The 72089-nt window shown below is 43.5% G+C and overlaps 1 long non-coding RNA gene across 4 annotated transcripts; it reads left to right on the plus strand.

Annotated features, from left to right (window-relative positions):
• Nucleotides 1-11439: 11439 nt before the first annotated feature.
• Nucleotides 11440-18806, plus strand: LOC119695638. Of its 4 annotated transcripts, none has more exons than XR_005255309.1 (5): nucleotides 11440-11581; nucleotides 14229-14349; nucleotides 15378-16014; nucleotides 16941-17058; nucleotides 17417-18806. It is a non-coding gene; the product is annotated as an uncharacterized LOC119695638 (long non-coding RNA). The 4 variants fall into 4 exon arrangements; XR_005255310.1 differs by lacking the exon at nucleotides 11440-11581 and adding an exon at nucleotides 13593-13691; XR_005255311.1 differs by lacking the exon at nucleotides 11440-11581 and adding an exon at nucleotides 14140-14185 and having other exon boundaries at nucleotides 14260-14349.
• The last annotated feature ends 53283 nt before the right edge of the window (nucleotides 18807-72089 follow it).

A 72089-nucleotide genomic window follows, 5' to 3' on the forward strand; every position in this document is an offset into this window, starting at 1 on the left:
TACACACCTCTTCTTTACTCTGACTAAGTTTGCTTCTTTACTCTGGTCTTCCTCCTCCACTTGGGTACACACATTCCTTTAACTCACCACAGCTTTCCCTCCCACAGCTGTCTCCCTTTTCCCACTCCAGTAGCAACTTCTCCCTTTCTTTGCTGAATTGACCTTGATGTAAGTTATGTGTTTGTTCAATTCTTACTGTCTAAAGGAAACATTCTGGTTGCTAAGCAATGGTTTTCTCTTTATTAAAATCTGAAAACAATTCAGATTTCAAATTTAGTCAGGGATCATTTGTGAGCAAGACAAAAGAAGGTGCTTTTCCTTATGCTAACAAACAGCAACAGGATGTCCAACTTTACTGATGTTTTGTTCCTTACAAAATAGAATTTATTGCAGGTGCTGTCTGTTTTAGCACCACTGTAACGCTACAAACAAGAGCAAGTTTATCTGACAGAGGAATTGGGATGTCACCTGGTCTTGGGCTCTCCGGATGTTCTCCCTGGAGTTGTTCTTTCTGTAGTATCTGTAGATGTGTAAATGCAATGTCAAGCTCTGCTGGAACTGAGCCTTAAACTTACTTTGGTCTAAAAAAGCAGTGATTACATAATTTGGCCTTCCTAGCTGGAAATCAGGACCAAGCAGTGTAGGTTTCTCTTCTGAGATGAGATTCTCTTTATGACAGACCCATGCAAATTCCAGACTAACTGGGCCTCACCATTACAACGAAATGAGGTTAGGAAAAGTGATCATGATGGGATCTCCGTATAAATACCTCTAAACCTTCCCTTCGCTCAGAAATAAACAAGTCCTACCTTCCCCTTCCCCTGTGCTCATTTCTATAACTGTTCCTGACACACTGCTCAAGGGTTTGAAGAAATCTTGTCATGTACTGACTCTTGTCACATGCCAAGGAATCTGGATCAGAGAATGCAAAGGGAACAGAAATTTGTCTCTCCAGGCAGAAAATGTCCCACAGGTAGAGAAGAGGAAAACCCTGAAGGGAGAATGCCCAAGGGTCAGAATTCAGGCTCTGGAGTTGTAGCTGAAGACCCTAAGGCTGCAGTAATTTGCTCATCCTGGAAGTTACACAGTGGCTGACTCCAGCAGAAACCAGATGTCACTTTATTCTATCCTCTCAGGGCTAAATTCAACAGGGATGCAGAACAGCTGAGAAAAGTGTCAGCAGATTCCATTGTCTGTGAGGAATCCCTCTTAAAGGGCCTTTGATGTGAGCACTTTTTGTGCTTTGAGGTGTCTCTGTGTTTCTCTTCCACCACTCAGGAATGCTGAGCTTTTTGTCTCATAGCACTGCCCAAGGGTTTTATTTCCCTTGTTTTAATTTTAATGCAGATCACTGTTTCTCATAAGGGCAGTGAACTTGAGCAAATACTTTCTTATTCATGAGAGAGTCCTTTGTGTCCTTTTGCAGCTCCTTCCTATGTCACTTGGCATCATATGCATAAACCACCTTTGCCTCTCACATCTCTGCTCTATAAAATATCTTCAGACGCAGCAGGAACTATAACCAGAAGAAAGCATTTCTATGGAAAGCATGTTGCAATTTCCTGCACTGGACAAACAGGGGCTGCAGGTGGATGTCAGCTCCATCATGGATCTCCCAGACAGCTGCCTGCCTCCTCATGCTTTTCCTCACAGGTGCTGTTCCTCACAAGGGAAACAGCTCGGGCCCCTGGAACAGAGATTCAGCTCTTCTTTTACTTTGGTGTTTGCTCCCCTCACATGTTCTCTATACCAGTTGCGGCTCAGTGATTTTTGTCCTTCCTAAACCCATGATCCACCCTAAAAAAAAACTTGCTATGGACACCAAATTCATTATGTTAATATAAATATTTTGAAAACAAGCTCAGAATGAAACTCTAATTTGGCTACAGTATGACTTCAGATGCCCTATTTTCATAATCCTCTTACTTGGTGTATTTATGGACTATAAAAGAAAAGGTAATCTCCAAGACCCAATGTTTTTTCTGGACTTTTATAACCCTGGGGGACATTGAAGACACTTGTAGCTTCAGAGACTTGTCTATGAGGTTTCAGACTCTGCAATACAGTCAGTAAGAGAACACTAATGAACCATTTCTTCTGAAACTCAGCTCTTCTAAAATCATATCCATAGAAGTATCTTGTTCACTTTCATTTCCGGTGTCCCTCTTTCTCTTCCCAGCCTTTGTCACCTGTCAGTAAAAATAAGAACAACTGTGCAATGTGAATAGCTTAAAAACTCTCAGGGAGAGCTGTGAGTTTCAGTCACTCTGCCAATGCATAGATACACCCATCATCTCTTAGGGAGCAGCAGAATGAAGGTTAATTAGCTGCACACTGGCACAATTAGCATGTAATATTGGATTTTTAGCACAAAGAAAGTAATTTACTTTTAAGTGCATAACAGTGCTCATTTATGAACAACTCAATTTAGAATGCAAGCTATCTGGCATGTAAGAGAAATATGAGTTAGAATACCAATTCCAGGTAACTCATCCTGAGAGCAAGAGATTCAGCAGGATGGCATCTGATCCATCAAGAAAAGACATTCAGACTGGCAAATACAAATCACTGGGTTTTGGCCAGTGTATTGCATTCCAAAGAAAGCAGAGCCACAACAAACACTTTTAATTATCCCTTTATGACAATTTTATTGATATTCTTCATCAGAGTACAACTTTCCAGATACACTGCCTGCTTAGCAACACAGAATCACAAAATGGTTTAGGTTGGAAAGGATCTCAGAGACCAGTCCCAACCCCTGCTGCGGGCAGGGATACATCCCACAATCCTAGGGTGCTCCAAGCCAAATCCAACCTGGCCTTGGACACTTCCAGGGATCCAGGGACAGCCACAGCTTCTCTGGAGAACCTGTGCCAGGGCCTCCCTACTCTCATCATAAAAATTTTCTTCCCTAGGTCCAATGTAGATCTACCTGCTCTTGGTTTAGAACTTTTGGCCCTTGTCTTATCATTAGTGACCCCAGTAAAAGGAGTAGTAACCTCAGTCTATTGGGTTGGAGTTTTTTTCTTCCTTTGCTGTTTTATTGCCTTTACTTGAAAGACTTTCCAGATGAGTTTTCACACAGTGTTTCTAGTGGAATCTCATTGCAGCTCTACTCTCACCATTTCAGAGGGGTCAGCAGCACTGTGTCATAGCTTTTCTAGTCCATGAACTTCATTGATAGTGACTACTCTCATTACTTCTCACACATTTTTATTTTGGTCCATAAAGACTGTCTTTCCTGTCATATTATTTTGCTCCCCTAACCCAAATCAATTAACATAAAATTCACTTTGTAAAGTGATCACACATTTGAAATTTGTGTTCACATTCACTACACTGAAGGTCCACCATTCTTCCTGCTTTCCCTTGAATTGTTGTGATGTTGATTTCAGAGACAAAAAAAGATTGCATGCAAATTAAAAAGAAAAAAAAAGGCAAAACCTCTTCATAGCTAAAGAATGTTGTAGTAATTATTAAAGATACTCTGAAGCTGAGAGCAAGAACCCAAATTTGATTCTCAGTGCAGTATCTGTCACCAACTAGTAACTACAACCCCCAAGATTCACTGGAGTGAGTAAATGTGAGCTAAATATTGATGGACCAGAAGATAATTCTGTTACTGCAAATTGCTAAAAAGCTGCTGTTGCTTCATTAAAAGAAAAAAAAAGAAAAAACAACCCAAACAAAAAACCCAAAACCCACATAGTTTTAAGAAAAATCTTGCTTATTCTGAAGCATTTTAATTTTTTCTCAGTGCCTTCTACCCAGCCAGTGTCCACCACATCCCCATCATGCAATATCTAATTAACTGCAGCAATCAAAGATAAAAGGGGACAAGTTTGTCATAAAACTCAGCCTTCTGAAAGAATGATTTCTGTTAAAGATTCCAGTAGCTCTTTCTGATTAAACCTCTCCCCTACATTAATTCCCAGTTCTCATAAATACTACACAAATTCATCCTTAATGCAGGGCCTTGTGCTGACTCTCAGTTCTTGTCATGGTGAATGTGTTTCTTTATCTTGTACTTGATTAAGTCGATTCTGAATTCTGCCTATTCATTTGTTCTAATTTTTCTCCATTTTCAGATTTCTTAGTCATAACTACAGTGTCACAACACAATGCTCCTGACAACTGACTCCTTTTTGCCAAATTTCAAGTGTTTTCAAAGATCAGTTGTGCAACTTTCACGCCACCTTTCACTTCACTGCCTCACATTCAAATGACAGATGAACTTTTATCAGCCTTGCAAAATGTAAATTCAGCTCTTCAAGAAACAATCAATTACAAAGCAATCTGTATTTCCAACCTTCTTTTTGTAGCCTCTCCATCACATATTCACATTTCAGATTTGAAGAACAGGAAAGGTATTTTGAGAGTACAGCTTCAGAGCTGGTCTTCTCCCTGTTTTAATGTAAAATAAGTACAGATAATAAATATAGCAAACACTTGAAGAGGTTTTCTACAGTGATCTGCAAAGAGACAAATGGCAATGGTATTTGAAATTTCTTCCGATTACCTCTCTGCTGCTGTAGTTTCAGCTCAGGCACATCTGGTGCTGTTTAGCCTGTTCAGGACATTAGTACTTTTGTATCTTACCTTTCTACCATCTAACCCAGCTGCCTTTTTCCAGCTCTGTCTTGTTCCTTCTTTACTTCCTGAGAGACTCCTAAATAAAATCCTCAACAAAGTGATTACAGCCCTTTGTTCAATCAAAAGCTTAGCAGGCCTTGAGGGCTGAGGGCCCGGCCTGGAGAGTCATGAGCCATCATAAACTGAAATGAGGAGTCAACAGCATCTCAGCAGAAAATGCTTTCAGTATCCAAAGCAGCTGCCAAAGGGCTGAGCTTTCACTGAGCTCCTTAGGATCCATTGTGGAAACAGCCTGAAAGATTGTTGAGCACATTCAGGATTCCTAGAAAAAACAGTTAAAAGCTGTACAGACTGGGAGCAATGGAGTCCTTTTGAGAGGGGACACCAGGTCAAACACTGGGAAATAATGACCATGAGGAAAAGATGTGCAGCTGGAGATCAGGGGAGGCAGTGCCACAGCCTGTCTCCATTCACAGGGGCCTCTGACAAACCCTTCTACACTCATTTCCACATCTTATGAATGGGGTTTTAGATGTATTTCTTCCACTTCCTTTTCTCCTATTTTCTTTTTGGAGAATTAGAAAAAACAGTAACAAGTATAAAACTTATCTTTCCTGATAAACCAAACACCACAACAAAGTGAGTCTCTTGCTCTGCTTCAATCTTCTCCCTTTTTTAGCCTGCAGGAATTGTTGGCAGGAAAATCAGTGCTAGACACCTATTTTTAAGCAAATGCCTGCTTGGCTTTACAGCTGAAAAACTGTATAAAAGGGAAAGATTAGTACAAAATGTGTTCTCAAAAGCATGGATAATTGTGTCGATAAGTAAATACAGAAATACACACAAAAGCTGTTGTTCCCTCCCTATGTTTCAAAAATGCTACATGCAAATTTAATACAATTCTATATTAGCCCCTGTCCAGTAGAAAATTAAATAGAAGAAATACTCATATTAGCTGCATATATAATGAAGACAGAGATCCACTGTCTAGTTCTAAAAAGATTAAGTATGAAAATCATACAATGTAACATCTCAGTTACACATTATCCTGAAGCAAAAGAAGTATTTGGGGCAATGAGCAGCACTTCAGGAAAAAGGCAGTATTTCAGGAAAGCAGTAAAGCAGTTATTAGACTCGGGGACACAAATATTTGCAGCTAATATGCAGAGGCACTACAGGAAAATTTTACAGATGGCAGAGGTCTGCATTATTGAAATACTTAAATCTACTTGGTTTTCCCAACTCCTAGGTGTTTGTCTATATCCTCCCCAAAATCTGCCAAAATAAAAGCAACCAGAATTCAACTATACTCTGTGGGAAGAACCTGTCACTAAGGCCCAACCCAACATACAACTCAAAATAATTTCTGACTTAATTTTGTTTATACAGTCAGCTACTTGTCTAACAGGTTTTCTTTAACTGATCTAAGATTCCATTTCCAAATTATTTTTGTGCTCCTCAGACTGTATTGCTTGGTCAGTAGTATTTTTGTTCTACTAGGAAAGGTATACAAAAGGAAAATACTTACACTTCTTTACCATTTAAATTAAAAAGTGACATTTTGTGTACAAGTCTCAAATGAGACAGGACCAAATGAGCAGGTACTTGATAGTCCAGTGAAGGACCAGAACGTCCACAAGAAAGCTAATTCCCAGAGTTCTTCTGCCACCATTGCCCGTGCACACCAACGAACATAAACATGGAAAGACACAGGCACAGCACATCACAAAAGGAATATTCCTCACCACTTCACCTCTGCCCTTCATGGGAACATTCTGAGGCACCACAGACTCAATATGGTGAAGAGAGCTAATGCCACAGGCAGCTTAGAGGGCTTAATGAAGTCATGGCAAATGAATTCCCTGTTCGGGGCTCTAGAATTGATTCCGATTTCCTGGACAGCAGAGAAAGATTTATCACAGAGCATCACTGGTAGCAGTAAAGCAAATAGGATGTGACAGGGAAGGTGTATTGAGGAAATGAATTAGCAATTTCAGAATATAAAATGGATTGTTGGAATCAAAAAGGGCTCAGATGCATTCTGGATTTCATGGCTCTGTAGGAATGTGCAAGGAATGGAAACAAATTCCTTGCTCAAAGTGAGTGAGAGGAATGTTTTCTTTTTATGCACACACCCCACAGGGATATTGTCTAAGCTGAAAATAACTGCAAATGATTCTGTGTTGATAGTCCAGAGACAGGGAAACCTTTTTCTGGAATCAGAGAATTGGAAAACCAGAGAATCCTTAAGTCTGGAAAAGACCTCCAAGATCACTGAGTGCAACCTTTGACTGATCTCCACCTTGTTAACTAAACTACAGCATTAATTGCCACATCCTGCTGTTTCTTGAACACCTCCAGGGATGGTGGCTCCACTACTGCCCTGGCAAGCTCATTCCAATGCTTGGCAACCCTTTCAAGGAAGAAATTCTTTCTGACATCCAACCTGAACCTCTGCAGGCACAACTTGAGGCTGTGTGCTCTTGCCCTGTCACTGCCTGGGAGAAGAGGCTGAGCCCCACCTGGCTACAACTGCATTTCAGACCTGGTTTTGCCACTGTCATGGTCAGTGGCATTGCAATAACCACAACAGAAGGAGAAAAATTTTCATCTGCCCTTTGAAGACTATAAAGGATGGCAAAATCTCTGGTCATGCTGACAAAATATTGGCAGTTCCCCTTCAAGCCTTTTCATATCTGTTCCTTAACACAAATGGGCTTGCCTGCTGTTGGCAGTCAGCATGCTGGAAGAGGTTAGCACAAACAGATTAAGACACCAGAAGGCTTTTGCCCCACCAGACCAGCAGGAAATATGTCATCTGTCCTCTGGGCTGTCATATACTCAGTGAATATTATTTTGTCAGAAGTTGCTAGAAGACCTAATTTAAACCACCACTTAGGTTTTTTTTAGCAACATAAGGAAGGGACAGCAAATCAAAAATGCTGGGGAGGACATGTCTGTAAGTCCCACCAAACAAAAAGGTTTGACCCTGCTCTGTCAAGGATTGCCATAGCAGTTTTCATTATTCCCTGGAAGAAGACTGTAGCCCAGCATCATGCACTGCAGAAAGTCTGTAGGATGCTCCCTGGGAAATCTGCTGACAACCAGTTCATCTGAAATAAAAAGTTAAAAGGGACATTTTTCTCTAGGACCAGTTTTACTGGCCTGTACTGTTCTTCTGTCTTGTAAGTGATACAGACTATTACAGAATAAAAATTCAGATACACAAAAGTGCTTCAGTTCCCTTCTCTGTGGCTGTCCTAGTTGTGCTCAGTGAAATGTTACTTTACTCTGCTAATTAGTGAATGGTTCCTAATTTTCTTCATCACACACAATTTCACACCTCACACAGGCTCTCCTGGCGTGCCCTTTCTCTTACATGAATGGCCAAGCAGCAGATACTGGTCCAGGGCTTCCAGCTGTGGGTGGTGCAAACACAAGGAAGCAACTTTAATCAAATGCCCATCTGCCAACACATTCAGTAGTGAGAGAGCTGCAGAAGCAGTTCCCCACAGGGGAAAAAAATCAATGGAGTGTGCATTCAAAGCATGGAATCACAGAACATTTGCACAGAACATTCTGTTTTCAAACAGAAATGTATTCTGTCACACAGAAATGTTTGCTATCAAACAGGTGCTAAAATAATGTACAGAATTGTGGCTGTTTTCACAAACAAACTGGACTTGTGCATGCAGGCTTTGAACAATCCCACTGAACTGGAAGTTCTTGAGGCGCTTGATATTTCTCATCGCAGGATATGATAATACAGAATAATAGAATCATTTACATTGAAAAAGACCCTTAAAGCCAAGGCTCACCAGCAGCCCTTGGCATTGCAGGACTTCTGTGAAGCATACCCTCCGAGCTCCTCGTTACCGACCTCTGTGAGGACTGGATGGCTGTGATGCAGATGGCCACTAGGGAGGACAAGATCTGTCAGTGGAAAGGGGTAGCATGGGCAGCAGCTTCCAGCTCTGCAGCAGGCACTGTAGTTATGGTATTTTATGAAAATCCTTTTGATAGGATTTTCTTCTCCTGAGAAGCTGAAGGGCCTCAGCTTCAAGTGTAAACAAACTGTTATCTGCTAGTGTGGAATGCAGAAAGTGCTTTCTTGATTGGTCAATGTGAGATGTTTCTACTTCCTGACCAATGAAGAGGGCAGCAGCTCTCGGACTCTCTGGAAGTCAAAGAACTTTATTATTCATTCCTTTCTATTCCTATCTCACCTTCTGATGAATCTTTCTCTCTGTTCTTTGTAGTATAGTATTAGTGCGGTCCTTTTTATATAATATATATCATAATATAATAAACCAGCCTTCTGAAACATGGAGTCAAAATTTCTCTTTCCCTTCACCAAGTCCTAGCTGCCCAGAAGACCACATCAGGCACTGCTGGAGGCCTGACACTCACCTGGAAAAGGATACTCTCCTGAAGACGCTGTGTTTTTACACAGCTCACTCTTGCTGGCTGGCAGTGCGATTCTGGGGCAATGCACAGGAAGCCTTCCCTTGCGTGGGCATGGGGAAAATTGGGAGCTGGGAAGCAATATCCTGTATTCTTCCCGCAGGACTGCAGGAGCCCTGACCGCTGGCTGAGAGCACCTACAAAGCTGCGCAACAACCGCTGAGTGCCCCCTGCCTGGGTCCAGCTCTGGGGTGGCTGTGGGCAACATGGGCCTGCTGATGGACACTGTCTTCCTGTTCCCTCAGGGTGGCCAAGAAGCTGCCAGCAGTGAACCTGCTCCTCCTCAGGCAGCTGCTCTCACTGCTGAGACACATCGGCCAGCACGTGGCCTGCAGCAGAATGACCTGCAGCAACCTGGCCATCTGCCTGGGGCCAAACCTGCTGAGCCCACCCCAAGAGGAGTAGCTGGAGCTCCAGGCCATGCTGGCCGAGAACAAGAAGGTAACACTGACTTCAGCAGCTGGCTGCAGCCTCCCCGGCCCCAGCGAGCTTGGCTGCCCAGAGGTGCCTGTGCCTGGCTATCCCCTCTCTCCAGCCAAGGCCATGCTGGAGCTGCCCCAAGGAGCCACCGCCCCACAGCCACCTCCTTCTGTGCAGAGGAAAAGGCTCAGCAGGGATGGCTAGGGCTGCTTGGCACACTGTCAGCACCTGGGCTGAGACCAAGGCTTTTCTGCGTGCAAGTGAAGCTGCTGGTTGCCTTTTTGATTGAGAACATGGACAACATCTTTGCCAAGGAGGTGGCTGACCTGGAGGAGACCCCACCGCCCACAGACACATCCACAGGTATGATCAGGTACAGAGGCTTGTCCCAGCCTGGGACTCAGGGTCCCAGAAATCTCAGCATCAAGAAGACAAGCAGTGTAGGGCTCCCCTCTGAGTTTTCTTTCAGTGTCCTTGTCTTCCAAGAGGTTGCTTTGCCACAAAAGCTTCTGCTTTCTAGAGCTGGGAGAGGAAGAGTAACGTGGCCCTGCAGAAAGAGCAGAGGAGGACCCCAGGCAAGAAATGATCCTGCTGCATCCTCCTCTCTGCCAGATGTCCAGCAAGAAGATGGCAGAGAGGCCACGGTGCTGGAGGCCCAAAAAGCAGAGGTATGGCAGCTGCACAAAGCCTGGCACAATGCAGGCCAGAGAGGTGGGCAGTTTTACATGAGGCCAAGGAACTGCTGTGCCTCCTCCTGACAGCGCAGCTCTGCAGCCTTCCTGCCTGCCTGCCTTTTCTCTCTCTCTCCTTCTCTCTCTCTCCCTGCCTTTCTCCCCCAACACTGACACATGCTAGTGAAAACTCCAGGTTGCTTGCCCAATGCCTTAGGCATGTGTTTCATGAATTTACAAAATACTTGCAAATTAAAGCAGCAGTGGGGGAGGTGTCACCTTGAGAGGCCTTCTTCTCAAGACCCCAGCTCATGCCAGCTCCCTCCAGTCCCTTTGGGGGCAACTGTACTGGGCGAGAGGGGCTGATGAAAAGCAGCATCTTCTCTGCAGAGCTCAGGGGGCAATTTGGCAATCGCTCTCTTCTTCCTCCAGGCTGTCTCTTGCCACCTCTCACCTCCAGAATTTCTGCTTTAGGCACCTCCAGTTTTGCCTCTAAACACCCACCAGAGCTCCACAGAGTCACTGCAAAGGCCGAAGCCCTGACGAGCCTTTCTGCTTCAACAAGATAAAAGGTACTCACATTAGTTCCAACAAGAAGGGATGTAGCTCATGGCTCCTGGCTTTGCCTCTCTTACCCAACTTTGTGGCAAAAGGCTTGAAGGCTGCTACCCCTAGGAAGAGAAAAAGAGAAGGAAAAGACAATGGGAAGAGGCCTGGCCAGAAGACAGAGAATGTCAGCCAGAAAGGAAGCAGAAGAGGACACACCAAAGAAGACTGGAGGAATGCAGGCGGCTCTGGCAGGCCAAGAAGCCAAGGTAGGGATGCCCCAGGCTCTGCTGCTCGCCTTTCTCTCCACACTGCCCTCAGTCAGCCCGAGGCGCTGGCAAGGGCCGGCAATGGCTGCTGCTGGGCAGGGCTTGGCAAGAGCTCCATGGCAGCTCTGCAGGGGCTCTGCAGCCCTTGGCTTCCTCCATGCCCACGTGCTGAACCTCGGCAGGAGGACAGCTCTGCGTGGGACAAAGTGGCTGAGGGAGAGGCTGTGAAGATGGGGAGCAGAAACCCCTCTCCCTCTTGTTTGGTTTCTAGATGTTTATAGTGACATGTATCAGGCTAAGGTTTTCATTCTAGAGGCCGCTCTTTCACATAATCTATGTGAATAATTAAATACTTGCGGAGGTGTATGCTATTTTGTCACCTCTTTCCCCACATTGTGGAGCCTAGCCAATGAGTCTGGATTCCTGCAGCCACCCCAGGCACTTCAGTCCCCCAACGCTCCACCTGGCAGTGCAGGTTGTGCAGTATCATAGGCCTCCAAATCAGCACGGAATGCACCTGAGGAAGAGGAATCACTACCAGCAGATCTGGGCCTTGAAGTTGAGAAAATTATTTGGGAGATCAGGAGGTGCCTGTCTGAAAGATCTCCCTCTGCTCAGGTAAGCCCATTGGATGGGAACCAAAGGGTCTGGACTGAGAGCACTGGAACATTGTTGCATGGCTGAGAAGCAAAGGCTTCTTTAATTGAATTTAATTTTTGTTTGTTTCATTATTATTTTGTTATGTAATTATTCTTGTTAAAGTAAGATCTCTAAAAAAAGAGGAAATTAAAAAGTCCCCCCCCCCCAATCAGTGGGGATGACAGGTGCAAGCCTGTGTTGGCCAGGTTTGGGTACTCATTTTCCTGGGAAGAATCCTTCTTGCCCAGGCATTTGTGGTGAGGAAGTGGAAGTTTTGTAGGTTCTAGAAGGCTTTGTTTGATGGGAAAGGGGAGAAGAGTGTTTGGAGAATTGCCACTGAAGGCCAAGTGTCCTGTGCAGGGAGGGGCATGCGAGAGGTGCCTCTGTTCCAGCAGCAGATGTGGGCTCTGCCTCTTTTGGGTGGGAAGGCCAAGGCAAAGCAAGGGCAGGGCCGCAGCTGCTGCTGCTGTGGGAGCCCTGCTGTGCGTGCAGGCGCTCCCAGAGCTCTGTGTGGGGCTGGGCTGGAGCTGCAGCTCTCTGTCCTTTTGCAGATTATTATACGTGTTGGCCAAAGAATGTCTCTCTTTGTACTCATGTGCTGACCCATTGCCTGCAGTACATTTATGATTATGAGGCAGGGCAGACTCAAGGGGTTAGTAGGATTTTTTGGATTTACCAATACCTTATTCTCAAGGGGCATGACTTTTGTCTTCTGTAAACTCACACATAGCTGTTTTCAGAAGCATTTTATTCCCTAATAAAAGGAAACCTTGCAGGCTCAGAACCATCATTAGAATCTTTAGGATTCTGATAGACGGGCTATCACAGAAGAGATGAGAATTCTGGAACCAGTCATAGTGAGAATATCTTTCTGTCCAAAGAATATTTGCAGGTGCTTCACTGTGGACATTTACTTTCTCAGTGGATTAGAAACACTGCTTGGTTGTCTGGCTTTTCCTGTCTTTTGGGTTGGTGAGGCCGCGTGTGTCCAGTTGTCCTTTTCAGGACTGCCCCAACCAGCTCTGGCAGGCGAGCTTCAGCAGGGGGGGCACCCTCTCTGCTTTGCACGTTGCAGAGAGAGTGCCTAAGGCACAGAGCCTTACAAGGACTTTGGGCCACTGAGGCAGAAGTAAGAAAGCGGACTCTGACCGTGGTTATAACTGGGCTTATTGCAGAGCAATGACCCCAGAGACACGCAATAGTCAGAAGACCCCGGAGAAGGGTTGACAACAACTTATAAAGGAAGGTGGGAACAGGGGTGGAACCTGCCCTCCAACCAATGGAGGGACAGGGAGGAGTGGACAAAGGAAGAAGGACAACCATCCGAGGACTAATGGGGAGTGACATGGAGAGGGACCTCGGCCCCTGAGCCAATCACTCCATGCCCTGGGGAGAAGTTTCTAGATGGAGAGGATGGATCGCTGAGTAATGGACAGGGCACCGGGGAGGGATATAACAAGGGATACATTGGTAATTGGGGCAACTGGGGAGGAGACAACAGAAGGACAGGGGTTGGGAAGGAGGAGACAACCTGGGTAGAACCATAACAATAAAACAGAGGGGGGAACAGAACAATCCAAGTTGCAGCATACAACTTAAAACACAATACAACAGGTTGGTTTATTTTTCTCTACCCTCCTGATTTATTGCAAACAAGGCGACACCCTCAATGAGGGGAGAGAAAAATGACACAGCATCTGACTCCATCTTCAGAAGGCTGATGAAGTACTTTATTCTATAAATCTGCACTCACAAGCTCAACTGCACTCATCCAGGACTCTCGCTGACTGTGTCAAGATTGCCAGCAGACAATCTCGACACAGACACACTCTTGGCCTTCATTGGCCAAGGGAAGAAAACATCCTCACTTTGGGTAAACAATCTCCACATTCCGTTCTATTTTGGCACAACACAGGCACAGCAAGTGATATGAACTGTGTTTCTCTTTCTCTGATGCTCAGAGAACGTGAGTCCCAGCTATATTCCTGAGAAAAGCTGTGCCTTGCTTTTCTCCATGAGGAGAAATGCGGTAACACTGATTTACAGACTTCTGCCACTTATTACAAATGTGATCCTGGAAATACCCTAGGTGTGTAAATGTTTGCCTGGATCATACCGACGGGGCAGCAGCAGAGGACTGTGACAAGCACCACCTTGTGATGGGTTGTCTGAGCAGTTGGGTGGGGGTGGTGAGACTCCCAGCCAGAAATGTGTGCTTTGCGTGTGGGTTTGCAGCACACAGCCCTGGGCAGGGCTGGGAGCGAGCTCTGCCCTTGGTGACAGCCGTGCTGGCAGCAGGGAGAGCCCCTGGATTTCTGCTGGCTGATTTCTCCCAGCTCATGGGATAAGCCAGGGTCAGGGTTTGAGGGCTCGTCCCCTTACTTGGTGTCTTCTGGTTTTCTGTGTTCATGTTTTGCCTCAGAGGTCATTTCATAAGAGCTTCAGTTTCCCCTTGGCCACTTGAACCCTGAGTTTAAAATACTTGTCATGTGAACTGTGTGGGCAGTGCTCCCCCTGTGCTCCATGTCCTTTGGGCGTGGAGAAGGAGCGTTACTGTATCCCTGATGTGATTCCAGCAAAATAGTGAGTGACCTTTGGGTTCCTTTCTTTCTGTTTTTCTGCTCAGGACAATGTTAGTGTTGCCCCTGATTCTTCAGGAGGCGAGCCTATGGACAGAGCTGCAGCAGAGGAAGCTTCATCTGGCACCGAGAGCTGCAGGAAGAGTTCCCAGGAGCCCGAGGAGCCTGGTAAGGACAGAGCCCACACTGATTTAGAGAGGTGTGAGATGGATGCTCTGAGCAGGGTTGGTGCTTCCTGGTGCCTTCAGTTCAAATCCTGCGCTGGCACAACTTCCCTGAGCCCTGCCCTCCACGCTTCTCCAGAGGCTCTGACATCGAGTCCTCTGCTGTGGCAAGAGAGCAGGCAATAAACCTGACCTCGTGGGAGTTGTGTCATCCACCTGAGTGTCCAGTTTTGTGCTGCAGTTAGTGGATAAATTTGCTGCAGGGTGACAGGGGAGACCAGGCTGAGTGACTCTTGAAGGAACAGGGGGAAAAAAGAGCAAAAAGTCAGGGTACAAGTCCAGATCACTGACTAAATGTAGTACCGGTCTGCTGGTATCGGTCCTGACCCACAAGAAAAACAAGGAGCAGAACATCAGAGGCCAACCAATTGAAAAAACACAGTAACTCCAGTAACAAAAGGAAAAGCTTGACTGACCCCTGATTAGTAAGACCCAAGAGGAGAGAGGAAGCACTTTGGATCCATTCCTTAACCAAGCTGGTGTAGCCTGCAGGCCTTGTAGGGAGCTCTGTCCCTCCCAGCTCTTCCTGCCAGAGCAGATGGTCAAGATGGAGCAGCTGCTGCTCACTGCAGAGGGCAGTTTGTAGATGCCAGGTAATGGAGCTGGTTCATGACTCAGCTCCCAGCACCCCTGAGCTTCAGCCATTTCAGTGAGGACTGAGGTCTCTCAGCACAGAGAAAGAACAAGGCTGGGCTTCTTTGTGGCAGCTGGGACTGTCTGTGTTTCAAGCTCTCCTGGGTGCCCTTTGCACTGTGAGTGCTAAGACTTTATTGAGATACTTCAGTGTTTTGAAACACACTTTTGAACACTTGGAATGGTCCCTGTTCTTTTAAGGGCAGACTTCAAATTGCCAAGTGAGAGTCTGCCTTTCAGGCCATCTTTGACAGTCCCTGCTGGAAGGACAATTGCTGCCCAAAGGAGAGGTGCATGCACAAGGGCCAATATTGACCCAGTGTTCCCTTTGCTTCCCAGATGCCATCTGACCAACATCTCCAGGAGGGCTGCCCTGCATGGCAGGAATAGACAGGGGAGAGCCTGTGACCATCGGGCAGGTAAAACTCTTCTGTTTACAATTACATATAGAGATACATTCAGTTACATATGCAGATATATATTCAGGTATCTATATAGCTATATTTATAGATTTATACAATTGTATTTATATGTCTACATATTTGTAATTATTAATCAGCGCAGTTAAATTTACATATGTAGTTGTAGATGTATATAGTTACATTTTTTTTATAGATGTAGCTGTATTTATAGATGTGCATAGTTGCATTTATACATGTGTAGTTACATTTATAGATGTATATAGTTACATTTATAAACTGGCATAATTCTATTTATATACTTAGAGGCATGCGGATGTTTAGATACATACATTGAGCTCTGTAGGCCTAGGCTGCATTTTTACCTCTTCCCCACCTCGACTGCCTTTTTCACCTCTTGCTTTTCCCCCTGTGCCCCCTCTGTCCCCTCTCCCTGTGCTGGGTCCGAGCTGGCGGCCGGGCTGGGTGGAGCAGCAGTTCCAGCCCCGGGTGTCCCTGGAGCGGTGGGAGCTGGCGCTGGCCCCAGGCACTGTCCCCTGAGGAGCTGCTGAAGGACGGTGAGACAGAGGGGGCTGAGGGGGCGGTGGCGCTGAAGGGACGCTGACCCTGAGGTGCTGCTGGGGCTGAGGGGCGTGGGGCAGCCGAGGGCAATGGTGGCACTGAGGTGACAGGGAAGGGACTGGCCAATCTGAGGGGACGGGATGGGTCGCAAGGGACTGAGGGTGAAATAAAAAGGGCAGGAGTTTTGGGGGGGTTTTTATGCCTTTATTAAAAGTGACCAGCTTGAGTGGAGGTCTGGTAGGTTACACACACACCACTGCAACTTCCTAGAATGGCACAGAGAAGGAGGTGCACAGCTTTGTCCACTTTGCACGCAAGTAAAGCCACAGACTGTGTCCTCACAGCAGGGAATTCTATTATTCAAATTGACATTTGAGATCCTCTTTCCAGCCAACATCTACCTGGTTTAGGGCAAGAGGTCAAAAAGATCTCAGCAGACACTGAACTCAGTTGCCCACCCTTAGACACTTAGACCTTTTAATTCTGGGGTGGCTTGTTGTTTTAGGGGTTTTCTTTTCTGGACTTGGTGAAGTGTTTCTGTATTCGAATACAAGCTCTAATGTCACTTCCTCCTCACACCCGCGGGTGCCATTTTCTAGGAAGCAGCAGGGGTGAAAACCTGACCCGATGGACAGGGATTCCTAACAGGTAATTAACAGGGGATGAACAGCATGTAATTAATTATCAACAAGGTAACAGTAAAGACTGGTAACAGTGGGCTTAACTTTATCAACTCTGTAACTTTTAATAAATGGGCGATTTGGACTGTGAGGGGCTGAAGAAACCAAAGGGGGCTGGGGGTTCACCGAGAGCATGGCGGGGCTGAGGGGATGGAGGGGGCGAGCAGGGAGCACAGAGGGCTCCGGGACTGCAGCTCTGCCAGGCCTTGGAACCAATTCCAGAGCCTCCACTGTTGCCACAGCTGCAATGAGGACCTTGAGGACAGGCGGAGACTGACGGGAGCCAGCAGGGAGAAGCTGAAGGCCAGCAGCAGAGGCAGTGAACGGGGACCTGCTGCTGCCAGCCTGGAGAGAGCCCGGGTGAGGCCACAGGGCCGGGGGCAGGGTGGGGCTGAGGGTGGCTGAGGGTGGGCTGTGGCCCTGGGCACTGCCCGGCGGGGCAGGAGCGGGCCCTGCCCGTGCTGGGGCTGCTCAGCGCAGCTGCCCCGGCTGGCACAGGGGCTGTCCTTGGGCAAGGCAGCTGTGCTGGCTGTGCCGGGCTGCCGGGGCTGCGGGACAGTCCCACCGCGGCTGCGCTCACCACAGCCTGGCCTGCTCGGCTGCTTTTTCTTTCTAGCCCTCCTGGGAAGGCTCTGAGATTTCCTCTTCCCTGATGGAAGTGCAGCTGCTGCCAAGGGAAACGTCCCCATACTGACTCAGTGTTCCCTTTGCTTCCCAGACAGCCCCATCTGCTGTCCCTGTCCAGGAGAGCTGCTCTGCACGGGAGGAAGAGACTGAGGGAGAGGCTTTGGAGATGGGGCAGCTGGGATCACTCTGCTTGGAGCTCTGTTTAAAGATACGCGGACTTGCACGCAGGCAGTGATAATTACATGGGTAATTCCATATGTGAGTTGCCATTTGCATAGGAATATTTCTATGTGTATGTGTTTATGTATATATGTATATATATATATATGCATACATATATGTTTATAATGTATGTGTATATCTGTATCTAAGTATGCATATTAATTTCTGTATATTGTGGTAGTTATATGACACAGGCAGTCACTTGGTGATCTTCCAGCTAGCAGTCACCTCCTGGCCCCTGCCAAAAGTGGCTGCCCCCTATCTGTCCCTCGGGTTGGACTGGGTGGCAGTAGAGCAGCGCTGCCTAACTCCCAGAGGCAGCAAAGCTGCCCTCTGCAGCTGCTGACAGGAATCCCAAGTCGAGGAAGCCAGAACAAAGGAGATGAGATGGGCCACTTGTGTAAATTCTCAAGAACATTTAATGTCCCAGAGAGTCCACAGACAAGTAACAAAGTTCTGACAGGGTAACAGCAACTTAAGAACAAGGGAGGGTACTAGGGGAGGATAACCAATAGTAGAACAGCAGGGGAGGAATGTAGGGCGGGGATCAGAGTCTACGTAACCAATAGGAGATAAAATGGGAGGGGATCAGGCTTGGCACACCAATGGAACTTTGAGGGAAGGGTGATAGCAAGGAAGGTTCTAGAGAAAGGGGTGGGGTTACATTTGATGAACAAGGGAAGTGAGATGTACTTCCAAGATTGGCAGGGAAGAGTGTGGAAATCAGGGAAGTGCAAGGAACATTGACATGGGCACTGACATAAGATTAGGCTGGAAAATAGTAGTAAACAACTTCGGGGCAAAACCAGTAAGGAAACTGAACAGGATACGTGGAACAAACCACTATAAACTCACAATAAGGAACACCTTAATATTACAAAAGAAAAACAATCTACCAGAGTTATATATGTATTACTTTCTATTTAACTGTGTATGCAGTTCTTTGGTTGTGTAACTCTCTCTATTGAGTTCTTGGTACAGAGTTATTTAGAGAGAGCTACTGACATTTTTGAATTCCTAGATGGGCTTTACCCTTATATTAATATGTAATAAATTAAGTTTTTAAACACGTAATTAATCTTTGTGTGTAGAGAATTGATGTAGAGGTTGGCAATAAATTAAGTTTTTTTAACTGAAGTTGGTATTGGTATATTTTACATAGCATTGTACTAATGCAATAAATTCCTGGTTTTAACCTAAAGTGAAATCTGTATAGTTCTGCATTGTCAGTGTGGGTGTAGCAATTTGTAATAAATGACATTTTTCAACTGAAACTGATTCTCGTGTATTTGTGGATCAGCAGTGTGTCTGTAGCAATCTGCAAGAAATGCCATTTGTCAGCTGTGATGGGTGTTCTGTGATTTGTGCTACCCAAAGCCAGGAGCAGATGTAAATGCTGGAGGATTTTGGCCAAGAACATCTCTGGCCATGGCCAGCACATGCCCCACCTGCACTCAGGCTGGGCAAGGGCAGCGCAGATTTGGGCTGGCAGCGGAGCCACACGTTGGCTCAGAACTCCCTGCAAAGGCCTGCTGAGGAAACTCCAGGACTGCACTGAGAGTAGAACTCCAGAGCAACCCTGGCAGGAGCAATCATTCACAATGAAAAAAAAGAGAAAATGTGGAAAAACAGATGTGGGGATACTCTGTGAGTCTGATAAAATGCTCTGAATCACCCCTGCCTAGGCACGTCTTCTGCAAAAATATTTTGTTAAAAACTGAACACCTCCCATGAAATACAGATTGCACTTTCCCCTTCACTTACCTTGCTGTGTGAGTGGAGACACTCTCTCCTTATCACTGAGAATGTTTGCCCTTCAGCACCCCACATCAAATCAAAGATTATGTACTACCACTTGGCACCATAAATGAAAGCAGCCCTGCCCTCATGATAGTGTTTGCAAAGTCTTCCCTCCTGCTGTTCCCCCATCTCACAGACAGAACCATCCCCTTCTGTCCAAACTGTGCCTGAAGTGAGGGAGGGCTCCAGGAGCTCAGCAGGGTGCAAGAGCACCGCAGGTGGGAAGGTTTTGCAAAGCTTCCTAAGCACCAGTAAACTCTGGGTTTGCCAGTCTTCCCCTGGAATATTGTCCTACTCAAGAATGATCTTGGAGGACACTCTGCCTCCAGCTCACTCAAGTAAAGTTTGTTTTCTTCAAGGCTTGAATAGAGGAAAATGAAAATTGTGATTTTTAGAGTGAAATTTGGGCTTTGGTGCAGCTGGGTTTGCTCCATTGTTTGCCGTGGGAAGTAGGGTGAAAGCTTTAAATTCCCAGCAGAAGCTGACTACCAGCCCACACAGTCCTGAATGAGGCCCAGGTGTGCTTGCTGCACGCTGGTCCAAGGGAAAAGCTGGAACAAAGTCCCCTTTTATTGCAGATGGAGTCTGTACTGTTGTCCCCAGGGCTGTCTGTGGTAAGACACGGCAATCCAGCCAGCAACTGTGGATATGAGAGCTCCAACAGCAACCTGCTTCCCCAGGGTGAGGGACGCGGCCAGCCCGAAAGCCTGAAAGGTGCTCTGGGTACTGGAGCAGGCCAGGCTGTCCTTGTGCAGGGATGGCCTTCAAAGGGGACCTCACACCTTGTGCTGCTGACGAAGGGCAGCTGGTGGCCTTCCACAAAATGCTTCTTTTGTCCAGCTCTTTGAAAAGTTCTAGCCAGCAACAATTCCTGCTGCTCACACCAGCCCTTTCCAAGCAGGAGGAATTTGTGTAAGCAGCCTGACTGCTTAGAGGCAGAAGAATAAAATACTCAGCTGAGTGTTATCAACTCTTTCAGAAGCCACATCCTCAGCCCCTCATCTCCTCCAGTTGTCTCAGATGTGGAGGAAGCAGCAGGAAATCTCTGATCCTGGAAAGGAAAGCAGAAGGAGTCCAGGCAGTGGCTGGTCCCTAGGGCCTTGGGAGCAGTGAGAGCCATCCAAAATAGGATCTCTGCTGGGCTGTGGAGATAAGAGTGCCCAACCAGCAATACTCTGTGTGAGACTGGAGCCATCTTGAAGGTGAGCATGGAAATCTCTCCTTGCAAAACAGAGAAAAAGGAGTCCTTGGGTATTTGCCAAAGCTTGGAGGGGCTCTGAGCCACCTGGTCTAGTGGAAGGTGTCCCTTCCCCTGGCAGAGGGGTTGGATCAAGAGGGTCTTTAACCTAGAGGGTTCCTTGCAACTCAAGCCCCTCTGTGAATCTGAATTACAAACTGTTATGTTTGCCCAATTATCCCAATCTCAAAAGACAACCAAACAAAATTAAAAGTAGCAGTAGTAGTAAAAATTAATTTTAATTAAGTAGCTTAATATACATAAAGTTGAATACACTCAAAATATTGACAATATAATTTGGTTAAAATTAGGGATAATTTGGTTCTTATAATACCGCATAAGCAAACAAAATAAAACAAAAAAAAAAAAAAAAAACTGCGCGAGCTTCGCACAGGGTATGGAGAGCAGGGCTTTTGGACCCCTGCCATCTCATGTACAAGCTTGCCAAGCTAAAATTCCCCTTTTATACTGTATGTCATCACCATCTCCTCTCATTTTCGATTCATCACACTTGTATCTCCACCATCCTTTTAGGTGGTTGCACCACTCTTTGGGGGTCGTCTTGAAGAAGGTCTTCTCTTCTTCCTCAGTGTCCTTAATTTCACCTTTTGGATTACACATGTGCACCAAGCTGGTATAGTATAAGCCAAAGCTAGCATAATATAAGCCAATATTATGTTCTAACACTAAAGCAATAAATCTCATATAATTAACATTTGCCTGGTGTCCAAACAAATTTTCCTCTCTTCCAGATAAATTTAGTAATAGTTATCTCTTGCTTCTTCCTATTCTGAACATCTGCAGGAGAAGGGGGGGACCCCTCCTCTCCTTTCTTTTTTTTGGCATTTACCTTTTAACTGTTTTATTATTTCAAAATATTAATTACTGTATCAATATTGATTACTGTTTCAATTTTGTCAGCATGAATCACACCTATTTATCACAAAACCCACAATGACAAAGAGAACACAGCAAACCTGGCCCCGCTGCGTTATTGGAGGTTGCTGCAGTCACTTGTGTCACCTGGAGACTGGTTTGTATCTGGAGAAATTTTCATGGTGCTACAGTATTTAGGTGTGACTTTCCTGGTTCATGGCCCCAAAAGATGCCAGAACTGATTATTTGCAAGCACAGAATTGGTTAAGCTGCCTGTGAACCTGATGGGAGAAGTGTATTCATGTTATTGCAGTGTTTACTCTGTACAGGTGATCTTTGGTTTCCGTTTTGAATATGCAATGTTCTTGTACAATGCTTGTATATGAATAAATACCGGCCTTAAATCCTAATTCCATCTTTACACAAGGATGTGTAATCCATCTGAAATATTTAACACCAAGCCATATTAGCTTTGGGCTCGATGGTATGGGCTGTTTAAAGTGTGTGATGAGTAATGGTAGCTCTAACAAATACCCCTCTTGTTAATTTGGGTCTCTCCTTTATCAACCCTCTTGCATAGAAATCACTTATTTCCAGCAGAGACTAAATGAAATTCCTTAATACAGATGAGAATTGTGCACTTCAGGCTGCTCAAAGGGGAAGTTTTCTGCTACTGTGAAAAGACAATCTAGATAGCCTGTTTGCTGTACATCCTGGAATTAAGAGTGAAAAGGAAAAAGACATTTCTCTTAAGAGGTGTCTTGAAAGAGCCTTTTGTATTACCAGAAGCAGCTACACTGATATTGGCCTCCACAATTATAAATGCACAACAACCACTTACCTGACTTCATCTGGCCGTGATTTTTAGCTGCAATTCCAAAATCTCATTGAATATACTGCTATCCTTTAAACAAGGAAGGAGAGCACAAATACCGACATTTCTCATCAGCCTTCTGGGTTGGAAAGACCATTTAATTTATGCTCCCTTAGCTGTCAACCGAAACTCTGCTGTGCAAACCTTAGGTCTATGTTGAACCTTATAAACTTCTTTAGCATCAACTTAGGTGCAAACCTGCTACAAAACCCTTCAGGCAGCATGTGGGGGGGCTGAGGAACTGGCTAGTAGAGGAGTGGTTCTCTCCCCTGGAGAGCCAACCCTTGAACGAGGCACACACATTTAGGGTGAGGAAACCCTCCCACCCATGATCCTTTGCAGTTCTATGTTAATGTGTTGTTCCCCATTGCTTTTCCCCTTGTCACTCTTCCTAGTTACATGTATTCCATTTGTTACTTGTTTCTCCCTGCCCTTCCAGTTCCCTATACAAACCCCTGTTTTTCCCTGTGAAACATGAGGTGCTGTCCCTGGCTCCCTTCACAGCGGGCCCTGCTGTAATAAAGACCTCCACTCTGTGGAACCTGGCACACAGTGCTCAAGTCTCTTTTTCTCCATGTGGCTGGCACCGCTGCTGAGAGCTGAGAATCACTCTGCTGCTGGGATTCTGCCTGTGCCCCTGGGACGTCTTCATAAAGGCGTTTCTTCAGGAAGGTCGCAGCATTCCTGCCATCGACACCGCTGCGGCAGCAGCACACTGATTTAGAGTGGCAGGGCTTCACTGTTCCAGCACAGAATTTACTTTACTTGCTCCTGCAAGTCATTTCCACAGTGGAAGTGAAATCAGTGCCTTGCTATCTGGATGTGATAGGATTTTCCTCCTGTCCTGACAGACAACAGGGAAAAATATTTGTTTCTATTATACCATTGCATCTAAATCTTTTGTTTGAGAGCAAAAGGAAAATGTTACTTTAAGAAATAATTTCCGCTTGGACTTTTTGGCATGAGGACAAACTGTGGTGTGTTGGCAAGAGCAGCACTGTCCCTGTGGGTACACACCTCCCTGAAGGATGAACAGGCTGCTGTCACAGAGGCCACACCTGCAGGATGAGAACCTACCATGCTGTTATAGGTAATGTGGTACTTCGTGCTGATTAAAAACTGTATGTATATGTATGTATAATATGTAACTGTATTATAAAAATCTTAAGAACTACTGTGATTGAGATTGAGAGCAGCCACACAGGATGATGGAGTTGCAGCTAGCAGGAAGGAAATTAACATACGAACAGAACCTGGCCTGGCACAGGAGAATATCACCATCACTGGAATGTCCAGGGGTCACCATGCGATGATGGGCCATGAAGATGTCCAGTACAGATAATCAGAGCCACCGGGAACATACATCTGAACACCCGATTCTGGTGATATCGCACATCGCTTCCCGGAAAAGGTTTTGTGCAGCACAAGACACTGAAAGAAACCAACATGAATATGGAGTACACTGAAAGAAGACAATGAGCTTAGCCTCGGGCTAGAAAAAGAGTATAAGAATGGACTCTGCCATGCAGCAGGTGTGAACCGTGGGGACTTGATGCGATATAGAGGTCAGGCCAGTGTTCACCCAGCTCTGATCCCAGGCTCAGAGCTGTCTCTCGATTGGTTGGCTATTGGGACTGTATAGTGGTCACAAAATAAATGCTATTTTTTCATTTTTTTATTAAAATTGGCTCGCTCAATTTTTACTTATAACAGTGCCATTAACTTGATGCTGTTATGAATGAGTGTCAAAATTCATATTTATTAGAATAGAGAAATAGATTCAGAATAATATAAAATAATAAAGTGATAGATATTAAAGTAAAAAGGGATACAAGGAGAGTTACGTCTGGACATGTTGGAGAAAAATATTTATATATTTATTTTATATATATATATATAAAAATATATATATATTATATATTTATATATATTTATATATATATATGGACATTTCTTGGGGAAAAAACCCAAGAAAAGTCAGTCTGCAGTAAAATACCAACACATACCATACCAGTAGACTCCATTTACATGTGAAACCCAACAGGGACCCTTGATTTCAAGATTGCAGCCACACAGGGAATTATGCCATCAGCAGCACACCTGGATACTCCCGACTGGACGACTGGACGGGGGGGAGAACACACTGTTTAGAATTTTAAAACAGTTCTGGGAAACCTCTCGGTTTGTAAAAGAGATTTCCAGTAAGAGCTGAGTATCGGAATTCAGGGTGATAACAAGGATATCTCTCTCGGGATGTGACTGTGTATTGTTAAGCTCAGTCCTGTCTAGCACAAGACCAGAAGCCGATGAATTATTCCTGAAGACATCGAGGACAGGACCACCTTCCATCAGATACCATTCTACTGGACCGGAGAAACCTTTGGAACTTGTTTGGTTATGAAAAGGACAATAGACTTCCTAGCCCGCGGCAAGAAAAATAAGATAAAAGACCTGCGTGGAGGAAACTCGGGGTGCTCGCCACACTCCGAAGCTGCCAGTGCTTGGGGTTGCTCAGGGCGTCACCCAGGGTCTATTCCCAGGCTAGACTCTGTCCGATCCGTGGCTTACCGAAATTCTGTCAATTTGCGTGAAATAAATTTTGTACTTTGCTTTTATATCATAATTTGGCTCTTGCAAATTATTGATAAAATTAAATTGGCAATTTCATTCATAACAATGCAAACCAAACACAAGTGACACAGCTCTTCATCCTCAGCAAGGACTTGCCTCTGCAGAGATGTTACTGACAGACTCAGCTCTTGTTTGCAAGTGGTGTCAAACTGTCTCACAAATCAACCACCCCTCCCTCTCTTGTCCTCTTTGGCGTCCAGCTGCTGAGCTGCTGTGGAGAAAGGAAGAGGCAGTCCTTTAGGGCAAACAGGGACTTTCCAATGGGCAGAAACTTCCTCCTTTCTTTTGTTTTCAGTGACAATGGAGGGGTTTGTCTTCATCTCTGTGTCAGCAGGGAAATTGTGCCTGCCCCTCACACCTAGGATCTGAACAACCTGGATGTTTATTGGTGTAAAACCAGAGTGCCCTGAGCTTCTGCAGGAATATGGAGAGAAGAGTCAAAAGGGATTCCTGGAATGTTGCAATAGGCATATAGTGGCATTAAATATATATAGATAAAAAGTCATAAAAGCTCATAAAAGCATATTGAACTGATGTAAACCTAATCACAAAAAGAAGCATTTTATTGTAATAAACAGTAAAGATTGAAAAGCACAGGAAAAGAAGTTCCTGGTGGGAGGATCACTGGTTTTAAAGGTAGAACCAGCTCTTGAGGTTTGATTTGTTCGCTCTTTCAGATTACAAGCAGGACATGGTGTTCCAGAGTAGAATCTGGTGCCAAAAGTTTGAGAACAGGGCGTTATAAGATCACCAGAGTATTTTATCTGTAGCTAGCAAGAAGCCCTGCAGAGCTTCTCTTGGCTTTGTCTGAAAGTAGAAGTCCTGTTTTCACCAAGGATTTTGATCTCTTGATGTTTTGGAGGAAGAAAAAGAAAACAACAAACCCCCTGAAGTCTGCATTGAGGTGAGGTGTATCACACAGGGCTAAGAGCTCACCAAGGCAAGAGACCCTCCTGCAATTTAAACTGTTCTTTCAATATTAACAATAATTTCTCAGTACATGTTGATTTCAGCAGGCAGCAGCAGAGTAAGTCAGATTCTCTTTTCTTGTTCTGGCCTTTCACATATCACTAAGGAAAGGTGAGGCTGTGTTATTCTCATCTGGATTTTAAATTCTTTAGAAGTCAAAACTGAATTCAAGTCAGGTTCATTAACACTGGAACTTACATACTTCTAAAATCTTGTAGCCTTTTATATTTGCCTGGAGATTTGAGCTTCTTCCTTGACAAGATGAAAAGACTACATATGGGACTAATCTTTTCTTTGACATGGAACAGTTTTCAACAGAAAACAGGAAAAAAAGCCTTTGAACACATCTTTACTTGGAAGAAAGGTGGCTGCTGCAGCAAATACTTACCAGGACAAAAAGGCATGAGCTGTCATTCTTTATGTTAATGTGTGTGCATGAAATACTGTTATTAAGCCTCTGTTTTCAAGACTATAAAACACACAGTGCAGTGTGAATCTCTATTTAATCTCCTCACCAATACAGCGTATGCTGGATTCCGAGAGCCCTGTTTAATTACTTTAATGCTTCGATCATTCCTGTGAATGTTCAAAAGCCATTAACCATAGCAGTCAGTCTCTGGCAGGTATTTGGTCTTGAAGGAAAACTTTTTACTCATTTTTTTCCTACCTCTTTTAAAACTCCCTGGGTTCAGTTGATATCAAGAGCTAGAAAGCCAAAGCATGTGGGAAAACATGCTATTTATTGTAGCAAACTTAAATGTTGTCAGAAAATGTCCTTTAGATAAAATCAGAATTTCCAAGGACTCTATCCTCTCCCTCTCTCCCTTTCTCTTTCCTTTTTCCTCTTTTTTTTTACCTTTTCCCTTCCCCTTTCCCATTCCCTCTTCACTCCTATTGTTTCTTATTTCCACAGAGAGAGGTTTTTATAACCCACCCCCTTCAAAGAGATTTACCACCCCTTCATTAACTCTGCCAGATGCTGTTTGAAGGTGTTCTCTCCGTTCTCTGAGAGGCATCTCTACACCATCCTGCCCCTGCAGATGCTCTTGCTTGGTGGCAGAGGCTGTCACAGCACTGCCAACAACAACTGTGCAGCCAGAGCTGCAGAATTTGTCATTGCTGGCCTGAGAGTGCCACCCCTGGATGGAAATATCAGTAGGAGCTCGTGCTGCCTCCCTGTGCTGACAAATCCTTGGAACCCCTCCTGCTGTGCTCTGTGGCAGCACTGCCAGAGGAGGCAGAGGATGTGACAAATCCTCAGGGACACCTCGGGCTGGCTCTGGGCAGCAGGACCTTCCCTTGGCCCATGGTCAGTTCTGCAGACAGGTATGGCCACGCTCCTCAAAACACTCCTTGCTTTTGGGGGAAATCCCTTCAGCTTTAGTCATTTAAGGCTCTGAAAGGGGCCAAAGACTCAACCCTCTTTTTCTGATAAAGCAGATGATGGGCAGTTCTTCAGCCCATGGAATTAATAATAAATTCTTTTGACCTAAGTAGCCTCCAAGCACATATTTTGTGAGGAAATTGCTTTCCCACACATGGTGCACTTTCCCTCTTTTACTGATAACAAAATCCCAGTGTTTGATGCAAACAGCCCCAGGATATTTTCATGAATAGCTCATAAAATAGCTCACAATCAACCTCTTGAGAAAAGCAAAGTGTGTTTTCTAATGTAACCAATTAGTTTGAGCTTCGAATGTTTTGCATTTGCAACTGAGGCCCTGAAAGCAATTTTAATTGTTGTCAGTAGGTGAGGTACTTCTGAACAAAGAAATAAGTTTTACATGGCATTTCCTAATGGATAATGGTCTTAAAAAAGAATGGATGTTTGGAGAGTGTGTTACTGTAATGTGGTGTGTTCAGGGTATGACACACACACACAGAGTGTAAAATATCTCTCCTGTATACTTTTGTTCTATAAATACATAGTTCTAAGAATTTATAACTTTTATTTGGCTTAAAAGGTCAAAGACTCAGTAGTAAACACCTGTCTAGCCTCCTGGACCTCCCTTCTGGCCATCCAGGGCCTTAGGGTGCCACTTCAAAAGGTATTTTTGAGTCAACAGTAGCAGACATAAGCCCCAAGGCACCAACCTGCCCTCTTTGTGTATCATCAGCAATAGAAATTATTTCCTTCCACTTCCCAAATGTCAAAAATTATGTATTTTTGCATGGAAACGATGATGACTTTTGCTGATGTTTGTAACATTTCACAGGGCCAAAGAGGATTAAGATTTCTGAAGTTTTACAAAAGGGAGATGCAAATATCACAGAAAGCATAGCAAGGATGAAGGTTAGATCACTCTGAAAAAGCCCTCTTCTGCTGAAGTATCCATAGAATCACAGCTTGATCCAGAGTGCACCGGTACCACCTTACCCTGTCCATGAGCCATCCTGAAATGCAGAGCGTGCCAGCCCCAAGTCTGGTCCTAGTCCCCGTTTTTGTGCACAATTGTCTCCAAAATTTGAAGCAGCACGAGCAAAGGTCACGGCAAAGCCCGTTCTGAGGATACCTTGGGGACCCTCCACACCTGTTCCGAGCGCACGGGGACAGCAGGTTGTCCCACAGCAGCAGGCTGGCGAGTGCCACGTGCCCTCAGCCTCGTGCTGTCCCTGTACTGCACCTTCTGTGCCTGAGCCCAGGAAATGTGACACTTTGGCACTACCAGGCACACGATTTCTGCTTTGGCTGGACACTGCAGCGTCTCCAGGCTGCCCTGGGCTCTGTCCAGCCCAGGCCACTCCAGCCTGGGGCAGCTCTCTCACCAGCAGGGGAGCACAGCCCAGCTTGGTGCAGCTTCTCTTCAGCTCACGGTGGCAGGAGTTGTTTTGTGTGGGGTGAAGCCCCACGGCTGCATCGGCACTGGGGCAGAGTGCAGGGACAGCACGGGGACAGAGGCCAGCCTGGGCACAGGTCACTGCAGGGTCCCTCAGCTTCATTGGCCACAGACGGTTCTGGAGACAGCAAAACCCCCAGGAAAGCTGCAGAACTGGGAACCAAGGGGATAAAGGGACCTTGTGGGCAGACTTTGAGGAGAAAACCCATGAAAACCAACTCAGGTGGACCCAAAGCTGGGTAGGAAGGGGTTACCAACATCAGTGTGTTCCTCCTCCCAAGGGAGAGAAGTAAACCCCCAGCAATGCCATCACAAACCTCCCAGCAAGAGAGCCAGGACACTGATGGCTCCCTGTGAGCCCCAGGCTGTGGCTTTGAGCTGTGGGACCTGAGGAAGTGTTTGCAGGGCCGAGACAGCACAGAGAAGTGCTGGGGCTGTTTGTGTACTGAGTTCTCACTGCACTGCTGGGGCTCTTCAGCATCAACTCATCCCAGGGGTGTGTGACTGGCACAAGTAATCAGCGGCTGACATCATCCTGTGTGTCATTGCAGTTCCTGCACATACTCATAGCCCAAATGCGTGACATTTTATCAGGCACTTCCTTTTTCTTTTTGATATTAATGAATTTAAAGGGTTTTATGGTGATTTATTTGATGTAGACATTTTATAAGAAACATACTGAAGTAAGAGATTGGCACTAAATTTTCAATCGATACCATAATTATAGAATTTGTTCCCAAATGTAGTCAATTAATATCTATTATTTTCTACTCCCATTGTTTGCACTGAAATTTGACTTGCACTCCATTTATTGCTAAGAGACATTTTCCAAGCCTTCTTAACATTTATCAACGTTTACCAATCTTTTTATTTTTAACCTAATCTGCTCTTTGAGACCAAAATATATAATCCTTCTGAACCAAAATTTAAAAAAAAATTCATTTTCTGCTTTTTAGATCACATCAAATCTAAATTCCAAGTAAAGCACGCTCTAGCTTTATTTATCTTTTTCTGACTGCACCCTCACCTCCAGGAACCTGACCTATCCAGAGGTATCATGTAAATGTCATTCAGTGCACCATTGTGGACAGTTTGCGGAGTTGCAGACTGATGGGGGGAGTGCAAAACACGTACACACATCACTGTCAACTGCTCACGGCAATTGCAAACTCAAGCTTAACATTTCCTTGTCCCAACAATTGAGCAGTAACATTAATTCAGCTGCCACAAATCCAGAAATTGTTTAAACCAACATAAAATGTGTAATTAACAAATAGGCACCCTCATCATTGTTCTGGTGATTATGAACAGAAAATCATGTTCTACAGGAACCGGAAATGTGTAGGCTGTGCAATGGAGAACACTAGATGTTCAGATGGCAGAGGCACTAGGAACAGGCAAAAAGTGCTGGTTTCAGTCTTATCTATCTCTATGATACCTCAAATTTATGGACAAGAAGCACTTTGCTCCTATTTACAGCACAGCTGAGTGTGCAGCCCTTTCATGCTATGAAAGAACATGTCTCTCTCAAGGGAATATCTGAACAGTACATGAATCTGAAGAACAAACTGGCCAGCTTTTCCTTTTTCATCTCAATATTTTTGCCCTTTTGCAGAAGCCAGGCATTTTTTCTCCTCCCTCAGTGGCCGGGCTCGTTTCTCTATCACCTGTTTGCCAGCACATATCCATGGACTTGGAGCTCCTAACCTCTGGAACCTGGCTCTGGCTGGGTTTGGCCCAGCCTGGCTATTTGTGACTTGCAAGCAGCAGGTGTTTCTCCTGGCATTTTCTGGGAAGAGCTGAGTGCAGCACTGGGAACGTCCTCAAAGGAACCTCAGCCTTCTGCCACATGCTGCTTCCACGGAGCAAATCCAAGGCTGCCACGTGACTGTCGGCTTTTCATCGGACAAAGTGCTTGGAAGGCAACCCACACAGTGTCCTGAAACTGAAAGGGGATGAGGGCTGACCCTTTGTTCCACCCTCCAGAGGCACAGGGACGGGCAGCTGCACCTCAAACCACGTCTATCACCAGCGTCCTGAACCAGAGCATTTACCCCAACTCCCTTTCCACAGGGACTCCCCAACAAAAGCCAGGATCAGCTTCTCAGACTGTGTTGAGGGCTTGTTGGCCTGGAAGGCTGACCCCACACACATAAAATGTGATTTAACCAGTGAGATACCAATTCCAGGGTATCTCAGGGGCTGCATTTTCACATCCTCACGTGTCAGTGCTGCCCAGTGACTCTGTGCTCACCTCAATGGAGATGTGTCCGTGTGCCAGGAACACACTGGAAAAGTGGGCAGAGTGTGGATCCACGTCATGGGAATGCCAACTGCTCTAATTAATGGTAGGCCTGGAAAGATGGACTCCTTGATCTTGGAGGCATTTTCCAACCTCAATGATCCTACGATTCTGTGACTGTTAAGGAGTCATTTTGGCCATATTGCAGAAAACATAACCAAACACAGCAAAAAACAGAGGAAGTTTCACACCAGTTCAGCCTAATATTTCATGCTGTATGCCTGGTAGCAAGTTCAGACATTTTAATATATCTTGAAACATTCTATTTTAAGCTCGTAGCACCTAAAAGATTTTCCAAAAATGGCCCAGTGCAATCTTATTATCACATTATCATCCAAGTTAAGCAATACATTTTTGAAAAGTAGCTCATTACAAAGCCCTTTCTTGTATTCTGGTGTTGTCAAGGATACCAGTATTTATGGTAAATGCCTTCCATAAGCAAGCCCTGACTGCTGTAACAGGAAATAATCACAGAGACCGAGTTGTATTTCTGTAATTTGCTCCTATGATAAACAGAATGTCAGTTTAAGCCTCAGAAAGTTTTGTAACCATACCATCTACACAAGATTACAGCTGATTTTGAGATCCATCTTGCTTTCAGTGCACTCTGAGTTCTACCTGGCAGCTGAAGGAAAATGCTCTGTTACAAACAAAAACTGGTGTGTGAGAACAGCACATTGATTGCTGGCAAACATTAAGGTTTCAATTCCTTATTAGAAAGTGGTACTGGTGCCCAATATTCTGCTTCATGTGTCCTCACAACTTACCTGGTGGAAGTCTGACTGTCCAAGGGAAATTTCCTTACTTGTCAATTAAATATCCCAATGTCCAACAGCTATCAGCAAAATTTCATCCAACTATTAAATATTGGGAATTCCCCAACGCTTTTTTTTTGAGAGAATTGGCTGTAATTCTGACTGTAGCCACGTCAATTCTCAGAATCCAGTGCAGCATAACCATAACAGGCACCAAAAACCTGCGGAAGAGCATCGAAGTCATAAAGCAGCACCCGGAGCCTGTGGGGAATTTCCCTGGAACCTCAGAATGACTCCCCATAGGTCAGAGGAGTCAAAGCTGCAAGGTGGGCACTGCTGAGAGGTGCCAGCAGCCAGCAGTGACCAACAGGTAGGACACAAGGGGAGGCTCTGTGTGCTTTTCCTGCAGCCAGGTGCTCGCTGCCTTCTCTCCCCTGCACTGGATCTGCATCGGTGTGAGCCCAGCTGGGCACTGAGGGAACTGAAAATCAGCCTGGGAGACAGAACAGTGAGCGTGGCCCTCTGCTGCAAGGACACAGCCACAGAACAGCCCAGGGCAGGAGGGACCTCAGAAGGTAAAACTTTCTGTGGGAAGGGGAGGGAGCCTTGATGACATTCCCTGGAGCCCTCTCCAGCTACAGCTTGGAAACCCCCAGCAAAGGGGACTCTGCCACATCCCTGGGGAGGTTGTTCCAGCAAAAGCTTGTTCCTACTGTAAGAATTGCTTTTTCCTGTTGACACAAAACCCTTCCCAGTGTTACCTGTACTGTTGCTCCTTGTCTTCACGTGGCTCTTTGTGAGCAGAGATGCTCTGTCCCCTTTGCATCTGCTCTAAATGCTGGAATCATGTGATGAACCTCATGTTCTCCAGGGAGAAAAGACCCAATGGCTCCAGTGTTCCCTCACAGCACAGGTCCTCCAGCCCTTTGATCATCTCTGTCCCTCCTTTGGACCCTCTCCAGTCCATAATAGCAGCAGAGGAGAACAAAGCACTGCAGGAAGAACCATCATCCAAATTCAGTGGAAGCACAAACTTACACTCAGTGGATGTGACCTTGGCTGTTGCTGGAACAGGTCAGGAGAAGCTTGGAGGAAGCAAGAATGGAAAAGGAGTAATAAAAATAAAATTAAATAAAAATATAAATAATAAAAGAAAAGTGAAATGAAAAAGAGAGAGGAAGAAAATTATCCCTAATGATACTTTTCTCCCAAGAGTTTCTGACAGTGGAGCACTGTTACAGCTGGCACCAGAGAAACAGGAGCAATTATTTCTGCAGTGAGGACTTTATCTGTTGTGCCCACTCTGTCCTCCACTGCTCAGGCTCCATTCAGGCTCAGCAGCTTGTTTGTAAATCATCCAGTTTTCCTTCTTTCCAAAAGGGACTGATGACACAGTGTTTGGTCATCAGTTTCCCTTGGACAAAGAGGAGAAGCTTCTTCCTGACTGACCTGCGTGGAAAGGGACCTGCTCTATAAATGCACAATGCCAGAGGACCTCCACCACTCTCTGTAGCTTTATCACAGTGTAAGGAGCAGTTCTGAGGCAAAGTTTGGACAATTGCTCACAAACTAATGGCCTCTCTTCATCACTGCTTCAATCTGAACATAATTTATGTTAGTCTTCTAGAAACAATTGAAAGTGAAAAGCAGTTTAAACTGCTTCTGTACTCTCAGTTGTTTTCTTACCAAAATGTCAGAGATTTTGCCCCTTTTCAAAATAAAAACAAACACACAGAAAGGATTGTCTGTTCTCTCTCCATACAGAATGTAGATATTTTCCCTCTTTGACAACTAAAAACTATATACATTTGTCTTCATTTATTTTTGAGGAATGAAATTAGACAATTAATATGCCATAATTTGAGGGACCAACTTTGTTGGGACAAGAGAAGTTTGCTTGAAGGAAAAGACCATGACCTAAACATTTCACACATTTGCATGCTGTCAGCTTGGACTCACCTCTTGAAAATGTCATTTCAGCTTTCACTGTGTTGGTATCAAGAGCCCATGTCACTGTTTTGGAATGGATATTCTTGTTTTGAGCAGGGAGATAAGGCTCATATTATTCAAAAGTAATCATAAACCCAGCAATAAAATGTACCTTCTACAAAAAAAAACCCCCATATTTTTAAAAAATTTTGTTGATATCTGAGCTAAACAGAAATAATGCAGTGAAAAGGGAAAATACCCCAACCCTATGGTTTGCACACAATACAGTAATTATGTTGTGTAGTCATTAATAAGTTGATTACAGGAAGACCATAATTTTCACTGGCAACATTAAAATGGCACAGCACAAATTCTCTGAGACACTTTGGAACCAGGACATGGATGTCCTCCAGCAAGCCCTGAGCTATGTTTTAAATTCAATGATTCTGTAGTGATTTGCACCAGCAGAGTTTCTAGCTCATTGTCTTTTGTAATCTAGTTGTGTCTGCAATTTTCATTTTAATGATTCCATCTCACAGTTTTCTCGATATGCCTTTGTGAAAAATTCAGCTGCTAATCAGCATTAATGCAAAGTTATCACTCTCACCACTGGGTTTCTGGGAACCCTGTACACCTCTAATGTTTAAATATTCTAATGTTTAAATGCCTAATGTTCTAATGTTCAAATATTCACTCTAGACCTTTCAACCACCTGCTTTCTTTAAAAGAAGAACCAAGAACACTGAACAAGTACTAATAACTGTTTTGGAAAATCTGTTATATGAACACAGATATGGTCTGTGTGGGTTTGATGATGACCCTTATCCTATCATTTGTGAGACAGAATAACTCAAATTCTTTGCCAACTTCTTGCGTCTTTTCAAATGCAAATAATGTGAATATTCTTCCCTTTTATCCCAACTGCAGGGTAAGAAGAAAGAGTAGACAACTCTGAGTTTCTCACTCTAATAAAAACATCAAACAGAATGACCAGATTTAAATTCTGTTATTAATTTCTAAATTGTAATGGAATCCAGACATCAGAGAAGGTTTAAAATATGTGGCCATTGCTGCAGGATGGGGGTTTATTTCTGTGCATCCTGCCCTGCATTCTGTGCTTAAACTTGGATTTCTGAGACATATTCTTTTAGCAGTCTTGCAATCCAGAGTCGCGCTCAGATATGTATGTTGCTTGGCAGTTCTGTAAATCTCAGCCTGATAACCTGCAGATCGTAGTTCCATCTCCTCAGGGCATTCATTTAGGGACGTGCACAGTGAATAGATCCACTGAATCCATTAATTCAGTGCACAGCATGTGAATAAATCCACTGAAGCTGACAAAAGTGCCAACACACTTGAGTCTGCAAACCTGTGGTACCAGTCTGAACTGGGCCCCTGAAATCACTCATCCTGTCTGCTTTTGCCATTCCCTTTCTGCCACAGAGTAAAGCCAAAGTAAAATAGGACTTTTAGGCTGATTCCTGTGACAGACATAAGCAGCTTCTGAACCACCAAAGATCCCCCCTCTCTCTCTGGCAACACTTTGGCTGCTTAGGAAGAAAGGGCAAATATTTGTGTCTGGCTCCTTGACTAAGGATTTGCTTCTCCCTTTGTATGGTTCATGGATGTCTGGTTGCGTTGTACCCCATATGCCAGAACTTACATCAGAAATAAAGAAAGTAAGTATTTTTTTCTGCAAGTTAAGGACAAAAAAAAAGGAAAAAAGGAAGGGAAGGGAAGGGAAGGGAAGGGAAGGGAAGGGAAGGGAAGGGAAGGGAAGGGAAGGGAAGGGAAGGGAAGGGAAGGGAAGGGAAGGGAAGGGAAGGGAAGGGAAGGGAAGGGAAGGGAAGGGAAGGGAAGGGAAGGGAAGGGAAGGGAAGGGAAGGGAAGGGAAGGGAAGGGAAGGGAAGGGAAGGGAAGGGAAGGGAAGGGAAGGGAAGGGAAGGGAAGGGAAGGGAAGGGAAGGGAAGGGAAGGGAAGGGAAGGGAAGGGAAGGGAAGGGAAGGGAAGGGAAGGGAAGGGAAGGGAAGGGAAGGGAAGGGAAGGGAAGGGAAGGGAAGGGAAGGGAAGGGAAGGGAAGGGAAGGGAAGGGAGAGGAGAGGAGAAAGAAAGAAAGAAAGAAAGAAAGAAAGAAAGAAAGAAAGAAAGAAAGAAAGAAAGAAAGAAAGAAAGAAAGAAAGAAAGAAAGAAAGAAAGAAAGAAAGAAAGAAAGAAAAGAAAGAAAACCTCTATAAAGTTCTGTCCTGTTGGGCTGTTGCCACATTTCTCCTCATGGAGAAAAGCAGGGCACAATTTTTCCCAAGAATATTTCTGGGATTCACATCCTCTGAACGTCAGAGAAAGAAAACACAATTCTTATCTTGCTTGCTGTGCCTGTGCTGTGCCAAAGTAGAGTGGAATGTGGAGATTGTTTACCCAAAGTGAGGATGTTTTGTTCCCTTGGCCTATCAGGGCCAAGAGTGTGTCTGTGTCGGGACTGTCTGCTGACAGTCACAGGGCAGTCATGGAAGAACAAGAGGATGAGTGCAGTTCTGTGCAGTTGTGAGCAAGAGTGAGTGCATGGCAGATTCAGTTTTAGATGAATAGAATAATATAGTAGAACAAAGTATTTAATTAGCCTTGTGATGATGGAGTCAGATGCATCATTTTCTCTCCCCTTGGAGGAGTCGCCCTTGATTTACAATATTGGGCCATTATGTCTAAATTATTTTGGCAGGTGGAAGTTGATAGAAGATATGTCAGACATGAGTTGGGGAATGGTATGCAACCTTTCCAGCCAATCTGATTCAATATGATTCTTTTTGTGTAGTGTCATTTAACAGTCCTTCTTATTTTTATTTACACCATGCTCACGAAACTTGATACTTGAGCTTGATAAATGGAGAAATTACTGATAAAAAAGAGGCATTCAGTCTCAGGTTTTATAGAGATGCTCCAATAACTCCTGGCAGAGCTGGAAACACCAGCTGTCCTCAGCCTTGCTCAAGCCAAACCTCTCTTTAGTGAAGGACAGCTTGACAGCTTTTTCTAACACTCCTCCCACCTGCTGACATTCCCTCAGACAACAGGCTGCTCCAAAAAACAAGTTAGGCATTCTGGAGATTAAGGGTGACTCTGGGAGTGGTGATGGATGCCTATACATTACCATCTGTTAAAAAAATTGCATCTTTTGCAAGCTTTACCACCTTAGAGAGAATGTTGAGCTGTTTCAGGGATAGAGGTGTAAAGCACAGTCAGCTCCTGCTCAGATGATGGTCCCCAAAAGGCTGAAATAACTGTGAAAACATCAGATTTTGCAGCACAATAACATCCTGTATCTGACCAATAGAAGGCCAATGAACAAAACCCATGAAGTCACAGAAGAGAGGGAGGCAATGCAGAAAGTTTAGATGTTCCAGGTCATCTTATATGTACATTCATCACAACTCTTTGAAGCTCACTGTGACAAATATCTCCAGGAGAGACTCACATGGAAAAGCCTTCATCTCCATGAAGTCAAAGTGGCAAGCTGGGTACATCATTTTGACACTGGGACAAAATCCCACTTTGTCCAGTCAGATATTCTGCCATGGATACACATGCTGCATTTCTCAGAAAAACCAAATTGTTCTCCAGTTCCTTCAGCCTTCCAAAGGGGAATTGCATTAAAGGGGAATGCTCTCTGTCTCTGTTTGCTATGGCTCTATCATTTTATTGAAAATATTTTATTAATGTTTGGACTTCATACCCAAGCAGTGCTAGAGCTAAGTCTCACGTTGCTGTGAAGTGCTACAGTCTGTGATGGTGGGACGCTTACTGCTGACAGAACAAGATCCCACGTTTGCAAGGTTCAGCAGACTCCAGCTAAGGAAAGTATTTATAAAAATGCTGCCACATCAACTGCTATTTTCCTGCTACATCTTTGTCTCAATTGCTGTACCTCAACTGCTTTACCTCAATTTGTCCTTTTGAATGCCACACAAAAAGTGTTTCCTTGTTATCCTTTTGACATCTAGAGGTTTTTTTTTTTCCTTTACACAGATGCAAATCCAGACTAAAGATAACAATTCTCTTAATTTCCTGTGTTTCTGGCAAGAATTCTGTAAAATTATGCTAGATATTTGCATTTATAAAAATGGTTGATAAAATGTTTCCTTTCTTTGTGTGTATGTGTTTACGAGTGCTGATCCTAGCATTAAAATGACCTGTGCACAGGGGATAAGCTAGAAAAGCTGAAAAATCATATGTAAGAGTAGATTTCTCTGAGCACAGAATATGAAATATTAAATAACATAATTAATGTCAGAACATGTACCAATTTCAGTCCATTAGAAACAAGGGAAAGAATCAGAAATTGGAATAAATGCTCTATATATCAAACTACCCAGAGCAAGGCAGGGTGTGTGTGTGTGTGTGTCTGAGCAGTGGTCTCGAACAGAGACAGGGTGAAGGAAGGTTCTCAAAATGCACAGGAATGAAAGTGACAGAGACAAAGAATTAAATGTTCAACCCTCATCTGGCACAGATATCAAGGCATGGAGTTTTTGGTCCTAAATTCTGTCTCTAATGGGAAAATACAGGAAAGATGCAAAATGAGAAGAAATATTTTCTCAGCAAGGCCTCTGGAATGTCGGAATCCAGGACATCCCTCTGGGTGCCCTGGATGGCCAGAGCCGCTGGCAGGGGGCTCTGAGACCCTGGCATGCAGCCAAAGACACTCTTGAGGTTTCAATCTTAGCCCATGGAGCAAATTACTAACTCTGTATGAAAAATTACAAGCCACACACACACAAGTTTAGGTATTGTAGTAGAGATAATCACGAAGTGAAAGGAAGGATTTTTGAGTGCTGTACAGGGGGGTTTTAAGCCTTGTATGCAGGGGTCCAAGTTTTGTACATGGGGGTAAGGAGATCTAAGATGGAGGGATTTGGGTGTGCCCTGTCCTCCTTCTTTCTCCTTCCTACCCTCCATGTCTTTGGTGATGTTGGCACTCACAGATTGGTCTAGAGTAGAAAGTCACTGTTCAATATAGATAGTAGGTATTGGAGAAAAGGTATAAACATGTAGTACGTAATCTATGATATAAAAGATAGCACCAGCCCCCTGGGAGGGCAGTGTGCCTTTGTCTGAGCTGCTGAACGGGCCACAGCAGTTCAGGGAGAAGAATCTTTTAGATAACCAATCTAAACAATAAACAATAAACAATCTTGAGACCGGACAACAGAAGACTACTGAGTCTTTCTTTAAAGGCACGGGTTGGAGGAGAGACTTTTCCATCTTTTGGGGTCACCACAATCCGGGACGTGAAACCCCACATCTAGCGTCCCTGGGTGGGCAGGAAACCCCACATGGAAGGTCTCTAAAACTAAAATCTAGAAGGTGAGCTCATGTTTCTCATTGCCTTATTCAGCTAAATGTAGATATTTCCTTGTTGATTTAAGTGATTGACTCTAGGACCTATGCCCTCAATCAGCAGGATCTCAGAAAATTCAAGACATCTTCCATGTTTCATCTCTACCTGCCTCACCCAAGAACAGCATCCTCCACAAAGTTAAAGAGGCACAGGAAATAGAACCACTTGAAACAATGATAGTCATCAGTTTTACTCAAGCTGAGAAGATTTTTCTTTTGCTCCTCGGACCCTTTACATTGAAAGGGCTTGGTTAATTCAAACAGCTAAGGGATCCTAGAAGCAGGAACACAGTCAACAAAATTACTTGCAAATATGTAAAATATAGCTAAAAGGAAGAAAGGGATTTCTTTGCCACTTCTGTGGTGAAAAGGGCAGGACATAATTTTCAGTAGATGAGTTTTAAGTATACCACAAGGAAGCATTTGCTAACAGTCATAATGACAAAGTCCTCAGAGAGATTTTTGTGGAGATTTTTCATTGATTCCAGGTGTGACTTGTCCAAACTGACTGATGATAACTGAATTTTTGCTGTTAATCTACAACAGCTTCTACTTAATTTTTCTAGCTCTTCCTCTAATCCTTCTCCTAATCCCACTAATTCTAATGTCTAAATCCACTAATTCTTTGTCAGTCAAAATTCCAGAGCATGGCTGTCATACCCTAAATTGAATCTGCATTGGACAGACAAGACCATCAGTGGCATTAGGTGTCCCTAGGATGAGTTTTCTAACACTGAAAGCACTTCACTCAGTACAATAGAACAGATTAAGACTTTTTCATTTACAATGGACCTACAAAGACCATCTGATGAAACTGCCTGACTCCTTCAGGGCTGAACAGAAGTGAAAACTGGTTATTAAGGACAATGTCCAAATGCCTCTGAAAAAAATGATAGGTTTGGGGCATTGACCACCACTTGAGGAAACCTGCCGCAGTGTTTGGCCACACTCTCCCTGAGTAAATGCTTCTTTGTGTGAAGTCTGGACCCCTCCTGGTGCAGCTTTGAATCTCTCCCTCCTGCCCTTTCACTGGATCCCAATGAAACCTATGAAGGTCCCTTCCAGCCCAGACTTCTCTCTGATTCTAGGAGATGAGATCAGCACCTCCCTCTCCACAGTCCCTCCTCAGGAAGATGCTGAGAGCAGTAGCCCCTCAGGCTCTTTCTCTCCCAACCAGACAACCCAGAGAGCTCAGCTGCCCCTCCAAGGCCAGGCATTCCCTGTCCCTGGCTGTGCTGCCCTCCTCCACACCCATTTTGTTCCCAGTGCTTCCCAGTGATACCTCTGCAAGGTCTCTTGTCCCTCAAGAGAGTCACAGCACCTCCCAGTTTGGGATAAGCAGCAGCCTTGGAATGGGGCATTCAACTCTGGCATCCTGACTTCTGGTGAAAATATTGAACAGAGCCAGACCCAGGACTGAGCCGTGTGGTCACATCCCTGGTGACCTGTCACCAGCCAGGCATAGTCCCATTCCCTACAATCTAAGCCCAGCTGGTTCTTCACCCAGAACAACATGAGCCCACTCATCCCACAGCTGGGCTACTTGTCCAGAAGGCTGCTGTGAGACACAGCATCAAAAGCCTCATTAAATATAGAAAATTATATCCACCCCATTCCCTCCATCCACTTGGTGGATGACTCTGTCTTGGAGTGGGATCACATCAATTAAAGAGGACTTTCCCTCTTTACACCCATGCTGGCTGTCCTACCTTTCAGTAGTGCCCCATATCATCTTCTCCACAGTTTCTGTAAGCTCCCTGAATCAGAGGACTGAGAGGTTCTTCCAGGGACCAGTTCTTCCTGCACTCTGTTAGTATGAGATTGCTTTTGGAGAGGCATGGCTCTCTCTGATTACCATAAAGGCATTTTAAATTGCTGCCTTGGGTGGGATATCTAAGTTCTACCTGTCCATCTACAAACAGGGTGAAGATGTAACTATCACATAATGCAGGATTCATTGATTTTACCAAAATGGGGGTTCAGCTTTTAAAGAGTGGCCTTTAATGTGGCTGGAAGTTGCCATTCTACAGTTACAATATGATTTGGACTTCACAAAAGAAGAAATCTGTGAGGAAGTGAGGCAAGTCTTAGCTACAAGCCCTTTTCTACCTGACCAGTCAATGCTAATAAGATAGTAACCTGCCCTGTGCTGTATTATGAATAAAGGCAAGGTTTAATCATGCAACTAACATTTTAAGTGCACTGGTTTTTAAAGTCCTACTCTGAACTGAAAGGATCAATGGAAACAAAGCAGTCACAAGGTGTCTGGAAGCCACTTTCCAAATCAAGAGCACAAAATTCTCAGTGATGTCCTGTGGGGCATGACAAGTGCTCATAATCTCAGGATTGGTGTAACCCTACACTGATGTTACCATAGGTAATTCTGGTTTTAAGAATATGGCACAGAATTATTTGACTTGTGAGTTTTTATCTGTCTTTTCGTGTTCCTAAGGTAAGTGTCAGGGTCAGACCTGAAACAGGGCAAGACTCTAATGCATAACTAACTTGCCATTGCTCTCTAGATTGTGCTGTAGATACAACTTCTGTTCATCTCCAGGAAAGCTGAATGATAAATGGATCACCGTGTCCCATGGCAAAGTCCCATGTGCAGCCACTGACTTCTTATGCAAGAATTAAAATACACATTAGCACTCAGGAGCTGAAAACTGACATGGAAAACATTTAAAATTGAAGAAAAGCTCTGACTCTATGCAAGAAAGCTATTAAGTGTTAAAATGTATTATCCACAGAAATGCAGGCGTTTTTCTTCACTTGGAAGTGCTGCACTGTGTCCTGCCCATTATCCAACTGATTGTACTAGGTGATGCTAATGATTCCAGTTTTGCAATGTGGGAGCTTTTCTAATCTGGGGAAGGATTATTTAGGTCTCTGTGGTTCTCCCAGCCCTATCATGAAACACCAGCTCTGCCTGTATGCTGTAAATTGTCATGAGCAGAGACGTGCTTGTGCTGTGCTGCTTTACAGCCCAGTTGGTCCCTGAATGTTGCTCCCCAGTGCTTTGGCTACTAGAAAATAAAAACTGTTATAATTTATATTAACTGCTTTTATTCCCACAGCTAGTATGGGGAAAAATAAAATAAAGGTACAGGTATAAGAAGGCAAAACAGTATTAAGAGGAATGGCAAGACTGAAACAGCAATGAAAATTGATGGGAAGGGGATTCAGCCCCTCTGTCTCTCCTATGCTCCCTATCTCTGATGGCCTTTTTCAGCTACATCAGCTTCTATTCTGCCCCACAGTTACCTAGATCCCATTTCTTCCAGTGAACTGGGGCTGCTCAGAGTCAGGATGCTCACCTGGATTATCCCCCTCAGTTGGCAACATGAGGACAGGTCCCACCAGAGGGAAGGCAGATTGGTAACCACAGTGAAACTGGACAGTTCCCCTTCCTGGCAGTTGCACCTCTCTGCCACAGCTGCAAAGAAAGCACTGCATAAATACACTCCACTGCCTCAGCCTGCAGATCCTTTTCCAAGCTAGGAGTTTTTATTATCAATTTAGATGCATAAAGATTTGGGCCAGTGGTGAGAGTTTTGGGCCAGTTTCAAACAGAATGATCATAATAGAGACTTTCTTGAACACCAAAACAGAACTCTTGGTTCTGAGACTTTAATTTCAAATGATGCTGGGCCATTGTCCTCTTCTGGGGGAATCTCGGGTTTTGTTCAGGTTTCCTTCCCTACTCCTGGCATGTCTGAGGTTTCTCCAGGCAGTGTGGACAGCACCCCAATCCCTGGGAAGGGGGAATCAGATCAGCTTCCAGCTTCAGTTGTGTCCACTGTTTCTTCCAGGATTCCCTGCATCACTGGTGCAGCAACCAGGTGTCCTCCCTTTCCTCCACAGAATCATCCACCCCCAGATTTCTCAGGACAGCGTTCGGGATTTTCATTGTGTTCCAAGAATTTGGGGGCTCAGGGGTCATGTTCTGGGGAGGCTGGGAGTCGAGCGGGTCCAGGGGATGAGAGTTTGAGGAAGCTTTGTAAAACAGGAGTTGCTGTTTCTGTGCCCTGCTCCTCTTCCAAACAAGTTGCGGCCAGATCTTGTTCTGAAGTTGTGCAGGGGCGGTCTGCCATGGACTCTGGATCTGCTGTGCCTGGCTGAGGAGCTGTGGGGGTCACCCGTGCCACAGTTTCCCCTTCCCAGGAAGCCACCCCTCGGATCAGGCTCAGGTGGGCAGATGGCTTTGTAATTCTGAGAATTCTTTTCGTACCAGTTCCTCCCCCAAGCCTCTTCCAGGGTTTTTGCCACTTTCGGTTCCCCAGCCTCCAGTTACAGGTGGTGGGGGGGCTTTGGATTTGGCTCTGCCTGCAGAGGAGCGGGCAGAGGGAAGGACAGAGGCAGCAGGCAGCAGCCAGGGGCCGAGCAGGGCCAGGATGGCTCTGCCCAGAGACATGCATGGGGTGGAGGCAGGAGAGCTCAGGACAGTTTCTGTGGAGACATAGACAGATAATTTAGAAGCCTTGAAGCCTGTCTCATTCGCTGCTGGGGGGGAAAACAGCATGTCAAGATTGCAGCTTGGAGCTGAGAGTTTTCCAGCTGTATCCCTGTGGGCGGGGATACAGTGTGGAACCTGTAACAGTTCACTGGAAAGTGTCACAAATACAAGTTTGAGATCTGCAGCTTGAGAGCAGCCCAATTTGTATGATTCTAATAAGACCCAATTTAGTGAATTGAGACGTGAGTTATCAGGCTCTGGCTTTTTTCCTGTAACCAATACAACACATTCCTTGGCTGCTACCTCCAGCAGTGGGGGGGTTGTCAGGAATGTGGAACTCTCCTCCTCTGTCCTTCCTGGCAAGGCTCCTGGAAAAGTTTGTTGCTGCGGCAACACCTCTGCCAAGAAGAACTTGGAGCTTCTTGGCAGGGTTCCTGGGACAGCTGATGACTGTGACAACACTACCTGTTCTTCTGTATCAGACACAGGAGGGATGAGAGGGAAAAACAAAACACAATCTAAATCAGAGGTAAATCCTCCATTGCAACTACCTAATTAGTCTAATATTAATCAAAATTTAGAAAAATATTTGGATTCAAAGAAACAACTCCTTGCATTACCTGTAAGATATGGTCGTAATGATGTAAATCCACGATATGAAACTCTTTCTCACCATGAAACTCTTTCTCACCAAAAGAACTCCATCAATTTTGAAAGAAAGTGGGTTCTCTTCTCCTTATTTTAAGAATGTGTTGAAAAGTATATTTAATTCTTATGACTTAGTCCCTGCTGATTGTCAAAATGTGGCTTCCCTGATTTTAACCAATTCACAATATCTTTTATGGGAATTACAATGGGAAAAAACTTCTTGGTAAATTGGTTGAAAGATATGAAAATATTCCTTATGAAAATATCGATATCACCCAACTGGCATGTGATCCACCTTTCCACCGACCAGAAAATCAGTTGGTAGCATTGCCTTGGCCTGTACTAACAGATATTAAAGATGCTGCTAGAAAATCTTTGTTTTCAGTTGAGGCAGCTGGTACCCATGCAAATGCTTACACTATTCTCAGACATGGTGAAATGGAAGCCTTTGGTTCTTTCCTAGATAGATTAACCCAAGCAGTCGAAAAACAATGTCCAGATGAACAAGCTCATTCCTATATTATTCAAAACCTTGCTTTTGTAAATGCTAATGAAGAATGTAGAAAAATTATTTTAACTTTACCTGATCAGCCTCCAACTGTAATACAGATGCTAACAGCTTGCAGTAAACTCACATCTCCACAACATCTTGCTAACGTGAAAGTCAATGCTTTTGGAAAGCAGATTGCAGAATCTCAAGAAAAGTTAGGAGAAACATAAAGAAATAATTTGGCAAAATCTTTGGGAGAAAATTTGGGACAAAAAATGGAAAAATTTGAAAAAGTCCTAGAGGCACAAACAAAAATTTTGGAAAAGTCTGTTGGCACTGTACAGTTGGACTCTGATAAAAAGGTTTGTTGCTTTGCTTGTGGTAAACCAGATCACATGAAAAAGGATTGTCCTACAAAAACAATCCAACCTAAACAACTTTTTATTTGCCCTCGATGTCAGAAAGGGAGGCATCTTGCTAAGCACTGTCACTCTCTGTTTGACATTGATGACAAACCTTTGTCGTTAAAATCAAAAAAGAGTGCAGATTACCACCGTGCCTCAACACAAATAGTGGTACCTCCTTATGGTCAATTACCCAGCCAAATGGTAGTGGTACCTCAATCATTTATCCCTCAGTCAACTATTCCTCAAATGGTCCCAGCTCAATACCCACAGGTACAAGGTTCGAATTGGCTTCCTCAAAATTGAGACACCTTTTAAATAATTTTTGTTATGAAAGAATTCCTACTGGTATTGTCAATCTGTTTCAACAAAGACAAGATTTTTTGATTCTAGGCAAAGCCAACAACAAAATTTTTGGACTTTCAATCCTTCCCTCTGTTGTTTCAGTAAATTGTAACAAAGACCTAGTGATTTTAGCTCTTGCATTTGATGTTCCTGTGGTAATTCCACCAAAAACACCTATAGCTATTGCATTTCTTTTGCCCATGAATACATCCAAGCAAAACAACTTTCTGAAGAATTCAGTTATGTCTGTGCATTCTAGTACCTCAGGTCCTGACGTCTTTTGGGTGCAATGTTTGGACCACACCTGACCAAAATTGACTTGTAGTCTGACTCGTGGTAAAACAATTTATGTCACAGGCATGCCAGATACTGGTGCAGATGTCACTGTAATTTCTCATATGTTTTGGCCCAGTGATTGGGATTTGGTATCTCCTGCAGGTTCCCTCACAGGGATTGGAGGTGCTACTGTGTGTTTGCAAAGTGCATCCATGATTAACATTACAGGTCCTGAAGGAAAGACAGCAGCGGCACGTCCTTTTGTTGTTCAGAAGCCTCTCACCGTCTCAGGGAGAGACGTCCTGTCCCAGTGGGGAGCAAAACTGGAAGTGAGCCTGTAATGGAAACCACATCGAAACCTGCCCCAAGAAATAAAGAATTCGCCTATAATTTGCCAATATTTTGTTGCACAAGCTTTGTCTCCAGTTCAACAGAAGTATCCAAGATCCATGATTCTACACTACATGGATGATTTGCTCATCGCAGCTCCAATGCAGCCAGAAATGGAGCAAACCCATACTAGTGTTGTTACTGAAGTCCAAAATGCTGGACTTGAAATTTCTACAACAAAAATCCAAGAAGTTCCACCCTGGAAGTATCTGGGATGGAAGATGACTGAAAAAACAATTACACCGCAGAAGATACAACTCCGGACCAGTGTCAACAATCTACAATATTTACAACAGCTTCTAGGAGAAACCAATTGGGTCAGACCTGTTTTGGGAATTACCAATGATGAACTGGATCCACTTTTCAATTTAGTGAGAGGAAGCTGCGACATCAATTCTCCTAGAACTCTAACACCTGAAGCTCATGCAGCCCTTGACAAGGTCATGGAAGCTCTCCAAAGCTGACAAGCTCATTGCTGTATTCCAGAAAAACCTTTCTTTTTTGAAATTTTGGAAGAAAAAAATGCAACTTTGTTGTCTCATTTTTCAGGGGGACCCTTCTGAGACAGATCCTTTGTTGATAATAGAATGGATTTTTCTTCCCTACAGGTTTCCAAAGACTATCTTTACAGTTTTAAAAATGATAGCACAAATTGTAATTAAGGCCAGAACCAGATTGTTAAGTCTAGCAGGCCAAGAATTTGCAGTTATCTATTTACCATTGAAAAAAGATTATCTTAATTGGGCAATGCAAAATTCTGATGATTTGCAGTAGGCATTGTTGAGCTTCCCAGGTGTTTATTCTGTTCATTACCCAGCTCACAAATTATTGCAAGCAAAACTGAGTTTTAAAGAGAAACCTATATTAAGTGAAGAACCTTTAAAAGCAAGAACTCTCTTCACTGATGGATCTGGGAAAAGTCACAAATCAGTTGTAACTTGGTTGAACCAAACATCTAATGTTTGGGAATCAGATATTCAAATAGTGGAAGGATCTCCTCAGATTGTTGAACTTGCTGCTGTAGTTCGGGCTTTTCAGCTCTTTCCACAGCCTTTTAATTTAATCACAGATTCTGCTTATGTTGCTAATGTAGTTAAAAGATTAGAAGGATTAGTTCTAAAGGATGTTAGTAATGACACTTTATATCGTTGGCTTTCATGTCTTTTTGCAACTTTGCAATATAGAACTAATCCATATTTTGTTTCTCACATTAGGGCTCATTCTTCACGTCCTGGGTTTTTAGTGGAAGGAAATGCGAGAGCAGACAAACTGACAATGGTTATTTCAAGCACTTTGACACTGGAAGGATGGCTGTGGGTAAAATCAGAGGAAATTCAGAAGATATATCCTAACAGAAGCTATAACAGTACAGAAATTATTGGGTAAAATCCAGCTGCTGTCCCTGGATGGAATGTGGCTGGAATGCTTGAGACCCATCCCACAGTGATTGCCACACCCAAAATCTGCACCTACAGCATCTGCTAAGGGGGATGGAATGGAGGGTGGGAAGCTGGGCTCTGCTGGAATCCTCACAGGGAGGGGAATTTGATGGCTTTCTGCAGCTGATGAACCCCACAGCACCCGTCAGCCAGGGCAGAGAGGAGATGTCCTGCTGCTGAGCCAGCAGCTGGGGTGGAGTCATGCTCCTTGGATGAACTGCGCTCATGATAAGCTAATTATCATGATATTAACACACCCCTCCATCCCAGCATTACCTGCCCCAGGGTCTGATCACCCCTTACTGAGCACCTGCTCTGTGATTCATCATCGACTGTGTCTGAGCCAGGTGAGAGAAATCTACACCATCATGTATGACCTGAGCCACTCCAACTCCACCTAAATATGAATATATAGTATAAAAATAAGTCAAGAATGGGGGAAAGTTAGGGAAGATTGCATTGTAACTGCTGGGATCAGTCAATAGGCTGAACCTGCCTTCTCCACTGCAGGGACACCTGTCGGGTGAGAACTCTGTGTGTGCTGAACACCTTTATTGGGGTTCAGAGCTCATCTGTGCTTTGATCATGTTTCTGCAGTCAGATACTGTCAGTGATGCTCCTCAAACCTTGGGCTGTCACAGTTGTGTGTTAATAGAGACTCCTATTCCATAAACTGTCCATGGGATCCTTTGGGCACTGGCAGTGCTGGCCGTGGGGAACAGACTGGAACAAAGTGGGGAGACCCCTCAGTGCTGTTGGGGTGTGTCCCCGAGAAAGTCAATCAAAGCCCCTCCAATCCAGCTGGGCTGTCCAGTGAAGGGTCCCTGTAATGGGACACTGACAGACTGGTGGGGCACAAGGGTCTCGGCTTTCCTAGGGTGCTGACAGACAAATCCGACACCAAGAGTCAGGACATCTCCCCTTCCCATGTGACACAGTCCCACCTATCTTTTTTATGTAAGTCCTGCTAGGTTTCTCTTCAGGCTCTTTTAGAGAGCTCAATGCCACCATTTAAAGTGTTTCTTTTTTTTCCTTTTTTTTTATACTGCCAGAGTGCAGAAGGGAGAGACCACTTTGGCATTCATCCTGAAGGAGCTACTGCTGACTGCTGCCAGCATCAAACGCAGCCAGTGAATATTCAGTGCCCTGGCTTGCACTGAACTGTTACTGCAATCAAACCAATTTTTCCAAAATCATATGTGCATCATTGTCCAGATTATTTTACTAATCTGAATATGCAAAAGGAATACAACATTGCCAAATGTAAATGAAGTATTACTCAGTATAATTAACAATACTTTGCTGACTGGCCATAATGAAATATCCCATTGCTTTACAAGCCTGACACCTCTCACACATACTCCCTCTCTACCAAGTTCCCTCTTATCCTACTGGCCTTTTGAATGGTGAGCCCTTTGGAACAGGAACTTCACATTATTTTTGTACAGCTCCATTGCTTCTTGTGACATAGACATGGTTCTGGCAATTGTTTTGTGTAATACAGATCATTTCTGAATTGCTGTAACACAGCTATTACCAAGAGCCAAGCTGTGCCAGGGATTGACACAGCCCAGAATTTTGAGTTTCTCTTTGAGCTTCCCACATCCACAAATTGTTCCGGCTGCAAAGGCATAAAATATATAGAATATAAGTATTAGTACAGCCAAAATCCATAAAGCCATTAATCATCTGGAATGTTTTAACTCCTAGATAATATTTGGCCATAATTAAACATATGTAGTCTTAGAAGACACTATCACCCCAGAAGATCACAAAATTGTTTTTACATTTACAATGAAAGTTTTACCCCTGGATCCAAACTCCTCTGATTTCTAGAGGAAATGGGGTGAATAGTGGATTTCAAATCAACCTTCAAGTCTCTGGATTTTCTTATATTGAAAGAGGAACACCTTCCCAGAAATCTGCATCAAAATATCTCCCAAAAGTCTGTGCTGCAGCTTCTGTACTGTGAGCAAGAAATCTGATATTGAAAATCAGTGATTAGTTTACAAAACTCTTTTACTAGGCACTATGCTGGTGAGGTGGCACAGGAAAGAAATAAATTTTAACAACAATAAAACCACAATGTGAGCAAGTTTAAGTGTTCAGAAAAGCTACCCATTGCTTTGATTTCTTGCAGGTGATTATAATTCTGCTGATGACAGCCTTTTATCTCTAACTAGGACAGGTTACACATCAGAAGTGTGAGCACTCAAAACACTGCTGAGGTGTGTGATGGGATGCAACCAATTCATTAACACAGGAGCAGTTCTCTACCATGACAAGGCAGGCAGAGAACTGGCAGGGCATGCAAACATAGTTTTTATTAAGACACAGTCATCCTCTATCCACTTTCATTTTGCATTACTCACCAGGTTGTGCACAAACTACAGAGGGAATTAGTCAAAATTCCGCCATGGCAACCTTAAATTAGCTGCATTTAATCCCTGAATCTTGATTATCCCTATTTTATGGTCCATTTCTCACCAAAATAAAACAGTGTTTTTGCAGCAGTGAAATGCAAGAATCATCATATTGCAATAATGCAGGAATTCTATGTTTGAAGTATGCAACTCATAGGAGAGAGCCTGACAACCAAAAAGTCCTCCTACATCTTTACCAGTGAGAATACAGAAAATAGCTTAGAAGAAATTGATGCATTTAAAAAAAGAAAGGGATGGGTTATTACAATTTTTGTCTCTCACAACCTTGAAATCTGATGTCACAAATGCTGTCAGAAAATGCAGAAACTAAACTGACATCCTAAAAATATTAATAAGCAAATGCAGCTGTACCCGTAGCTACAAATCATTGCCCCTGTTCTCACTGACTGAAATGGGAGAATAGTGTGGCCAGTCTATGTTGCAACTATCTGTGAATTAATACTACTCAGCAAGATGATCTTGTGGGTTCATCTCCCAAAGATTTTTTCCCATTAAAAACTATGAAATCGGGGAATATAAAACATTCCACCAGAAGGCATTTAAAGAAGTAGACTTCCCATTTCAACAAAGTTTAACAATCTATACCAATGCCTTCTAAGTGATACTGCTTTGTAGTTCAATATTACAGTGTCTAAATTATGTGGTTTATATTTTCATGAATAGATCAGATTTGATCATAAGACATGACATGTCCAAAAGGGATAAGAAAATTATCCAGTGAAACCATTTTTCATTTTACTGAAAGTTGTTGAAATTTTGCCTTCGGGGAGTGGAAACAAAACTTATCAAAATATCTGGGATTTGCATGTTTTTGATTCCATGGCTCTTACCAGTCCCTCCAAGCTGGCAGTCTGGACAGGAGGATTTGTTTTGTGCTCCCTATAAATAATCTGAGATCAGGAGCAGCAGTTGAACGCCATATTAACTCATCAGGTCATCTCTGATTGCTCTCTAACATATCTCTCCATGCCATGAAATGCCCAAGGTTGGATGGGATAGAGTATTTCTGGGGGTGGTAGGCTAACAATACACACAGGATGGATCAGGAAAAAAGAAATCCTGGCCAGTCACACATCACAAGAATTCATTTTTTTTGCTGCAGGCAAAAAACTTACTTCTTCAGTGCAGCTGAACAGCTTCACCTCCTGCTCCTTCCCTCTCCTCTACGTTAGCTAATGGCAATTGCAATTCCTGATTCAGCCCCCACTGTCCCCTATCACCTCCACTCAAGCAGTGAAGGAAAAGAGCTTCAGGGAAATGACAGAGAAACACAGCAAGAAACTCACAAGCGTTCAGTACCAAGTCCAGACTGACATTTATTGCCAAAACCTGACAGCAATCAGCACAGGAAACACTTTTAGCAAGTAATTTGCATTGTGTTCCTTAAACTGGTTTTCTCTGTTAGGCAAGTTGCAGAAGAATAATGTCCATTTTATGCACAAGTGGTTTATTTCATTATTTCCATACTGGTTTTATATTTGCATTTTACATTCTGGTGTATTTCTGAATAGGTTCTGCTGCTTTTATTAGAAACAAATATATTCAACAAACAGGGAGAGTGTGAGCATTGCAGCTCCTTGACTTGGACTGTTTTTTAACCTGTGGATTAAAGGGAATCATGAACAGCCACGTCTTGGTGTCTGCAACATTTTGATTTGCAGTGAAACGCAACACAGCTTGTGATTAAAATACCACTGGGAAATATTAACCAACCACCACAAACACACACCTTTTTTTTAAGGGGACTGCAACAGATCATACTGGTGCATGACTTTGAAAAATGAGCCCAAGTTTTGAATGGTCTTAACTCCAGATTTTGGCTCACCTGTTCAGAGCAATCTGACTCGTTAATGCGTGGTGGCCGTGGGGTGCTGCTGGAAGAACCTGGCACACTCAGTGCTGTTACAGGCCTTCCTCAGACTTTTTCCATCCTCCTATCTCGTTCCAGTTTCTGCTTCAAGTAAAGATGACAGTGATGGTTATGAGAAACTATGAAGTTACACTGTTCCTCTTTGTCTCCCTCCCCCCACCCCAAGCTTTTCATCAGGCTCTGATAATCCTTTTCTAAATCTTTCAGTTAGTCTTCAAAAACTCACTTCTCCAGTGTGGAACAGGGTAATTATATCCATATTAACGAAACTAAATATTTCAACACATTGTTGAATAATGCATTATTCATACATTCTTTCAATAAATACTAATTAGGCTCAAAGGAATTTATTTCATTTATCACAAAGACCACACCTTCTGAGGCACCTCATTGTACTTGTACTATGCTTTTGTGCAGCTTCTTTAACCTGTTGTCTGAGCATATGGCATTCAGTAGGTGTTTGAATTTTTTATTTTATTTTAAAATGTAGAAAGCAGCAGTGCTGTCTATAGGCACTGGCTGTATCCAATATGTGCTTTCTGTTCACATTCTCACAATCCCTTCTGCCTGCTTCTGAAAATACATCTCTGAATCTGAATACACAAATGACCTGCTATCTCTTGCAGATTATTTTTAAAGAAATATACTAGGTAGGGAGAGAAATGGAGCCGTTTCTATCATTGGGTGTAAATGTCCAGACAGGCTGGTGAATCATGACAAAGTCTCAATAAACTGCCTTGGTTCTGTGTCGTAAGACAGGGCTTTTTAACAGAGCAGCTGGTTTCAAGCAACTCATCTTTAAAAAAGAACTGCTATTTTTTTCTAAACCTAGAATTCCTTCCTGGAAACAACACATTGTCCATTGCCCACTATGGAATGACTGCTTGGAAGGACTTATTTTTCTCCATTAGCTGTACAGGAAATTCAGGAAAAACAATTTACTTTAGGATGAAAGTAGGGGTTTTTTTAGGTTTTTTTTTTTCTTCTTCTTCCTAATACACCTATATAAAATAAAAAAGGGCTGAATATTACAAGTAGAATTAGTGCAGAGAAATAATACTGAACATGACACACAAGCACAACACATTCCTGCAAAGGGCACAGGTAAAAAGCACAGATACTTATTTCCTCTGGATTAAAAAAAGGATTAAACTTGCAAGTAAAATAAAGAGTAAGATTTTACTACCCTAGAATTCCTGCTCAAAATCCCCTTTAATATCAAAGGGATATATTTCTGATCAGAAAAGTCTTTTTACTAAGGAAGGGTCAATTAAGTCTTTCTAGTGTAAAGACTGACAGAATGATGATAATCAGAAAACCTTCCTTCCACCCCCCCATCCTTTGAGGTTTCCCACTGTAAATTCTTAGCCTTGCACACAGCATGGGAGTTTTTATTACTTGTTATGTCCTTCAAACACCACACCAGCAGCACTAGGAAATGTTCTCCTTTCCACAGAACAATTCCCTGAATCCCAGGTAGCCATGTACCTGAAGACAGCACTGAGTTCAGCAGCAGCAGATCTTGTGGTACCTCTTAAAGCCAGTGCAGACTGAGAACATTTGTTCACTCCAGCAATTTCAGGGACTGGCTTTTCTGTTGTACAAAGCAAATGGATTCAACTAGTCCCAACTTTTGCTTGGATCAGAGTGCATTTCCCCATCTTCTGCACAAAAAGAAGGTTAAGGTAGGAGTAACGTGAAATATCCTGCAGAAAGAGGAGAGAGTCATCCTCCTGTGGCTTCCCATGTCCCCATGACATCAGTTTAGCCCATGCTCCAACACTGCCTTCTTTAGGGTCATCTATCAGACAAAACCAAACCCTTCTCTCAGCACTGCTGGGTCCAGTTCAGTGCTCTAAAACAGATCAGCTCCTCCTTAGGGCACACCCTGCTTTACTCTGGAAAGTATTTTCCTTCCTAATCCCCATATTTACACTTGGTAGTTTTAAACCATAGAATTATAGAATGGTTTGGGTTGGAAGGAATCCCAAAGGTCATCTAATTCCAACCTATTCCACCATGGGCAGGGACACCTTCACTATCCCAGGTTGCTCCAAGCCCTGTCCAGCCTGGCCTGGGACACTTCCAGGGATGGGGCAGCCACAGCTTCTCTTGGGAACCCTGTGCCAGAGCCTGATCACCCTCACACAGAAGAATTTCTTCCTAATATCCCATCTAAACCTAATCTCTTTCAATGTAAATCCATAGACCCTGTTCTGTCACTCCATGCTCTTGTCAAAAGTCCCTCTGCAGCTCTCATGTAGCCCCTTCAGGCACTGAAAGGCCCCTATAAGTTCACCCTGAAGCTTCTCTTCTCCAAGCTGAAAACAGCCCCAACTCTCTCAGCCTTTCCTCACAGCGAAGTTGTGAGGTTCCATTTCTCTGATAATCATCATGGCCCTCTTTTGGACTCACTCCAGCATCTCCAGGTCCTTCCTGTGCTGGGTCCCTAAGCTGCAGGCATCACTGCAGATGGGGTTGCACCTGAGCTGGGCAGAGGGGCAGAATCCTCCTGTCCTCTGCTCCCCACGGGGTTTTTGATGCTTCCCAGGACATGTTTGGCTGGCAGCACATGTTGCTGGATCATGTTCAGCCTCTCATCCACCAGCACCCCCATGTCCTTCCTGGCAGTGTTGCTCTCCATCTGTGCATCTCCAGCCTGGGTTGATACCACGGGCTGCCCTGATCCAGCACTTGGTCCTGCTAAATCTCATGAGATTCCCATGGGCCACTTCTGGAGCTTGCCCAGATCTATCAGGGTATCCCCATCCTTCATGTGTGTGAACTGCACCACTCGTGGTGTCTGGAATGTCCATATCTGGAAGTCTCACCTGAGCTGGGAGGGTATCATGCCCTTCTGGCAAGCTGAACCTCAAGAGAAGAACACAAGATCGTGAGAGATCACACAATTCTTTGTTCCATGGCTCAGAAACTCAACGCACCCACAAGAAAAGAAACTATACAATGAACTGTCAAAGGAAGTAACTGTGCAAGGAGCACAAGGGATATGGCAGAACTGTCTCATTTCCTGAGGAGCCTGTCTTTGCTGCACAGATCAGTAGAGCCAGTTGGATCTGAAAAGGCACATTAAGGGTACGGTGACATAATCTCTAAGCCCTCCACGCCTTAGGGGCTGCCCTGACACTGCCCCACAGAGACCATGGGCTGCAGCTCAGGGCACCTCTTGCTGCTGTGAGGCAAAGTTAGAGGGCAAACTCTTGCATAAGTACAGCAGATAGAATTTGCCTTGATATGTCTCTTTCTTAGGCTATCAATTTCATCACAGCCAGGGAACACAGGAGGATGCAAAATACTCCAAACTAATTTAATCTTACTTCATGTTTTGTGGCTGCCAATGTCCTTAAATCCAGTTTGAGGAACTGAGATGATCCAGGGGAGAGAGTAATAAAAAGAAACAACAATTAAGTGCATGAGGGAAAGGCTAATGGCAGTGATGATTATCCGTTGGATTGGGACCAGAAGTGTTCCAAAGGCTCCCAAACCTGAAATTTGCCATCACCAAACTGAGGTCTCACCACTGCATACAATAATAAGAAAGCAATGCTAAGATCAGTGGATATTCAGAAATAAGACTGTGGAAAGCATTTTTATAATGTTTCTAAAGTCTTTAAAAATACTATGGTCAAAAGACATCACTTCATTACAAAACCAGTGAGAAAAGAAACACAGGAAATTATTCTACTTAAATGAATGCACTCCTGAGTGCATATATCAATACCATCAAAAGTACTTCTAAACAAGACCATTTTCTGTTCCAAAACTCTTTTTTTCTTTCTTTTTGTAGACAAGTAAGTTATAATGAATGCAGGTGTATAGGATATACACAGGAATTGCAGTATATTTTATATTCAAAATTTCTTAAGACATGAAAGTGAAAAAGATATTTTCAGTGTACATATCTAATTTTTTATAAGCCCTGTGTAGCCCAAGATTATTGACTAAACCCATAGCTAATACATGTTTTTTTAGGGTTTTGTGATATTTCCATCTTTAAAAATAATTCTGAAAAAACCCCCAAAAATTTTTTAAAAAGAGAGAACACTCCACCAAAACAAAAACCTACAAATGAAGAAAGAAATCTGAGCAACCTTAACTTGGATTACAAAGTTTTAAGGAAAAGTGATGCTACACTTAAAATGAAAGATATGAAAACAGCTAATCAAAGAGGTTTGGTTAAAGCAGATTTTCAATCCATACCACAAGTTAAGTGCCTGTGTTCCCTGTGTGACTTTGATGCAAGGTGTGATTCAGAATGTTCATTTCCATAAGTGGAAACTTCTTGAAGCATCAGGCTTTTTGGTTTCCAGGGGTTTTGTTGGTGGAGAGGGGAGTTTAGCATGGAAATATTTTAAGTTATTGAACTTCCTCATTAAATATGATCCTCTATGGTTTTTTTTTTTTTAAGAGTTAAAGCAAAGAGAAAGGCAGATGTCGCTCAGAAAAATGATGGTGAAATCAATGAAAAAAAGCTGAAGTTGATAACTACACAAACATTAGCACTGTCTGAATGTGTCAGAAACCTGCACTCTAAAAAAATCAAAAAAGACAGGTTTTACCACAGATTCTGGGCATTTAAAATTTGTTCCTATCTTTTATTTCTGTTAAAAAATATATTTCTTCAATGAAATTAAAAAACACTTTGAAATAGCAATTGCATGTCTTGTTTTCAGTGTCCGGTGGACTTTTAGAAACAAGCCACAATAAAGCCCTAGTGGAAATTGAATTTCAAGTCAACCTTTGCTATACCTTTTCCACAATGATTTAAATCAATGTTGAAAAAGAATTCCTGTTAGGCAGTTGTTCAGGTTCTGATAGCACAGGTAGGGGTGTGTCACAATGTCTGCAGAAGCTTTTGTTGTTGCAGTCCTGCTGAAAGAAGCAACATTTCGGAGCTAAGGCATGGCTCCAAGCTGATTATCAAGCCCGAAGGTCAATATCACTGAATAATGCAACATGCCCCCTAAGAGAAATTTCTTCATTCCACCCATCTAAATGCACATTATCTAGACACTGATATAAAAAATGTATCTTCCCAGGCCTTGTGATAAAATACCATCTTGGATCTCAAAACTATTTTACAGTAGAATCATGCTCAAGTATTCTTAAAATATCTGTTAGACATTGAAAGAATAGAAGAAACAGACAAAAAAAAGTCACAAAGGAGCATGGGAACAGTACTCCCTTTTATCCTAAGAGTATAAAATATAATGTAATTTTTGTGGCAAAAGAGCAACCATATATATGTATACATGTTATATAATGACATTTACATTAAATGGATGGGTATCTAGATAACTGACTATATATATACATGTGTGTATATAAATACATATAATTCTATATACATGTTAACATATTAGTAATGTAGTAATTAACACAAACCTCTGTGTTTAGATGTATGTAGGGACAAATGCACATTTAAATTATTGTTCATATCTAGGTATTTCTATACCTGGATAATTTTGACACATAATTACCCGTTATTTCTTACCAATATACCTATGTCTGTATATAATAAACATACACTTAATTACTAATTGCTACAAAATTTCTCTGGGTAACTTCCTCTGTACTTTGGTACAACAGTGTCCAAAGTTCTGTACAACTCTGGTGTCCAGTTCATGCCCCCAGTTTTCAGCTGAGTGTGAGAGTGGTTCTCTGTGGTAGATGTGAGTATCCACTGCCTTACATCCAAAAGGAGCAAAATATCCACACATATGGATTGACATAAACCTGTGTGAAAACAGCTGAAAGAAAATGCCACTGGTACCACATTTAGAGGGTTTGTTTTTATGATGCGCAGGCAGTTCCAAGCCATTTGAAATCTAACTGCTGTATCCTTGAGCGGCTTCTTGAGTAGAATAAACTGCTGAGCCTGGCAAAGCTGGGCAGGGGATGATGTGAAGGGAACATTTGACAATTTTCATTCACCAGAAGGCAATTGCCAGCTTGTTTTGTGCATGAACTGAGCATGCAGAACATCAGTACCAGTGAACTGTGCATCACCCTAGCAAAGGCACCACCCAGGAACTGCACTTCCACTGAGGAGAAACACAGGTGAGGAGCAGGGATGTTTGTCAGCAGCACTGGCAGAAGACTTGGCATTTATTCTCAGCACAGACCTCCTGGCCTTGAGCGCAATCCACAGCTTAGATTTCCTCTACCATTCATCACTGGATGTCTCATTTTAGTCCATATTATGTTGCACTGAATTTACCACTGCTGAATTACTGTGGTGATGGAGTTTTCCAGTGACCAGTCTACAAACTCAGTCTTGGCTTTGTCTTGTCTTGGACAACATAAAGAATGCGAAGAAGTTCTCATCTTATCGATTCCTGGGGGTTTTGGGGATAGGGGAAGTGTTAATGTATTCAAGATGAAAAGCTAGACCTGACACAGCCATCAGCAGTGGCTGCTGCTCAGCTTTAACCAAGCTAAAAACCAGCCATCTATCTTCTTGTTTTGTTTCATGTCCCTTAGCTTTGAATCTATAAAAGCACTTTACATCTCATCTATACATCTTGTTAAACAGCCTTCTGTGGCAAACTCTGACAGGAGCTTTGGAAACTGCTAATAAAAGTGCCAGCTTGCTTACCTTCACCCTTCATGTTCGGATTGCAGTAATGAGCTACAAGGGAATTCCTGCTGGAAAATGCTCAAGTCCACACGGCAAATTTTTAATTACATGAGGAGTTGGTAAATTATTTCAGAGAAAGTTTTATTCAGAGAGAAGTTTTAGTTTCAGCTGGTCCTGAAGATCTCCCAAATTCCATTCAAATGCTCTTGATAGCTTCAGATGGAAAAAAAAAAGGAAAAAAAAAAGGAAAAAAAAAAAAGGAGAGGGAGGAAGTGTTTTTTCCTCTGAATTATCAAGTAGAATTACAAAGATTCTTTAAGCTCTGGTCTGCACAGACCACAGCAAGATGTCCTCACCTACAACTGCTCAAGAAACACACATCTAGTCAGATCATTTCTCTAGCTCCTCCTTGCTGAATGCCTGCAGCATCATCATTTCTCCCTTGTATTAAAGAGGGGAAATAAAAGCATTATTCAGAACACAGGGGAAACATTTACCTCTTGCTGTCTAAATTATTCAGGCAGAATTCTGAGAAATCTTGTGGTAGTTACTTCATTATGTGCATGATAAAGTCTTTGATACTTTTTCATGTAGTGCATCTTCAAAATTCAGGATTGTTTTCCAATACGTGATTCTAGAAAGCTACTATATTGTTTTATACAAGTGTGTGTGTATATATATATATATATATATATATATATATATATATATATATATATATAATATTTGCTAAAACAAATATTTCACCATGATACTTAAGAACACTGTGTTAAAGTATGTATTTGTTAATTTCTAACATTTCCCAGACATCACACTTGTTGTGGTTTAACCCCAGCCAGCAGCCCAGCCCCTCACAGCTGCCCACTCACTGCCCCATCAGTGGGACTGGGGAGAGAATCAGAAGGGTAAAACTTGTGGGTTGGGATAAAGACAGGTTAATAGGGGAAGCAAAAGCTGCTTGAACAGCAAAGCAGAACAAGGAATGAATTCCCTGCTCCCCGTGGCTGGGCAGGTGTTCAGCCATCCCCAGGGTCCCATCACACATCACAGTGACTTGGGAGGACAAATGCGACCCCTCCAGATGTCCCTCCTTCCTTTCACCCCCCACTTGTTACACTGATCATGATGTCACATGGTCTGGAACATCCCTGGGGGCAGTTGGGGTCACCTGTCCTGGCTGGGTCTCCTCAGCAGGAGGAGCAGCAAAGGCCTTGGCTCTGTTCAATCCCTGCCCAGCAATAACAAAAACATCACTGTATCATCACCCCTGAGTTCAGCACAAATCCAAAACACAGCCCCACACCAGCCCTGGAAAGGAAATTAACTTTACCCCAGCCCAAACCAGCATCTAAACATCTAAATAAATTCAATTTGCTGTAGTTGAACTAGGGAGTAAACTTGCCTGCAAACTTTAAATTGACAGGCTATTTCCCTTTTGATTACAAACACTGGGTGAGACTGGAAAAAAAAAAAAACCCTTTCTCAAATAGCCAGGTTTGAAGTAAATGTGAAAATACTATCCAGTTTCATAATCCTTACAAATATTCAGTTTCCAATTTCCTCTTTTTGAGGGAAAGTACTTTTCTTCATAACTGCCACTCAAAAAAGTCAGTTTCATTCCAAATCTTGAAATAGAAAAAAATAAACAGGATAAATACTAAACAAGATATTACTGTCGTGAAAGTACACCTGAGTTATCACTTCAAGGAAGATTTTTTTTAAAAAATAGAAACACAAATGTATTTGAGATGAAAACATATTACAAAAGAATGGATATCACTTTTTCACAATAAAACACACCAGTTAATCATGACATCAGAGAAGTCAGGGAGAAAGTGCAAATACAGTTAAATCTAGCAAAGAGGGCTATATCATGCTGAAGTGCAAGGAAGATCAAAGTTCAGAAAGAGCTGCCAGTTTAGGAGAGTATAAATGGGGTGGTGGGAAGTCATCAGGAGTTAAGAGGCAAGAACCTGCAGAGTGACTCCTAGAGGAACATGCACATCAAAACTGAACTAATGAAAAGAGACAATTAAAATCTTTTAGCAAAGTGAAATGCCTGGACTTCAGGTGGAGTGGGCTGAACTTGTGAAGAAAGGACACTGAAAGGCAAAGGAGCTCAGGAAAGCTAGCAGTCCTTTAAAGAACAGCCCACTCTGCTGTGGAGGCAGACAAGCCATTCTGTCAGGACTTGGCTAAAAAGGACATGATGGCAGAACTCCAGCATAAAAATGGAGCAAACAGGGCTGGAAGCAAGGACAAGAGAGCAAAGGAGGAATTTAGTAAAGCTGCCTGGGTGTGTAGGGCTGGTGTCATTCAAGCCAGAACTCAGCCCAAGGACAGGAGAAGGGCCACAAATCACATACACCTTCAAAAAAGGACACAGGGATGATCTATAAATCCGTCAGCCTCGTCTTGACTCTTGGTAAAACCACAAATACAGTCCTCTCATAACACATTTCTAAGCATATGAAAAAGTAGAAGGGAACTGAGTACAGTCAGCATGGATTTATCACAGGTGGAGCATGCCTGACTCATCTTACCTTTTCTGAACAAAAAAAAAAAAAAAAGGATTAGTCAGACAGGGGAGCAATGGACTTAACTAGATTTGTCCAAGGCTGGTCAAGACTTTATGCCATAATCTGATTGTGTCCAAGTTTGGACAGTACAGCCTGGCAAGAAGTGGGCTGCTGTGGTTTTATCACGGGATAAGTCACTTAAAACCTCTCAGTGGCCTGCAGGACACACTGGAAGGCACATTCATCAGCTTTGAAGGTGACGGCAAATTTGAATGACATTTGAGGACTCTCATCCAGATGGGCAGGTCAGGGCAGGAGAAACTGAGCCAACAGGGTCTCCATAAAATTCAGGGAAGAGAAATGGGCAGCTTTGACCTGGGAATGCAGTTCTAAGGACATAAGCCCTGACCCCTTATGAAAGCATAAAATGTTTCAAGATGGGCGTCACACTAGAGTACAATGTTCAGTCTCTTCAATTCCTGCTTGTGCTGAAATAATTAGTAAAGAAAAATAAATTTCAGCAAAATAATCTGTTCCATTTCATAAGAATGGTAAAACTTTCAATTCACTGTAGAGATACTGTAATGAAAAGAATTTTAAAAAATTGCAGGCTGTCATATTGAAAAATTTAAAAAGATTTTGCTTAAAATAGCAAATTACTGGGATTTCATTTGAAAAAGAGAGTAATTTGTAATTCAGTATCATCTACATTGCCCCAGTTACTGTTCTGGTGTAGATGCATTTCTATTGGTGTGGTAGAAATTTCTCCTAGAACATCCCAGCTTATTCTAAAACCCAACTTCCCTTTATGTGTAATGCATTTTACATTTGCTTCAGATCATTCTTATTAACTTTAAAAATAATTATATGTCCATTTTTCAGAGAGACACTCCTTTTTTCCATGGATTTCAGGGGTCTATTTTCTTGTTCAGCTCATCAGAACTGACCCCCTCTGCTAGAAGATAGGAAATAGGTCTAATGTTTGCAGTTACTTTTATTCTTAACTGATCTGTGCAGAACAAATGAAACACGAGAAACACCAATGTTCATACGCTAACTCTGTTTTGGCACTGCCAGTGATGTTCATTCTCATGTATCCTTTGCATTTCCGTCATGTGCATAGGAGGAGTATTTTGTATTAATGTCACAGGGATAATTCAGACTGGAAGGGATCGCAGGAGGTGTCAAGTATGACCTCATGTACAAAGAAATGTCAGAACTGAGATCAGACCAAGATACCATGGTATCACAATAAATAAAAAATGAAAGAGAGGAATCAAGAAAATTAGAATAGGGTTGTTCTGAAGCTAAAGGACATAGTTTCCCACTAATTCTTCTTCACATGTTCTCAAACATTCCTGATTACCAATATTTAAATGGTTTAAATACAAAGTCAATTACGTTAGTGTTATGAATTAGAAATGCAGGAATGCTTGTGTTTACGGCCACACTAAAGAATTTTTATGAGCGTTCTCAGAGGTATTTATTTAAAGAAACTTTTCTTCCTTTCAATAATATTTCAAGTCATAGTCTCAAACCTATTTTGATTAGACATGTGTTTTCTATAGTCATTGCAAATAACAGAGACAACACATTTGAAATGTTTTTCATATCTATCCACAAAGGCAGACACCTCTGTGTTGGACTCGCAAAATCATGCTGTTTAAAATGACAACTAATGAAAATACTTTTTGTCTTTCATTTATAACTTCCTGCCCTTCCCCTCGACCCCCTTTCTTATGCTCCACCTTACCCTTCCCTCTCTACACATACCAGCTGAATTGGCAACTATGGAGCCAAAACTGACTCTTGAACCTGGTATAAGTTTTGTTCCTGCCCCTGGTAGAAACATTTCAAAGGAAATGTGCTTTAGCCTGAGAAATTTATGGGAGTTTTTTTAACCTGTCCTGAATACAGAAAAGGGTACTCTCTTTTGCTGGCTTACTTTCATCTTCCCAGAATATTAGCTCTGCTGAATATTCTTCCTCTTTCCATTATTATGGTGTACCTGAGATACCAAAGGCAGGAAAGAAAATGGAACATAATGGCTTTGAGGCAAAGCAGCTTTACATCCTGCTCTTCAACACTGCCCACCTTTGAGAAGTTAACTTTGTAGAGCTTCAGCTGTATATCACACATGAAACAATAATTGCTCTATGAATTAAACCACAATGAGAATCCATCTCTTCTGGGATGAGATTGCCTGACTGGCAATATCACTGTGGTGTTCAGTACAAGTGAATCATAAATGGGACTGAAAACTGCATCTGTTCTCCCAGAGTGGTCCTTTTGATTTCCAAGAGACTGCTTTGTGCAGAACGCATTACACAGTGTATGCAAAAATTAAAGTACTTAGGCATTCATCAGTGTGAGAGCATTGGGGGTTTTATGTCCAAACCAGCCACAGCACGTGTCACATATCCTGAGGAGCACAGCTTGCAGATTTAGTAGTTCTGAAGCTCTTTTTCTTTTTAATTCTTTGTATTTCCTCCCAGTGGCAGCTCAAAACTGTCCTTTCCACCAACTACATCATCACCAAGGAAGGTGGAGAGAGGTAGACAAGGACACTTTCACTCCTGAATCTCCCCTATACCCTCATATTCACTATTTATCTTTGTTTCAGTAACAAGGGAATCTGTAGCTGTGAGAAACATTCAGTAAAGCAGACAGCATCCCCTTTGAACTATCAAGGTACGAGATGCTGGGTGAGTCCTCCCCTGTGGTAGTGGAAATAAGGATCCTTCGGATATCTTACTGCTAGACATGGCCCAGAATTATTTCAATCTAATATTATTGTGTTTATTAACATTTCACCTGCAAATTTTCTCATTCCTGCCCCCCTTGCAATCAGTCTCCACAATCAGCCCCCATGCAATCAGTCCCCACAGGTACAGTATTCAAAGTGTATCCCCAGCAGGGGGATCCTACAAGCATTTATGAAGGACCACCTTTATTCCACTCTCTTTATTTCACCATTGGAGAACTACTCTGATTACCCAGAGTAATCTTCATTCATAATCTTCAACATTCAAACACTGCAAAAATTTAAACTATCCACAGTGAGAAGCCAGGCTAGGAAAATGCTGCTGCTAAAAATGCCATGCGAAATACGCACACAAGCATCTCACAGGTTCACTTGCAAAAAGATTTTATACTGATGTTAAGGTTATTTCACTTCTAAAGGGAATTCCAGACTCTTGGACTTAGTCCTAATTATTTCAGGGAGAGAAAGAGAAGTCCCTTTCAAGGAACTGCCTTGAAGATAATTAGGGGGCGGAACATATTTCTTTTATGAAGATACGTGATAGAGTAAGGGCTGTTCAGCCTGTAGAAGACAATGCTCTGGGGAGACCTTAGAGCTTCTTCCAGGATCTGAAGGAGGTCCAAATGAGGTGGTGGAGATGAATTTCTGACAAGGGCCTGGAGTGTAAGGACAAGAGACAATTTTTTGTACTGAAAGAGGGCAGGGTTTAGACCAATATTAGAAAGAAATTCTTCCATGTGAGGGTGGTCAGGCCCTGGCACAGGGTGCCAAGAGAAGCTGTGGCTGCCCCATCCCAGGAAGTGTCCAAGGCCAGGCTGGACAGGGCTTGGAGCAACCTGGGACAGTGGAAGATGTCCCTGCCCATGGCAGGGGGTTTTAACAAAATGGATCTTCCAAGTTTACTTCTAATCGAAACCATTCTATGATTCTATGATTCAAGATCTGCCAGAAAAAGCATAAGCATCACTAGAAGTAGTTCCTCTGTTTTGGATACCTCTAGAGAATTTGGACACCTCCATGCTCAGCCATTAGTAAGTGACCTTAACTGGGCCCAATCACAATTTACAGTTGGGTTACAGATGCAGATTTTTAAAAAAACCTTTTATCACTGTAACTCCCTCACTGACATAATTATTTACTGACATAGAATGTCTCTGTGCAAAACAGCTCAATCCATTCCACCAGACGTGGCCACAGGAAGCCATCCAGCCTCAGAGCACAGAAGCTTTCATGTTCAGAGCAGGCAGTGTTCTTCTCACGACCCCACCAGGGTTCATTTGTAGGGCTGCACTCACAACACCTTAGCTGCAATACTACTTGTGACAGACTTCAGGCCAGACCTGGAAAGCACCTCCAAATTCCAGCTCCTTCTTTCAAATTTTCCTATCGTTTATCATCCAGACTCCAAAGCAGACTGATTAACCATACATAAAAGGTTCTCCTTTCTCTTGTATTTCAGAGTGACCTCTCTGAATACCTGCGTCCAACTTTCTACAAGTGCACAAGACCCTGTACTGATAAAAAAAGCCACTAGGTATCGACAGGAAACGTAAGAAAATGCAGCATAAGCAGCCTTATGGTTATTCTAGAACAAGGTTATTCTCAAAATCTTCCAACATATGGCATACTGACATTATTCACAATGAATAGAGTAGTGGGTGCATGCACCACTGCGTTTTGGCAGAGCCAATTAGACCAACTTCAATATTTGTATCTAACTTGTCAAATTGGCTGTATAACTATTAATAGTTAATAGGGGCTCTTCATTAGCCCAGGCAATCAAGCAGTGATTCATCAGAAGCCACATTTGCAATAAGCTCCATTAGCACCCTGTGCCTCAAGGTTAGAGGATGTGCAGTGCCTGTGGTATAAACAAGCAGAAGGATGTTAAAGTAAGAATGGAAAAGTGTTTCTCCTTTGCCTTTAGAACAGACTGTAAAAAAAAGGGACTGAAAACATTTTCACCACTCTGCAAGACTTCTTGACATTTTCACCAGCTTGAATCGAGTCTAAGTTTCAAACTTTAAAAAAGGCTTGAAAAGCAAAAATCTCATTCAAATCAAAAAGAAAGGAGTCAATCAAATTCTTTGTTTCAATAATTCTGAAGAGCTGCTGCATTTCATCTATAGTACATACTATAGATCGTGTTTAGTGTCCACATAAGCAAATTCTCAAAGCTGTTCTTTAAATTGAAATGTTTGCTTTTACACTTTTTTTTTGGTACTGGTAGTCTCATTGAAAGGGACCTTTATGCTCAACCAGTTTGTGTTTTAATGACTCAAGTATTTTCCTCTGGAAAAGTAATTTGAAAACTATTCAGCCAGCTGTGCTTCTATTGATGTGACTGAAGGGTACCTTTTTGCAAGGCTGATCTTCTGAAACAGTCATCCCATAATCAAAGGATATTGAAGGAGGTGTCATATATCAAGTAAAATGGGAGGAAATTGAAGTACCTTCTTCGTGGCACATGACTTAAAATTACTTTACGGTATCCTGACTCCACTAAAAATAGAGTTTAAAATCATAGTACTATCAGGTACCCAAAAAAATATTGATTTACAGAGGTACACGTTTGCTCTGGTTGTTGCATGTCTTTTCATTATTAGCAGTTGCTAGGGCACAGCTTCACTTACTGAATTGTGGACATAGCACATCCAGTGAGTGCCACAAAGGTTCTGAAATCATATGCCATTCACAACAAAACTGCCAATTATATCTTTGAAGAGCTGAAAATTGTGTTTGAAAAATGTGCATTGTGCTTGAAAATAGCAATAGGATTAACACAATGAGGATTATCACATTATTGATGAGACTATTTTGCTATAAAGGGCAGAGTCAGGCAACTTAGAGACATTCCATTTTAAGAGAAACATGCTGGGATGATTCCACATCACCCACATTCCAAAGTTACATTTCCCTCTTTGCTCTCTCTGACTCATTTCTTAAGGATTTTTATCAGTGTCCTTTCAATTTCCTTTTCATTTTCTTCAGGACTCAAAAAGGAAGACAATACAGTATAAATTGTGGAGTTTTGTCCTCATATAATTCTTTCTTCTTCTGAAAAATAATTATCTTCACAACCCGAGACTGCCTTCGTAGCAGAGTGAACAAAAAAAAATTTTTAAAAATACATTTTAATGTACCAAGGACACAGGCTCTTGAGGACCGGCAGGGAAGGTGAGGTGGGGTCACCTTCCATGTCAATGACCAGCTGGAGGGAAGGAAGCTCTCCTGGGGATGGATGAGGGGCTGTCTGAGAGATGATGGATCAGGATTTCAGGGAGGTGACCAGGATTAAAGGTGACTTTATTGCATTGTGCTCCAGGCTCCAGGAAGACTGAGGGGATGATTCCCTCTACAGGCAGGTAAGAGCAGCCTCTCATTCTCAAACGCGGTTTGTCACAGGGGGTTTCAGCCACCCTGACATCTGTTGGAGGGGCAATACAGCAGGAGTAAGCAAGCCAGGAGATTCCTGGAATGCACTGATGATGCCTTCCTTCTCCAAAGAATAAAGACAGAAGGAGAGTAGCAGTGCTGGATCTTGTTCTCACCAACAAGGAGGGGCTGGTAGACAATGTGAAGCTCAAGGGCAGCCCGGGCTGAAGGGAACATGAAATGCTGCAGTTTGAGATCCTTGGGGCAGAGAGAAGAGGGCATGGAAAGCTCAGTACCCTGGACTGAGAAGAGCACACTTTGGCCTCTTCAGGGACTTGCTGGGTGGAGTCCCATCAGATAAAACCCTGGAGAAAAGAGCAGCCCAGTAAAACTGACTGATATTCCAGGATCACCCCCTCTGAGCTCAGGAGCAATGCATCTCAACAAAAAGGAAGGCAGGCATGAACACCAGGAGGCCTGTGTGGATGAACAAGAGGCTCCTGGACAAACTCAAGACACTAAAAAGAAACCTACAGAAGATGGAAGCAGAGACATAATGTCTCAGAGGAATACAGAGAGACTGTCCAAGCAGACAGGAATCGGGTTAGGAAACCTAAGACCCTGAAAAAAACCCTTAAACCCGACCGGGGATGTTGAGGGCAACAAGAAAACTTTCTACAGATGTATTGATGATAAAAGGATGGCTGAGAAAAATATGACCCTTCTCCAGAAGGAAACAGCAGACCTGGTTACTCACGACATGGAAAAGGCTGAGGTACTCCATGCCTTTTTTGTCTCAGTGTTCACCAGCAAAGTCTCCAGCCACACCACCCAAGTCACAGGAGGCACAGGCAGGGAGTGGGGGAATGAACTGCCCACTGCAGGAAAAGATCAGGTTCCAGAACATCTATGGAACGGGAAGGTGCACAAACCAATGGGACCTGATGAGATCCTGAGGGTACTGGCAGATGACGTGGCTGAGCCACTCTCCACCATGTTTCAAAAATTGTGTCAGCCCAGTGGACTTCTCACTGACTGGAAAAGGGAAAACATAACCAACACTGGTAATAAGAGGGATAGGGAATGCCCAGGGAGCTACAGACCAGTCAGTCTCCCCTGTGTGCTCAGCAAGATCCTGGGAACTGTGCTAAGACACAGGGACAGACAACACGGCTTCACTGAGGGCAAACAATGCTTGACAAATTTAGTGGCCTTCTATGATGGGTTACAGCAGTGGTGAATGAGGGGAGAGCTGCTGACATCATCTACCTGGACTAGAGCAAAGCATTTGACAGTGAAATCCTTGACTCTCAGGGTGGTGAGGCCCTGGCACAGATTGTCTCTAGAAGTGGTGACTGCCCCTGGATCCCTGGAAGTGTCCAAGGCCAGGCTGGATGGGGCTTGGAGAAACCTGGGATAGTGGAAGGTGTCATGAATCAGAGTAGGGTGTTTGTAACTAGGTGACCTTTTAAATTCCCTTCCAAACCAAACCATTCTGTTACTTTATGAAATCTTTAAAACTCTATCCTTCTGCTGAGATCCAAAAGATGACAGAAAAGAAATGAATACCACCGTTAATTTTTTTCTTAACATGTTATAAATGAAAATTCTGTTCTAGGAAAAAAGCCTACTCAAAGCAAGGATTCTTAAAAGTTTTGTGTGTGTCTTCAATTATTATATCTTCGTTATGTTTTTTCCTTAATCCAAGTGTAAACCATTAAATTATTAGAATATTAGACACCCAATTGAAACAAAAGACTTGCACAACTAATCGTGTTTTGTCAGTTTTCTGTTTATTGTTTATGTATTTTAAATAAATTAACATAAAACAATAATAGCCCATAAGCATTAAAAAAAAGAGATTTTTTTTTGTGGCTTCTGAAATTTCATATCTACTTTGATCAATTTCTGTCTGGTGTTCCTGGCTCCCTCCCTAGAAAAAGAAGAGGAGTTACACAATTCTGCATACAGCAAAGATATTCAATGGGCAATGAGTACAGGCATATCAAAGGTTAATTGTACAGGAGGACTAGGAAATGTGTTCCAGTTCTGCAAATCTTTGAATTAATAAAATGCCCAACCAATGTTTAATCAAAAAAGAAATGAGGAGATGATCAGAGAATCCCTGGAAGACTGCTAATTAATGATCCCTTCCTGTACTTAAATCACTATTAATTTAATTCTCAGAAGTAGTCACAGTTTAAACATATATTTGACTAAGCAATAATAGAAGGTAAGAGACTAAGCAATAATAGAAGGTAATAATAAGACTTGTAATAGTAAGTCTTGTAATAAGACTTGTGGACTCACTCATCAATCTTGTATACAACCCCTGATTAAAGGAGTTTAGGAAACCCATGGAATATGGAAAGAAGCATGTGTGATTAGACAGACCAGACCACAGATATTTTGCACTGAACAGTCATAATTAAGAATTTGTAGACCATGTAATTCCAGAGATCTGAAACTCCAAGTTTATTCACTAGGACGGTATCCAGAAGTTAGGACATTGAAGTAATTTGGATAATCTTCTCGGTCCAATTTGGCTGCCAATTCAGGAAAATATAATTTTCTTCTGGAATCTTAAATCTTTACAATAATCAAGACTCACATAAATAAATTTCTCTTCTTAATGTAACAGGCAGGTTTGGACACTACAGACACTTACAGAGTTCTCATAAATGTTACTCATATTTCCAGACTTAATCAACATTAACAGTATGAGAAGCCAGAATCCATACCATCCCTAAGGTTCAAAAACACTTGTCTTTTGAACAGGAGTTCTGGATTTCCTTTAAATGAAAAAAACAATCAACTACTTCAACTCTTAAATCTTAGAGAAGCTTTAGAATAAAGGAAGAAGCTTTAGGAAACCTCTTCTCATGAAAACAGTATTTTTGCTAGTAAGGGGCGTTCTTTTGCCACAGCATCAGTCCTATGAAATGTCTGCTTGAGGACGCCTGCAAAAAAGACACCTGAGCAATTAGCAATGCTAAAGCTAAGAGGTGACTTGGGTTGGTTTTTTTTTTCCTCAATGCTATTAGCAAAGAGATGGAAGAAGAAAATTACTCAGTTTAATGCAAAACACAGAATGTTGCTCCTTTGAGAAACTTCTGAAAAGTGCTAAAACAGCCTCTGAGAGCAAATCTACATACATACAGAGACAATGATGATTTCCAAGGAGAGGACAAGAGGCAGCATTTAAGTAGCCAGACTCCTTCCTACTTGGAAGTCAGTGGTAAAATTCTGAGAGGTATCAGCGAGGACAAGATCAAGCCAGCAGCAAATTCTTTTTAAACCCACATCCTACAAAATCCCCACTGATGGTGTGACTATGTCACACATAAACGTTACCCAGGGAACTCTTTGGAAAACCTCCAGGTAAGTTACAGAGGTGTAGGAAAAGAAACAAAAATCAGAGAACAGAGAAACAAATGGCTCCGCACCTTCCAAGCACTACCTTGGGAATTGCTTTTATGTGCATGTTCTGAGTAAGGTGTGGAGACTGACTCATGCAAATGAGGAGTTGCTGAGTGGCGGGGAGAGGTTCTGTTGGGGTTGCCCGTTCTTTAGACACGTACTTTTGTCGTTCCGCTGTGGTGTTGGGCCCTTTCCGGCTCTCCCTTCAATCCGCCCCGGCGCGGCGGCTGGCGGGCAGCTGCGGCCGGCGGCGCGGCGGGGCCATGCGGGGCAGGGCCTGCGCTGCCCCTGAGGGCGGCGGCGCGGAGCGGGCGCGCTCGCGGCTGGGCGGCCGGCCGGGGGAGCACCGCACCGCCAATCAGGAGGCGAGAAGGGCTCCACCAATGAAAGGCACGGAGCGACGTAGACGGTCTCCTCATGAATATTAATGAGGCCGATGCTGCCTCTGAGCGCTCAGTCGGAGCGTGCAGAGCGGGGCTGGTGGACAATTCTGCGGGATTACCGAGAAGAGGTGGGGGGAATGCAGCAGCTGCAGCTGTCACTTGAAAAGATTAATATTGCTCACTGTAAAACAAGGACCAAACGCACGCAAATAATGATTACCAAGAAAGAAGGCCAACTCGCAGCTGTGAGGACGCTGGCAGCCTGTGCCGTGGGGCCGTAGCCGTGGCAGGGGATTTGCGGGCAGGGCTTTTCCGAGCCGGCCGGAATGTGCTGGGTCCCGTGTGGGCCTGGCTGTGCCAGAGGCAGACAGGAGTGTGGCGGGGCCGGCAGCGGCGGGCAGAGGCCACAGAGAGCAGCAGCCCGGCGGGGCCCGCTGCGGAGCGGCAGGGAGCATCCAGCCCTGCTGCGGCTCCCGGGCAGCCCTCAGCCGTGTCTGTGTCCACAGGCCAGGAGCAGAGCCCGGAGCAGAGGCAGGAGCCGGCCATAGCGGCACCTCGCCGTGCCCAGGGCAGCACGCACAGCCTGTCCCTGTTTGGCCACAGAAGGAGCCGCTCACCTCGGAGGCTCCAGCGGTTCTGAAAGAGGAGGGCCCCGGCCCCCAGGACGCCCTGGAGCCCCGCAGCAAGAGGAGCCGCCGGCGCCACAAGCGGCAGCGCAGATGGCGCAGGTTGAGAAGGAGACGAGGCTCTTTCTGTGCCACGCTGTGGCAGCTCTGCCCTCTCGGCCTTTGCCTTGAGCCCTTTGGTTCTTTTCCCTGAGCCCTTGATCCCCGCCTTGATCCCTTGATTGCTCGAGCAATGGCCCTCGGAGCCCTTTCCAGGTCTGCAACAAAAGCTCTGTCAGCCATGAGAGTTAGAAGAGCTGAAAGACAGTTATAGAGTCCAATTTAAAAAAAAATTTACAAATCTATTCCACATGTTTTCAAAAGTTGCCACGAATTCTTCAGTTTATTAAAACAAAACAAAAAAAAAAAGAGTTCATTACAAACGGACTAAAATTTCATGAACCCTGTGAGATACAAAGCTGTGTTTCGTGTCAGGTACATACAGGCAGCATGTG

The sequence above is a fragment of the Motacilla alba genome, chromosome Z (genome assembly GCF_015832195.1).
Source record: "Motacilla alba alba isolate MOTALB_02 chromosome Z, Motacilla_alba_V1.0_pri, whole genome shotgun sequence".
Taxonomy (NCBI): Eukaryota; Metazoa; Chordata; class Aves; order Passeriformes; family Motacillidae; genus Motacilla; species Motacilla alba.